This window comes from Oryctolagus cuniculus, chromosome 19, assembly GCF_051225735.1.
Source record: "Oryctolagus cuniculus isolate XC-2025 breed Fujian yellow rabbit chromosome 19, ASM5122573v1, whole genome shotgun sequence".
NCBI lineage: Eukaryota > Metazoa > Chordata > Mammalia > Lagomorpha > Leporidae > Oryctolagus > Oryctolagus cuniculus.
In genome coordinates this window covers 11,197,704-11,253,426 of record NC_142885.1, presented here as the reverse complement: position 1 = coordinate 11,253,426, position 55,723 = coordinate 11,197,704, and the positions used below count along the sequence as shown (strand labels likewise).

Genomic DNA, 55,723 nt, shown 5'->3' with positions numbered 1-55,723 from the left:
TAGGCCCCTGAACCCACGTGGGAAAGCCAGAAGAAGCTCCTGGCTCCTGGCTTCAGATCGGCACAGCTCCAGCTGTGGCCAACTGGGGAATGAACCAGCAGATGGAAGACCTCTCTCTCTCTCGGTCTCTGTCTCTGTCTTTCTCTCTCTCTGCCTCTCCTTTTCTCTCTGTGTAACTCTTTCAAATAAATAAATAAATCTTTTTTAAAAAAGTAACTAAAGCTAAAATCGTGTTCTTTTAAAAAAATAGGTTAGCATAGGGGCCGGCGCTGTGGCACAGTGGGTTAACGCTCTGGCCTGAAGCGCCAGCATCCCATATGGGCACCGGTTCGAGACCCGGCTGCTCCACTTCCTGTCCAGCTCTCTGCTATGGCCCGGGATAGCAGTAGAAAATGCCCCAAGTGCTTGGGCCCCTGCACCCACGTGGGAGACTCGGAAGAAGCTCCTGGCTCCTGGCTTTGGATCGGTGTAGCTCCGGCCATGTGGCCATCTGGAGAGTGAACCATCGGATGGAAGACCTCTCTCTCTCTCTCTCTGCCTCTCTTCTCTCTGTGTAACTCTTTCAAATAAATAAATAAATCTTTAAAAAAAAATAGGTTAGCATAAAATCAACCTGAGTCCCACAGAGCCTGGCGCTGGCCTAGGGGCGCTGCTGCCTCCCTGCTGGTTCCCCCACTCCCAGATCCCAGCCCACCTTCCTTCTTCTTCCACAGCCCACAGCCAGGCTGTGCCCGCAGGTGTGCCTGCTCCCGTCTCTCTCACCCCAGCTCCCTTCTCTCTCACCCCAGCTCCCACTCCCATTTGCCTGCATCTTGCCCTATCCAAGCCCTCCACCAGTGCTACCATTCATTTGCCGACTGCACCTGCTACCTGCCAGCCGCTGCCTCTGGCTCTGAGAACATGGTGGTGGATGAAGGGCGGGCCCTGCCTGCTGTGATGTCTACCGGCTCCCGGGCCTTGGCAGGCCCTGCCGGAACGTGCCGTCCTCCACCCTCGGCTCCCACCACTGCCATCCGGCACAGTCCAGCTGGCCGCAGTCCCTGTTCTTCCAGCTGCACAGCTTTGGGGAGCCCACAGTGTGCAGCCCAGTTTAGCTCCCTCCTACTCCATGGAGCCTTCCTGCCCCCTCCCCCGCCCCAGCTGCCACACTGCTCCTGTCTCTGGATTCCTCCTCCAGAAACCTGCTTTTAGGCCCTCAGCCTCTCTCTCTCCCTCTCTCTCTCTTTTTTGAGAGGTAGAGTCACAGACAGTGAGAGGGAGACAGAAAGGTCTTCCATATGCTGGCTTGCTCCTCAAGTGGCTGCAATGGCTGAAGCTGGGCCAATCTGAAGCCAGGAGCCAGGAGCTTCCTCCAGGTCCCCCTGGAGGGTCCAGGGGCCCAAGCACTCGAGCCATCTCCCGCTGCTTTCCCAGACACATTAGCAGGGAGCTGGATTGGAAGAGGAGCAGCTGGGACTAGAACTGGTGTCCATAGGGGATGCTGGCACCACAGGCAAAGGATTAACCTACTGCACTATAGCGCTGGCCTCACCTCTCTCTCTTTTTTTTTTTTTAAGATTTATTTATTTATTTGAAAGACAGAGTTACAAAGAGAGGAGAGAGATCTTCCATCTGCTGGTTCACTCCCCAGTTGGCTGCAACGGCCAGAGCTGCGCCAATCCGAAGCCAGGAGCCAGGAGCTTCTTCCGGGTCTCCCACATGGGTGCAGGAGCACAAGGACATGGGCCATCTACCACTGCTTTCCCACACCATAGCAGAGAGCTGGATGGGAAGTGGAGCAGCCGGGACTAGAACTGTTGCACACATAGGATGCCGGCGCTTCAGGCCGTGGTGTTAACCCCGCTGCACCACAGCGCTGGCCCCAGCCATGTTTATTTGTTGACACGTCTGTCTCTCCCCCAAAGCTCTGAGCTTCTCGACACCAGGCCATGTCTTTTTTTTTCTGCCTCCCCTAAACAGGCACCTTTGGCACGTTTGTTGACTGAATGAATGGGAGAGGGAGCAGGGGGAGGCCTGAGACCATGGTGGCCGGAGGCAGACACTAGAGGGTGACAGAGAGCAAGGAAACAGACGCAGCTCCCGAGAGACCCACCACCCGCCACTTGAGAGGAGAGGGGTCTGTTCCCTCGGGAAAGAAGAGCACCGGCCCACCCACCGACCGAGGACTCAGCTCGAACTCTGCTCCGCAACGTGGGGGAAGGGAGAACACCAGGCAGGAAAACAGGAAACCCAGTCTGGCCAGCGCACAGAGCGGAGCGGTGAGGTCTTTTTCCTCCAAGGTCTCTGTGTCTGGGCCCGGCTCTTCTGGTCTTGGGACGCTGCAAGTCCCCTCCTGGATGCTTCTTCAGATGGTCCCCACCGGCCCCGGGACCACCTCCCCCACCGGCCCGGCCCCCCACACATACAGCAGCTGGGGGCTGGACAGGGGCCCTTGTCTGCCTGGCTGGGTGTTCCCTTTGTCTGAAGTCTGTTCCCTGCAACCTCAGGCTACTGTGTGGCTGTCCCAGCCCCCCACCCCGGGTGGCCACGCCCTGCCTCTAGATGCTTCTGGAAGTTCTAGATGCTTCTGGAAGCTCCCTACCAACACTCTCAGCTGAGAACTCAGCAAACTGGCCCTGGTGCCAATTCCCCCAGCACCCCCTCCACCCGGGAGCCTTCTCAGGAGACCCCAAGACATGGGGTGTGCCAGCCTCCAGGGCTCCCCCCTCCAGCTCCTCCTGCAGGCTTGGTTGGACTCGGCCCCACCCGCTCCTCGGCTTCACCGTCTTGGAATTCCAGTAAAGCCCCTAAGTCCCGCCCAGGCTTAGCAGGCCGGCAGGGAGGAGAAGTCGCATCCAGGGCCCAGTGAGTGTCTCCTCCCCGTCCCCTCCTGACCCCTCCCCGACTGTTCTAGAAGACGTGACTGACACCGTTTAAGCATGATAAGGACGATTCTTTTATCCGGGACCACCGTAAGAGGAACGGCAGTGGGATCTCGCAACCCAGGACGTTTGGGTTTAGGTCTGAATACACGAGGGCCCGCCCAGGGGCAGGGCTGGGGCCAGTGGGTGGAGGATGATTGACATCAAAGGTAAGGACGAGGTGGGCGGAGATTCTAGCTAAACCCACCTATCAGGACCTGGGCATGGTGGAGGATGAGGAGTCGCTCAGATCCGGAAGGTAGGGGCTCCCGCTAACCTGACTTACCCGGATTTTCCGAGAACGTGCATGGGTCAGGAACCCAAGTTTGGTTAAGGGGCGGGCATTTGGCCTAGCGATTAGGGTACCGTCTGCCCATACCCAAGTGCCTGGGTCCCATACCTGGCTCGCTCCTAACTCCATCCCTACCAACGCATACCCTGGGAGGCACAGGTGACAGCGCTGCAGACAGGGTTCCTGCCACCCACAGGGGAGAGCTGGAGGGAGTTCTGGTTCCTGGCTTCAGCCAGGGACGGAAGCAGCAAGTGACAGCTTTCCCTATATACCTGCCTCCCACAGAAATTTTAAAACTAAATAATAATAATAATAATAAAACAAAAACAACTGACTATGACCAAGCAGAGACTCTTGGCCACCATTCCCCATATGTAAGAGATCTTCAAAAAGTTCATGGAAAATTGTGTATTGTGCAAAAAAAAAAAAAAAAAAAAAAGATTCTGGGATTTCAAAAAAATTTGGGGGATACCCAAAACAAACTTTTTTTTTTTTTGACAGGCAGAATGGACAGTGAGACAGAGAGAAAGGTCTTCCTTTTTGCCGTTGGTTCACCCTCCAATGGCCGCCAAGGCCGGCGCACCGCGCTGATCTGAAGCCAGGAGCCAGGTGCTTCTCCTGGTCTGCCATGGGGTGCAGGGCCCAAGGACTTGGGCCATCCTCCACTGCACTCCCGGGCCACAGCAGAGAGCTGGCCTGGAAGAGGGGCAACCGGGACAGAATCTGGTGCCCCGACCAGGACTAGAACCCGGTGTGCCGGCGCCGGCTCCAAAATAAACTTCTAACTCCATTTTCCATGGACTTTTTGGAGTGCCCTGGTCTATACCCGCGCCACACACACACACACACACACACAGCATTTAGACTGCGAAGCAGCCACTGGCGCAGGGGGCCCCCAGGCGCGGGGAGAAACCTGATTCACGGTCCTGGAAGGAGCCTTCGAGAACATCCAGTCCGACCGTCCTGTCCGACCGTCTCATTGTACAGATGAAGAAAATGAGTCACAGCGCCGGCCACGGGCCAAGGTCACAGTCAACAACCTGAGGTTCCCAGGCTGTCATGGCAGCCAGGGCCTCTCTGCCGGACAACTAGCGCGGGAGGGGCAGAGGATGGAGCCCCAGCCCTGCACGCCACCCTCTCTGTCCAGCCTCCCCGCCCCCAACCCCTAGTCGGTGGTGCTGAGGACAGGGCGACCCTGGAGGCCAGCCGGAAACCAGACAGCTAGGGCAGGCCAGGCTGCAAAGACAGACCCTCAGGGAGGCACTGTCTAGATCTTTCCAGAAAGCCCCAGCACCCCCACCCCCATGCACCACGGTCCACATTTTCAGTCCCTGCAAAGCCGGCAGCCGGTGTAATCCGTCAGCTGCCCGGCCTCTCCCGGGGAGAAGCAGCTGCCTCCAAGTCTCTGGCATGTTCTCTGGAGGCTGAGCCAGCGAGGGAGGGGCTGGCTCCCACATTTGGCAAAGGCTGGCTGGCCAAGGGTGCATGCAGTGGGTGCACGGCCGGAGCCTCCAGAAAGGCGCAAGGGGCTGCTTGTGCGCGTGCGTGTGTGTATGTGTTGGGGGGGGGGTAGGTGGCCATGGTCACCAGTCTGCTACAAAGTGCCCCAGGTTTGAGGGCTGGGGGAGCAGGGGCTCGCCCATGAAGGAATCCCCACACCCTGCAGGGGCGAGGACCTTCGCCCACCACACACACACACACGTGCACCGTGGCTTCTGGGAGATCTCTAGGGAGTGGAGTTTACTGGAGGGAGAGCAACTGGTTAGAGCAGTTAGGGCCCCCAGACAGGCAGCTTGGCTCAGCCCCTGTGCTCTGGGAGCCCACAGCCCACACGCCTGCTTGCACTGCCTGAGAATTTTTTTTTTAAGATTTTATTTATTTATTTGAGAGGTAGAGTTACAGGCAGTGAGAGAGAGAGACAGAGAGAAAGGTCTTCTGTCAGTTGGTTCACTCTCCAAATGGTTGCAACAGCCAGAGCTGCGCCGATCCGGAGCCAGGAGCCAGGAGCTTCTTCCACGTCTCCCACGCAGGTGCAGGGACCCAGGGACTTGAGCCATCTTCTACTGCTTTCCCAGGCCATAGCATAGATTGGAAGAGGAGCAGCCAGGACTAGAACCGGCACCCATATGGGATGCCAGCACCGCAGGTGGAGGATTAACCTACTGCGCCACAGTGGGGGCCCCAATTTTTTTTTTAATTTATTTGAAAGGCAGAGTTATGGAGTGACACAAAGAACTCTTCAATCTGCTGGTTCACTCCCCAAATGGCTACAATGGCCAGGACTGGGTCAGGCAGAAGCCAGGAGCCAGGAACTCCATCCGGGTTTCCCACGCAGGTGCAGGGGCCTAAGCACTCGACCATTTTCCACTGTTTTCCCAGGCACATTAGCAGGGAGCTGGATCAGAAGTGGAGCAGCTTGGACTCTAACCGGCGCCCTCATGGGCAGATGGCGGTCTAACCCGCTGCACCACGGCATCAGCCCCTTCCTGAGAACTCTGGCCCCTGTAGGACAGAGACCTGGAAGCCCCCCACTCCTTTCTCCACTTTGTGACCCTGGGGCCCTTCTGTCAGATTCCTTTTCTCTTAATGCCCCCTCTCTGAATCCACCACAATTAAAAACCCTCATGGTGCCGGCCAGCACTCCTGGGCACCAGGCACCTGCCATGCACACTATGGGTTGCACACTGACCACAGCCCTGAGCGGCTGGCTGCGTTACTCGCCCCATTTGCACACGAGGGCGACGTGAGCTCAGAGGGGTCACCAGGCCAGAGCTGGCAGCAGTGCCCAGATACAAACCCAACCCTGTGTGACCCCAAAACCCAGTTTCCCCACCCGCACCCCTGCTGCCCAGCTCCCAATCCCCTCCCTGTGATGGGCAGGGTGAGCTAAGCACCATCCCACTGAAGATGGATTCTGAGAGAATGAGCAGAGCCGTGGGTTGCTGTGCCCTGGATTGCCCAACTCCTGGCTGGGGCAGCATGGAGGCAGCTCCCCGCCCTGGCTTCAGGCGAGATGGAAGCAGTGATGAAGGGAGCCTGTGTCTACAAAGTAGACAGGCAGGCAGGCAGGCAGCCCCACCGCCGCCACCAGCGGCGTGGCTGGACCGGGCAGGACCACACTTGAAAGCATCTGTGACCACACCTGACAGCTCGTTCCAGGGTGGGGCGCCCTGGACTCCAGTCTGGGCCGAGGTGGGCGAGCAGGGACGGGTGAGAACCCTCCCTAGCTGCTGACCTCATGGGGCGTTTATAGAGCGGGGAGTGCTGGGGACAAAAGGCCTGGGCCTTCCAGAAGCTGAGGCCCCGAGGGGGTCCCCCTGCAGCTCCTGAGGGAGACCAGCAAGGGAGGTGGGGCAGAGACCCTGTCTGCCTCCCCCTCCTCTTTTCATTCCCTTGACCCTCAGAAGCTGGGCAGCTTTGCTGGGCAACCTCAGAGTCACGGCCCAGCCCCAGGTGCTCCCTGACGGGCAGCAGGCAGGCAAGAACCAAGAACAGCGGCTGTTAGGTGCTGAGGGACAGCGGGCTAAGTTACAGCTTGTGCCACCTGCATCCTGTATCGGGGCGCCAGTTCAAGTCCCGGCTGCTCCGCTTTCAACCCAGCTCCCCACTAATGCACCTGGGAAGGCACCAGAGGGTGGTCTGAGTTGCTTGGGCCCCTGCCACTCACGTGGGAAACCCGGATGGAGTTCCTGGCTCCTGGCTCAGGCCTGCGGTCATTTGGGGAGTGAATCAACAGGTAGATCTCTCCTCCTCTATCTTTTTTTTTTTTTTTTTTTGACAGGCAGAGTGGACAGTGAGAGAGAGAGACAGAGAGAAAGGTCTTCTTTTGCCGTTGGTTCACCCTCCAATGGCCTCTGCGGCCGGCACACAGTGCTGATCCAATGGCAGGAGCCAGGTGCTTCTCCTGGTCTCCCATGGGGTGCAGGGCCCAAGCACTTGGGCCATCCTCCACTGCACTCCCTGGCCACAGCAGAGAGCTGGCCTGGAAGAGGGGCAACTGGGACAGAATCCGGCGCCCCAACCGGGACTAGAACCCGGTGTGCCGGCGCTGCAAGGCAGAGGATTAGCCTATTGAGCCGTGGCGCCGGCCGTCCTCCTCTATCTTTTCATTCTGTCTTTCAAATAGAGAGAGAGAAAAGGAGAGAGACCCTCCATCTGCTGGTTCACTCCCCAAACGGCCACGACAGCCAGGCTGAAGCCAGGAGCTTCTACGGCACAGCACCAGCCTCCAAATAATTAAATTAAAAAAGAAAGGAAACAGGCTCAGAGAGGGGAGGGGGCTTCCTGCTACCCCAGCCTCTCAGCAGTGAGTGACCGGGAGTCTGGCTGCTGTGGGTGGGGAGCCCCAGCCCCCGTGTGTGTCTGGGAGAGGAAGCAGGGAGCGGCAGGGCCACAGGCTGACCCTGCCTGAGTTTTAGGGAAGACCAGGGCTGTCACCCAATTTCTTGGACCTTTAGGTTCCTCTCACAGAACGTCTACCAGGGGAGAAGGCAGGCTGGACAGGGGGTGCCCGTGAAGTGCAGACAGAGCAACTGTGGAGTATAAAGGATGGCCAGCGGAGTCGGGGGAGGGGGGTGTCGGAGGAGGCAGGTGGGGGTGGGGTGTGTGTGTGTCATGGAGGAGGCAGGTGGGGGTGGGACTGTGTCAGATGGAGGAGGCGGGTGGGGGTGGGGGGTGTGTGTCATGGAGGAGGCAGGTGGGGGTGGGAGTGTGTCAGATGGAGGAGGCAGGGGAGGGTGGGGTGTGTGTCAGATGGATGAGGCGAGTGGGGGTGTGTGAGAGGGGGCAGGAGGGGGTGGGGTGTCCAGGCTCACAGCCAGCTAGAGTGAACTGTACCACGTGGAGGCCCCTTGCCCTGCGCCCCGAGGACCATCAATTGCAGAAAGGGAAACTGAGGCCCAGCAAGGAGATTTTGCCCCTAGTCACAGCAGGAAGCCAGGGAGTCAAGCCCCGCCTGCTCTCAAGTTTGCTGCACTTGAGGTTCCCTGGCCAGGGTTTAAGGGAAGCCAGGTCCTAGCAGGGAGCCGGAACAACAAACTTCCTCCAGACCCCTCTCTCTCAGCGCTAGAGCTTGGAGGTCTCTGGTCCGGGTAGGGGGGAAAGGCCAGACCCCACCAACTCCGCCTCCTCATCCCCTTCCAGGTGGATGACGACAGCGAACCAGGATGACCCAGCAGGCGCATGACGTCACTGCATTCCCTGCTAACCCAATCACCAAGCATTTTCGCTGCCAGATTTTCCAGATGGGGAAAGTGAGGCAGGAGCCTCACTGCCACAAGCCAGCCCGCCTGGTGGTAGAAGCATGCGCCCCGCCCCAGGGACCCCCCGTGGTCACTCTGGGACCACCCAACCTCCTGTGACCCCTGGGTCTTCCACAAAAGACACGGGCTGGCCGCCGGCCACTGCGCTTGAGCGCGCAGGCTGTAGGGCCCGGCCGTGGGCGCGGCTCCAGCCACGCATTTCGCTTCCCTAAACCGGAGAAGGTTCCAGATGTGGGCAGAACCTTCCACGGCCCGCCCCTGTAATCACGGGGGAGGAATTCAGGGGGCGGGGCAGCCCCCAGCTGGTCATTGCCATTAATAGAGACCCGAAGCACCGCCTGCTAAAAATACCCGGCTGGAGACCCATAAAAGCGCGTCTGGGGCCGCAGCCCCGCACTTCTCCGCGCCCCTGCCCCGCGCACCGCAACCATGACCGAGCGCCGCGTGCCTTTCTCGCTCCTGCGCAGCCCCAGCTGGGACCCGTTCCGCGACTGGTACCCGGTGCACAGCCGCCTCTTCGACCAGGCCTTCGGGCTGCCGCGGCTGCCCGAGGAGTGGGCGCAGTGGTTCGGCGGCAGCAGCTGGCCAGGCTACGTGCGGCCCCTGCCCGCCGCGGAGGCCCCCGCCGTGGCCGCGCCCGCCTACAGCCGTGCGCTCAGCCGGCAGCTCAGCAGCGGCGTCTCGGAGATCCGGCACACGGCCGACCGCTGGCGCGTGTCCCTGGACGTGAACCACTTCGCCCCGGAGGAGCTGACGGTCAAGACCAAGGACGGCGTGGTGGAGATCACGGGTGAGCCCCGGGCCGGGGCGCAGGGGCCGGGGGTGGGGTGGGGTGGGGTGGAGTTAAAAGTCCGCCGGAGCGCCGCCCCGGCCCGCGGCGCGGCAGGGGCGCAGGGGACGGCGGGGAGCGGTGCGGGCTGCCCCTGAGGGTCCCTCTATTGGGGGCAGAGGCACTGCTTCCAGCCAAGCCCCCCGCCCCAAATCAGCAGGGCCCCACGACCGCGCAGGGAGACGGGGGGGGGGCGTGTGCCCCGCCCCACGCGCGCCTGCGCGGCTGGCCACTCCCCAAACTCGGAACTTTCCAGAAGTTTGAGGGTCCCGACAGTCAGGCGCACGCCACACCCCCTGCCAGTCTCCAGCAGTTGCTGGCTCAGGCTGTGCCTGTCTGGGGCCCCAGCTACCCCTGAGCAAGTGGAGGGGCCCCCTTCCCGTGACCTCTGACCTCCCTCTGCACCCCCCCCCCCAACACAGGCAAACACGAAGAGCGACAGGACGAACACGGCTACATCTCCCGCTGTTTCACCCGGAAGTACACGTGAGTCCTGGCCCTGGCCAGCTGGGGGGGTGGGAACCCGGGGAGGAGTGACCCCTGCCGCCCAGCGCTGTGTTAACTCTTTCTTGCCCTCTTCCTTCCCTGCCGCGTCCAGGCTGCCCCCCGGCGTGGACCCCACGCTGGTCTCCTCCTCGCTGTCCCCTGAGGGTACGCTCACCGTGGAAGCGCCGCTGCCCAAGCCGGCCACGCAGTCGGCGGAGATCACCATCCCGGTCACCTTCGAGGCCCGCGCCCAGATCGGCGGCCCGGAAGCCGGGAAGTCCGAGCAGCCTGCGGCCAAGTAGAGCGCCCTCGCGCGCCGCCCAGCCCCCAGCACCCACCTGCGTGCCCTTTTGATACTGTTAAGCTTGTGGTCTTTGCAAATAAAGTTCAAAGCAGCTGCTTGCTCCTGCCTGGGACCCTGGTGTTTGGAGGGGGGGAGGGGCGGGTCACATGGCGTCATTTTGGCACAGAGGGGTAGACGACCCTAGGGGTCTCTTGTCCATGGAGAAGAGGAATGATTGCAACCAGGCAGGGCCAGGTGTGGGAGTCTGCAAACCCAGGAGACGCACCTGTCCCAGGTGAGGAGGAACTGAGCAGGAGTAGGGGAGGGCGCTTGCCCAGAGCTCCCAGACCCTCAGTGAAGCCAGCAATTCCAGGTGACTGAGCCCACCTGGGCAGCCCCTTGGTGCGGATGGGCTCTGCCCCTGCCCCTGGGCACCGTGCGCAGGGGGAAGGGGGTGTGGCCCAGGTGTTGGTCCGGAAGGCTGTGATCTTGATATGCAGAGCTGCCTTGACTTGCCCGGGCGGGGACAGCCACACCCCCTCAGCCCTCTCCCTCTTCTGCCTGGCCCTCCCTGCCAGCCTCTTCCCCAGACTTAAGGAGAGGGTCCCGACGGATCTGAAAGAGGCAGGAAGCCAATGGGGGCTTTGAAGTCCAGTCTCAGTCTGCAGGAGCTTCAGGGACCCGGCATGGTACCTGCGAGGTCTCCCGGCTGGAGGTGTGGACGGACACGCCCACTGTCGTCCATACCCTCCTTTCCCCCGGCTGCTGCTCCTGGAACACACCCCACACTCGCAGGGCGCACACACACAGCTCCCGTTACAATGCCCACGTCTGAAACCAGAGCCCTCTGAGGCCCGGCTGGACCCGGAGGGCAGCCAACAGGGAAATAAACACGGGTGGCAAGAATTGTGTCTGCCTGGCCAGCGGCCCGGCCCGGGCGCGGCCTCGGCTGCCCGCCCTTCAAGTCTCAAGTCCAGGTGGCTCAGCCTGCCACCCCTCCTCCCCACCGGCCCCCATACTCCTATGGGCGCCAGCTCGCACCCTGGCTCTGCTGGCCGGTTCCCTTGCTGCTGGCACCAGAAATGCCCAGGCCTCCGGGGCGTGGCTGCACGGCAGTTAGCAGTGGCTGAGCCTGCCCCACGGTGCCCCTGCAGGATAATCCTCACAGAAGGGCTACAATTACTCCAGCTTAACAACTGGGAACAGCATGTCTCAAAGTCCCAGTCCTGGAGGGGCCGGGAGGGGACACGCAGGTGGCCGCAGTCAGGGGAGGGCAGGGATGTAGCTGAGCCTGGCGCTTAGGGCTGCTCTGGGGACCCAGGTGGCAAAGAGCTGCCAGGGGTCTCAGGCCCACAGTCCTGGCCGTGGCCTGGAGCGGGTGAGGGTCAGCAGCTTGGGTTCTGTAGGTGTCACGGTGGGCGCGTCCAAGGGCTTGAGGCCTTGGAGGCTCTGGGCATCCTCTGGGGGCACGAAGGCCCGGGAAACAAAACAAGGAGGTGGGGAAACTGAGGCAGGTGCCCAGTGGGAGGAGGAGAAAGCCAACGGCAAGTCCAGGCTGGGTCGCCCTGCGCTCACAGCTCAGCGCGGAGGATATGGGGTCTCGGTTGAGAGCGTCTAGCACTGAGCAAGGCCTTGCTTGGTCTCCAGGGGCAGTTCCGGCTCTCCCCAGCCTGGTCTGGGTCTGTCCCTGAAGCCCTCTGATGTGCTTCAGGTCCGGGGACGGAGACGTTGGCCTTGACCCACGACTCCATGAGTGGCAGCACCTGCTCAGCCTAACAGCATCCAAGGGGACAAAGCTGCATGCTCCTGGCTGATGGCAAAGGCTGGCCAGTTCAGTCTCTGGAGTGGTGGCCCTCACTGGCTCTGGCTCCCCAAGGGTCTGGGGGTGCCCAACCCACCTGTGCCTTCCCTGTTGGCACCGCCTGTGGGCCCAGCACCCAGCTGGTCGGAGCAAGTCCCTGCTGGCGAGGGGGCGTGGAACAGCAGTGACAGAGGACCAGGGCCAGGAGACAGACAGGAGTGTGTGGCCTCTGTGCTGGGTGGGCTTCCCTTTGGGGGCTTAGAAGCTCTTAGCAGGGGGTCCAGGCCAGATCCCTGCTTCAGAAAATCTTCCGGAGCAATGGCTGTGAGCGGGTGAGCAGAGAAGCGGGGCTCCTGTGCTACCTGCCACGAGGAGAGGGGTTGCCAGGGCAGGTGCCAGTCTGCACGTAGGGCGGCGGGGGGCAGGGAGGGGACAGAGCCTGCTCCCTCTGCCAAGTCACGGAGCCCTTGCCCATGGCGGGGGGCCAGGGGGCGGGGGAGGGGGAGGCTGCTGACGTCACAGCCTGCAAGCCGGGGCAGACTGGGGAGCGAATGACTTCCAGGTTTCCTCCTCTCCCCTGCTATGGAACTGCCCAGGGACGGGCAGCTACAGACCTCGTTGCGGGAGCTCCAGAGGACCCCGCCCCATGCTGGGCCCACAGGCACTGCCGCCGTAGGGTTGAAAAGTCGCAGACCCTCTAGTCTCTCGGCAGCCACCCTGGCAGAGCTGAGGGCTTGCCAGGCGCCAGGCTCAAGGGGGGGCAGCTGTTCACAGGCTTCTCATAGACCCCCTGATACCGCCCCTCCCTGCCATGCCCACAGGCACACACCGGCCCCCCGCGGGCTGAGGTCAGGACCACCACCCAACGCCCAAAGGGGCAGGAGGAAGCTGCAGGGTTGAGGGCAGCAGGGAGGCTGGGCTGGTCTTAGCCAGTGTGGCTCTGGCCCCAGGAAATTGGGGCTAGGCCCCGCCCTGTTGCTGCCCTCCCAGGAAAGTGGACCCCAGGAAGGTGGGGGACCTTTCTCTGAAGCTTCTGAAGGGCACATCCGATGGGGCGCAGCAGCACAGGCAGCTTCGAGAGCCCTGCGCCGGTCATGTCCACAGCGAACCAGAACAAGGCGCCCCCTCTGTGTCAAGGCCCAGGCCTTGGACCCCTTGGGAAGTTTCCACGCCCAGAATCCAGGTGACCCGATCGGCCCCGACAGGGACTGCACCTGCCCAGGGTCACTCAGCAGGTGAAGGCGGAACAGGGCACCATGTGGTCTCTGCAGCCCAGGACTGGAGTGAGTCTAGCGTGTGCCAGCCTTGAGCAACACAGGGTCCCACGGCGGGGGAGACCCACGCGTGAGCAGAAGTCACTCTGCCCCTGGCGCTGTGCTCCGAATGGCAGGCGCTGGTTTGTGCGTCCCCACTTCTACCCAGCCGGCTGGACCCCACTGTGCCTCCCAAGGAGGAGCTTGGGTTTCTTGGAAGAGACACTCTCTCATCTGCCAGTTGGTGCAGGGAGAGTTGGCAGCACCAAAATGCCAGGACTCCCAGGCTTGGCTCATGAGAGCCAGCTCTGGATCCTGGGCGGGAGGGCTGCCCGGCTTCAGGTCTGGGAACGCCTGCTTCCTGGCCAGCCTGGTGCTCAGCCAGGCTTCGCAGCTCCCAGCACAAGACAAAGACCCTGACTGAGGACCCTGGGGGAGGCAGACGCGAGTGCAAAACTCCCTGCCCCAGATAGGTTTCTTTGGCATATTCTGAATCTGTTACTTGGAGAAATGGCAGATTTTTGCACACAGGAGCGGCTCTGAAAAGCTGTTCTTTTTTAAAAAGAGAAATCTCCATCCATCTGCTTTAGCAAACAGCAGGTGCGGGCCAGGCGTTCCTAGGCAAGATCTTCCCACAGGAAGCAGAGCCTGGGGATCTGACACCTGGCCCCGACAGAGGATGGGACAAGTGACTGTCACTGGATGACTTCATCTACCTCACAAGACAGATCCTGTAGGTCCTGTTCCCTGGGCACCTCCTCTCCCCAACCAGCCTTACTTAGTCTTTGCCACCTCCTTTCCTCTGGCTCAAGCCCCTGTGCTGTGCTTAGCTATAGACAAGCTAACCTGTCCTGTCGGTCTTTGTTTTGTTTTGTTTTTAAGATTTTATTTATTTGAGAGGCAAAGTTACAGAGAGAGAGGGAGAGACACAGGGAGAGGTCTTCCATCTGCTGGTTCACTTCCCAGATGGCCACAACGGCCAGAGCTGGGCCGATCTGGAGCCAGGTGCTTCTTCCGGGTCTCCCACGTGGGTGCAGGGGCCCAAGCATTTGGGCCATCTTCCCATAGCTTTCCCAGGCCATAGCAGAGAGCTGTATCGGAAGAGGGGCAGCTGGGACTTGAAGTGGAACCCATATGGGGTGCGGGTGCGGCAGGCAGAGGGTTAGCCCAGTACGCCACAGCACTGGCCCCTCCGGCCCATCTTTGAGTCCCATACTGTGTGTATGTAATTCGTGTGCTTATGCGCGGAATACTTTTTTTTTTCTGCCCAACTGTCCATTGTTAGTCTGTTTCCTAGACTAAAATTACTGGCCCTTCGCAAGGAAAACAAATGAACTTAAACCTTCTCTGCCAAGTGCCCATACCGGCCCCTCCTTGCCTTCCTTCCCATCCGGGACACCTGCCAATCTGGGACGCCTACCGACCTGGGCCCCCGCCCTGCCCAGCCCGAGGTAGCGGTGAGGGCAACACCAACCTGCAGTGGCAGGAAGTCTGCCTCCCTGCCCTTCCCCGCCCCCCTCAGGGCTGCACAAGGCACAGCCCACCAGGAAGGCCAGGGTCGAAGCTGCAGGCACAGATGAGGTTCAGGAAGCAGCTTTGGGGCAGGGCTTGGGGTCTGTCCAGTCCTGCCCGGGGCCCAGTTTCCATCCTGAGGGGCCTCGTCGGCCTCTGCTGGCCTGTGGCCATCATCAGACCCAACTGCAGGCTGGGTATCTGGGGGGCAGGGGGAGAATCCAGAAAGGTGGGCTTACCCAGAGCTCAGAACAACGGGAGGAAGTCCCAAGTCCCAGGGGTGGCTGGGAACAGGAGCGGGGCCCTGGGCAGGAGCAACAAGGGCCTGCTGTGACGGTGGCCCTCAGCCCTGCCTCTGACCCCCGGCAGGCACTCGGGAACCCGTTTCTCCCCCCACAAGGGGAGTTCCCGCAAGTCCTCTTAGGGATGGCGGCAGTCTGTGTTCAGTATGGGGGACATGGGACAGCTGCGTCAGTCCATCACTGGTCACTTGATCAGGGGGTCCCTGAACCCTGGCCAAGCCCCCTCCACTCTCCAAGCACCCCCTCCTCGCTCCCTATGGGCCTCAGACCCATGCAATCCTTTTACAATCCCCCCTTTCTTCAAGGCCTGCCCAAGACTAAGCCTTGAACCCTGAGGGATCCCTCGCAGGGGTTCTGGGGCCCCAGAGCAGGGTGGGCCTCCGGATGCAGGTGGCCAAGCCCAGCAGGAGGCCTGGCCCCACCAGCACCAGGCACGGAGTGGTGCCCAGGCAAGGGCTAACACTGCCCCCTGCAGGATGTCATAGGACATTGCTTCTGCCCCACCCTCCCAGGCTCAGACGGGACAGCGAGTGAGCGCCCCCTGGTGCTGTACCCAGGCCTCCAGGGAAACCCGATGCTGCCCGCCCCTTCTGGTATCTCTGCCCAAGCATGAGGTCCTGCCAGGCCATGAGTAGAAATGGGGACAAGAGACTCAGAGAAAACATTGAGAACCCCCTCCCCAATTCTGCACCTGCTCTGCCTTGGCCCGGTTCTATGCCTGGCACCGCGCAGTCTCCAGGGCTCTCAAGCAGGCACGAGGACCCCAGCCCACTCCTTGGGTGCCAACTGGCGACCCTGCCACTGCCCCGCCCTATGGCACCTGCTCACTGTCAATCACGTGGCTTATTAAAACGTCCAGCAGCCCTCGGCCACAGGGAGGCAGTAGAGGGCTGTGGCTCTGCTTGGGGACACCCACGTCCAGCTGCCTGGGTTTCCAATCCCCACCAAGGTACTTTGTAGCTGGGTGACTTAGGGTGAAGCCAGTTCTGTGAATCACCATGGAGCGAGTCCAGAACTGGGCCTGGTACCGCCGCTTGGAGCCAATCAGCGGTAGGCATTTGTGCAGAGTGGGCTGGACCATTTCAATTTCACAGATGTGGCGTAGCAGGTAAAGCTACCACCTGCAGTGCCAGCATCCCATATGGGTGCTGGTTCGAGTCCTGGCCGCTCCACTTCCGATCCAGCTCTCTGCTGTGGCCTGGGAAAGCAGCAGAAGATGGCCCAAGTCCTTAGGCCCCTGCACCCGCGTGGGAGACCTGGAAGAAGCTCCTGGCTTCGGATCAGCTCAGCTCTGGCCGTTGTGGCCCTTTGGGGAGTGACCAGCAGAGGGAAGACCTCCATCTCTCTCTCTCTGCCTCCTTCTCTATGTGTAACTCTGACTTTCAAATAAATAAATTTTTAATAATAAAGTTAGGCCCAGGAGCCTGGAGGAAGGGGCATCTCAGCAGGGGGCCCTGGAGGCACAGGGAGACACCTGGGGCAGTCACCTGGGGCACGCTGGACAGGTAGGTAGGTAGGTTAGGATCTGGCTGTGGAGGGCCTTAAATGCCAGACACGCCCCAGGTCCCTTAGAGCCCAGGGGCCGCCCTGCCTTGGGAGCCTCAACGGTGGCGTGGGGTGTGTGGGGGGGGGGGCAAGGGGCACGGAGCCCCCTTTCCCGCCTCTGCAGAGTGGGAGTAACGCAGAAAACGTTGTCATGGTTTGAACGGGGACGCGGAGGGGGCGGCGGCCGTCAAGGGTCCTCGGCCCTCCCGCACCAGCTCCTTCTGCGGACGGAGCCCACGACCTCCCGCGACGAGGCGTCCACATGCCGTCTGGAGCGGACCACGGAGAAAGGAGACTGCGCGGGAAAACAGCTCCGCCCAGTGGAGAACGAATCCGGCGCCGGGGCAGGGTCCCAAGCCCTAGCAACAGGCCAGCCATTGGCTGCGAGGGGACAGCCCGGCCTGTGATTGGTTCTCGCTGTGCGCGGCGGGGCCGGGCTGCAGAGAACCGCGGCGGCCGCGCCCGGCTCACATCCGGGCCTCAGGGCGGACCTCGGCTGCCCCTGGGGCTGGGTCTCGGACGCAGGCGGCCGAGAGGGGTGCCCACGCGAGTCAGAGCCCACGACACGCGGCTCGCCCGAGCGAGACGAGCCAAGGGGACGGGGAATGAAGGCTGCAAACCCTTTTGCCTGGGGCCCTGGCGTTTGGGGCAGGGAGGGTAATGCAGAGAAGAGCTGTCTGCGGAGCTCCGAGATGGGCTGGGTGTAGGGGAGACTGAATCCGGAGAGGCCTAGAGGAATCTTCCTGAGCCTGCCTCGGAATTTGAAGACCTGTCTTTAAGTTTCAAATCCCTGGTGGCAAACACCCCAGCCCCAGGGCGCTTCTGCCTAAGGATCATTAAGGTGGTAGAATAGGAGTGGCTAAGACCCTTTTGCATCACAATACCCCACCCCTAGCCCGCATCCGCTCTTCCGCTCTGTGTCTCAGCTATATATACACCTCCCTTTTACAATAAAGTGAGACCCTGCTTCGACTGGGCTCCACACCGCGCCTGAGTGTCCCCGGGGTTTGGGGAAGGCTGAGTGGCGGGTGGCGCACTTCCCCTCCTTGGTCAAGGCAAGCTGCGGGCAGCCTGCCTAATTCTCCGGCGGTGGCGAGGAACAGTCTCCGCAGCTGGGGTCGGCGATGGCACGGCCGCGTGGTCTCAGCCCAGTCGTGTGACGCAGAAGGCTTGAGGGAAACCGAGTCTGCAGGCACACGGGTGTCTGGGAGCGAGGAGGCGGCGGCGCCGGCCAGGGGGCAGCAGAGGACCTCACCGCTGGCCCCTGAGCCGGGGGCCGGAGCTGTGGTCACAGCCCCGCGCCCAGCTCCAGGACCTTGCACACCCGGGGGCGGGGCGAGCACGTTGTGACAGTGGTGGGCCAGAGCGGTGGTCGCAGCCCTGCACCCAGCTCCAGGACCTTGCACACCCGGGGGCGGGGGGAGCACGTTGTGACAAGGTGGTGGGCCGGAGCGGTGGTCGCAGCCCCGAGCCCAGCTCCAGGACCTTGCACACCCGGGGTCGGGGGAAGCACGTTGTGATGGTGGTGGGCCAGAGCGGTGGTCGCAGCCCCGCGCCCAGCTCCAGGACCTTGCACACCCGGGAGGAGGCACGTGGTGACGTGGGAGGGTGCTGAAGCCTGGAGGGATGGGCTTGGGTTGTCGCCCAGCTGCCCCTGCCCCCTTCCCAGTCCCTCCGAGCCACAAGGTCCCCAGGCAGGAATGCTTAGAAGCAGCAGTTTGGACAAAACCTGAAGGGGGTCCCAGATGGGCACACCGACTTTCTCTGAGTTCCATGCTTGCGAGGTCTTCTTCCAAAACCCTTAACGTGGATCTTGCTTAAGACGGGGAGCCCTGACCCCCAGGAGGAGCAAGGAACTTCGGGCGCATGGGCGTTAGAGCAGAAAAATGCTGCTGGCGACGGCTTAGGGAAACCTGCATATGGGATTTAGGGATGTATTGTTGCCTGGGGTTATATGGACATACGACGATGTCCGATGTCCTTATTTTGAGCAGAAATAAGATGGAACAGGGGCCAGCCCTGTGGCACAGCGGGTCAAGGCGCTGCCTGCAGTGCCAGCATCCCACACGGGCGCCGGTGAGTCCTGGCTGCTCCACTTCCGACCCAGCTCCCTGCTAATGTGCCTGGGAAAGCAGCAAAGGACGGCCCCAGTGTGTGGGCCCCTGCCACCCACAGGGGAGACCCGAATGAAGCTCCTGGCTCTGGCCTGGCTCAGTCCTGGCCTTTGCAGCCATTTGGGAGTTAACCAGCGGGTGGAAGACCTCTCTCTCCATTCTTCCTCTCCCTCTGGCTGTAACTTGGACTTTCAAATAAATCTTAAGGGGAAAAAAAGAATGGTAGTGCAGTGCAGATACCATCTCGCTACCCTTCCAATGGGGTTCAGTATCCTAATTCAAGAGGAACTTATTGGAGCTGCCGACTTCATGTATCCGTGTTTAAAACCTCAACGCAAACTTCTGTGACTTCGTGAGCAGGAGCAGGGGTCAAACCTCCAAAAATGGGTGGCCGGGCGACAGGCAGGATGGGCAATTAATTAACCAGGCCCCAGCAGCCCTGCAGCCAAGGTAAACACTTGAAGTTTGTTGGCCACATACTGCCCTAAAGTTCCACCACACTAAAGCTTATTTATTTTTTTTTTTCTTTGTAAATTCTTTAGAAAGGGCTCAACTACTCTGCTTCCAATCCAACTTCCTGCTAATGCCCACTCTGGGAGGCAGCACGTGACGACGGGGGTCCCCGGCCACCTGCGTGGAAGGCCCAGATGGAGTTCCTGACTCCTGGCTTTGGCCTGGCCGGGCCCTGGGTGTTGGGAGGTGTTTGAGAATTTATCCACGCCCTCGCTGGAAGCGGGCACCAGCAGGCTAAAGAGCTGTGCCACCAATTTCCAGAACATTCCGCCAGGGCTGGTGCCCACAGAATGTCAGCTCGCAGAACCAGAGGACAGGGGTTACCCAGCTGGTCTTCAGGCCGCCCCCTCCAAGCCTTGCTTTGAGAACTGAGCTGCCACCGTCAGCCACTCAGGTCACACCCTGTGTTGAGTCCACTTGCAGCTTCAGCTGACCAGGGCGGAGGCCAGGGCATGTGGTCATCACACAGAAATAGCACGGGGGACTACACTCTCCGCACAGCAACCTAGCTGCGGCTACCAGCCCCCGGCGTGAGCGCGCCTCTACTCCACCCCCACAGCTCCTGGGAGGGAGGACTCCGCTCCTCGGACACCCCCAGCTCTCAAAACCACTCACTCCCTGCCTCTGTTCGTCTGCCTGGAATTTCACTGCTTTCTGCTATCAGTTATTTTTTTAACTTTTTATTTATTATTTGAAAGGCAGAGCAAGAGAGAGATCTTCCACCTACTGGCTCACTCTTCAAATGGCCACAACAGCCAGGGTTGGGCCAGGCCGAAGCCAGGAGCCCAGAACTGCCTCTGGGGTTCCCACACAGGTGGCAGGAAGCCAAGTACTCCACCCATCCCCTGCCACCTCCCAAGGCTGTACATTAGAGCTTGAGGCTGGAATCGGAAACAGAGCTGGGACTGCGGCACGGGATACATCCCAGGCAGCGTTTAACACTGTGCCCCATGTCCAACCCCCGATTCCTAGCTCCTAAGTTGATGCCGTTAAAGGCTGGCCCCAGGGCTGGCATAGCAGGTGAAGCTACCGCCTGCAGTGCTGGTATCCCACATGGGCGCCGGTTCAAGTCCCAGCTGCTCCACTTCTGACCCAGCTCTCTGCTGTGGCCTGGGGAGGCAGAAGGTGGCCCAAGTCCTTGGCCCCTGCACCCGTGTGGGAGACCCAGAAGCAGCTCCTGGCTTTGGATCGGCGCAGCTCTGGCCACTGCGGCCATCTGGAGAGTGAGCCAGTGGATGGAAGACTCTCTCTCTCTCTCCCTCTCCTCACTTTAAAATAAATAAATTAAAAAAAAAAAAAAAAGTTTGGCCCCTTGCTAGGCTTGGTCCTGATTTCTGAGTGAACAGAAGTTGATCAAGGAGAGCTAAGCAGAGGAGCAGGATTCCTTTAAAGGGGAAGTGCACACGGCAGTGCAGGCACCCGGGAGATAAGAGCTACAATCACTGGGTTCAGGGCACGCTGGGGCAGGGCTTAACGAGGAGGACCCCCACCTCCTTGCCCTTCTATGGAAATCTCAGAAGGGTCATGGTGTCAGGTGCACGAGGGTAATCTCATTCTAAGGGCCTAAAAGGTCATCATCCCAGTGCACAGCCAGCAGCTGCACTGGATCCATGTTGGCAGGCACTGGTTCTTAAAGGGGCCAACCTTCGGCCGCAGCAGCAGCCTGTCCTGGTCCCTGCCCCCTCCACTTACACACAAGCTCTTCTCGAGTCGTGCTAAGGGGTCTCAAGACCTGTCGGGGTGGACACTAGCCAGAGTGCCCATTCCCGAGGCACCCGACCCGTTTCTCTGACCGTTAAGAGCTCCCGCGCTCAGGCTCAGCCACAGCTGTGGGCAGCAGTCCCTGCCCTCGAGGGCGGACACTGGGTTATAGGAGAGACCTCTGGTTCTACACCACTCTGCTGCCTCGGGCTGTTCTGAGTGACCAATCAGCTAACACCGGTGCGTGCGTCCATCTGTTCACACGGTGCATTCCTGAAACGTGACTTACAAGTTCTTAGAAAAGTGAAATGGTACCTCCCTCCCCTCCCCCGTGTGAGCCAGTGCCCCGCCCCGGCCGCTGGAGCCGGCACAGGCTCACGGGAGGGTGGCCCTCACCCTGGCATTGCTCCTACAATCTTGCTCTGCGCTTAGTCACCCAGAATGCCATCCCCACACAGTGCCAGGGCTGCGATTCCCATTGGGCGCACAGTCTGGCTGCCAGCAGGCTGCTCAGAGCTCGGCCCACACCACAAAAGCTGCCGGCCACGAGACAGAAGCCAAGAGTTCACTTCTGAGTAGTTTTAAGTGCAAAGAACCGCCGCATCTAAGACTTAGTGACACCTGCCACCACACTGGGCACATACGGAACAGGAACCTGACCCAGTTTGCATTTAAAGCTACAACCCTCTACCCAGGCTTAGAAACTGAATAACTAGGGGCCAGCATTGTGGCATGGTGAGCTAAGCTGCTGCCTGCAACACCAATACCCCACATCAGAGTGCTGGTTCTAGTCTTTTAAAAATATATATATAGGCCGGCAATGCGGCTCAATAGGCTAATCCTCTGCCTGTGGCCCAACACACCGGGTTCTAGTCCTAGTTGGGGCGCCGGATTCTGTCCCGGTTGCCCCTCTTCCAGGCCAGCTCTCTGCTGTGGCCAGGGAGTGCAGTGGAGGATGGCCCAAGTGCTTGGGCCCTGCACCCCATGGGAGACCAGGAGAAGTACCTGGCTCCTGCCATCGGATCAGCACTGTGTGCCGGCCGCGGCGGCCATTGGAGGGTGAACCAACGGCAAAGGAAGACCTTTCTGTCTCTCTCTAGCCACTCTGCCTGTCAAAAAAAATTATATATATATAATATATATAATATATATATGTAAATTAAAAGTGAGAGCTACAGAGATAGGACAGACAGTTCCATCCAATGGCTCATTCCCCAGATGCCCATAAAGGCCAGCGCCAGGCCACAGGAAGGAGCTTCACCCAGGTCTCTCCCGTGTGGGTAGCAGGGCTGCACACACTTCGGCCATTCTCCATGCTTTTCCCAGGTCATCGGCAAGGAGCTGGGCTGGAAGGGGAGCAGCCGGGACACACACATGACACCCACATGGGATGCAGGCGCTGCAGGCAGTGGCTTTACCCACTACGCCAGTGCTGGCCCGAGCACCTGGGCCCCTGCCACCTACGTGGGAGACTAAGATGGATCTCCAAGCTCCTGGCTTTGGCCTGCAGCAGCCCCAGCCATTGCAGTCATTTGGGGAGTGAACCAGCGGGTGGGAGGCATCTATCCATACCTAGCTATCACTCAGGTTTTAAAAAACAACTTGCCCAGGAATCCAGAGGAGCCATGCCTCCACTGTTCCCCAGAGCCATCTTCTCCCCGAAGGGGCCTGAGACAGAGGAGCCCGAGGGACGTGGATTTTCCCCGGTCATCACGCCCAGGTCCGACTGCTCCCCCACCCAAGCTCACTCCCAGCGTGGGGGGCGCAGGGAGACAACCCTTGCCCCATCGAACCTTCGAAAGCAAAGGGAGTTAAACCCGCCAAGGAAAACTGCGTGGCACGGGCGTCAGATCTGTAAGTTTATTTGCTCAATGTACGACAGCTACATAATGACTCACATTCATGATATTCCATCACTGAGGAAAACTGCTAAGAATGGTCCGTGTGGGAAATAATTCCTTAGAGAAACACGGAGTTGGAAAAATCATCACTGATTAGACCTTAAAAATAGTTCACTGCATAACATGACAAAAAGCACAAAGGCTCATCCAGAGAACGTCCGCGCCGTTCTCCTACACTGCAATAATTATAGTTTCACCGTGACGAACACCAGACATTGAGATTAAGCTAACACTGGTGTTTCTTTTGTCCCCCCCCCCTAAAAACAAAATATATAACTGCATGTCACTATAGCAACATCCAAAACAGATCAAGTGGTTACGGTCACTATTGGGTAGAGCAAACTTTACCCCCAAAAAGGAAAAATTAAATTAAAAAAAAAAAAAAAACTTTAAAAAAATTTTGAAGACTTAATTTTCTTTTTGTCATAGGAATACATAACACCTACAGTATAAGTTAATAAATTTCAAGCTACTGTATAGAAATACAACACTAGCATGCACAATATTGTATCAAGAGAGTAATGGAGGAGTGATCATTTCACTGGAGAGACAGTATCATAGGCAAGTGCATTTCTTTAAAAATAAAGAAAAGGAAAGAAACCGTTCAAGCCGCTTACACATCCAGTCTCCCAGCCCCTCTTCGCTTCCAGCCCTCGGGTGTGGTTCTGTCTCGCGTCAGTCTACAGAGCAGCCAGAGCCAAAGCTGAAACTCAAAGGCAGGACAGGTTCTGTAATTCCAGGAAATCCTTTCCGACGCTGCAGGAGCCCCGCCTACGCCCCTCCCCAGTCTGCGCGGAGGAGGGGCCGCGGGGCGGTGCGCCGGCTAAGCTGTGCGGTGCCCAAGTGTAGTGTTGGGGGGTGTGCGCTAGCTCGTAAACAAGCGCCTCGCGGGGAGCTCAGCTCTGCCACCCGCGCAGGCATCCGCCAGCCTCCCCTCCGGCACCCTCAGCCCTCTCCCTGCCTAAGTCAGAGACCAGGGCAGGTCTGGTGTCGCCTCACCTCTCTCGGGAGCTCCCGGTTACGGGTTTAGAAACAAACAACACACATGCAACAGCCGTGTTTACAGGCAGTTACCCAGGACGAGGGTGAGGGGCCTGACGCTAACTCAAACCCCATTTCCGGAGAGAGCAATGATTTCCTTCACTTCCACCACGTGCGCTGACCGCGCTAAGAGGGAATCGCCAAACTTCCCTGCGTTCATTAAAAAGAGAAAAACAACTGGTTAAAATTGGAGTTGCATGGGAGAGTGTTTCAACAAGTGTGCGGGAAAAACGGAATTAAAAAGACAACGCATTTTCCATGGACTTTCTGAAGAACCCCCATGCGTGGACGTCACAATCCTCGGCTCCAAGCCCATCGTCCACCCCCGGTCCACTGCTTCCCTTCCTACAACCATCACCTGCGGACGGAGTTTTTCGGGGAGAGGGAGGGGAAACTGACGTGGGTAAGGCTCCCGAAACCTCAAAGAACACTGAACTGACCGGAGCTCCTGCCAGTGACCTCTCACCCACTGCACCACCAGCCTTCTGGAAAGCAGCCCCGGGCTCCTCACCCGGCGGCCGGGCACTGCGGGAGACTCGGCGCGAGGTGAGCCTGTGGTGCCGTCTCGAGACAGAGGTGGCAACAGCTGCGAGAGCAGGACCTTCTCTGAAAATCCCAACACGAGAAATGACATACAGACCTGAATTTTTCTCTATTTTTGTGGTGTTTAGCGCTTCTATTAAAATGATTAATAATTTTTGGGGGGTAGATCTAAGTTCAGAGGAAAGGACAAAAAAAAAGAAGAAAAAAGAAAAAAACCCACAGCCACCTGCCGAGCACCTGTTGCCAAATCTAACGTAGCTTTGATTCTCCTCAGGCCAAGTCTTTGGGCCTAGGAGACAGATAAACAGCAAAACCAACCTGGGTAAGGCTGAACAAGGATGTAAAGCCAAACTAACCAGCAAAGAACACGCGATCAATGGCTTGATGTTGCACATGGCTGCAATGCAGAATACTGTAAACGGAAATTTAGTGTTAATACTGCCAACTAATCTGAGACCTGCGAAACCTAAACCATCAGGATGCACACACCGCATGTTCTGGGTCTGTGCGATTGGGGTTCAGACTGTCCCGTGTCTGGTAGGCAGAGCACACCCTGAAAAAACACAGCTCCGAGAGATGAGATGGAAAGTACCGGAAACTCAAGACAAGAGCGTATGTACAGAAAAGTCCTCACTGGAACCACAGAACGTGCTGAACGAGGGCCACTCCACTTGCGTTTTCTTCTCACCTGCAAACCCTATCACCTAGCAATAAGTTAAAGTAAAGACGACGGCTCCACTCGCATTCACCTACAGAGCGGTCCGTGTGCCCGTGCGAGGCTGCTATTCCGATACCACACAGCTAGTCTGACTTTCCACTTGTGGTATTTTGGCAAAAATGTCAAAGAGGCGATCAAAGACAGGACAGGTCGTGGGTTTCTCCCTGGGAAGGTCAGCCCTCCCTTTCCCTCCCCCACCCGACCCCCGACTCATGGGAAAAAAATAAAGACTGCAGTAGTAGCGTCGCGTGCGCTGCCAGTCCCCCGGGCCTAGTTGTTGCCTTCCCCGCCGTCGTCGTCCTGCTGGTCGCTTGTCCAGAGCGTGAGGTTGTCACGGAGCAGCTGCATGATGAGGGTGGAGTCCTTGTAGGAGTCCTCGTTCAGCGTGTCGAGCTCGGCGATGGCGTCGTCGAAGGCCGTCTTGGCCAGGTGGCAGGCCTGCTCCGGCGCGTTCTGGATCTCGTAGTAGAACACGGAGTAGTTGAGGGCCAGGCCTAGCCGGATGGGGTGAGTGGGCTGCATGTGCTCCTTGCTGATCTCGTGGGCTTCGCTGTAGGCCTTCTCGGAGGACTCCACCACGCTGGCCCGCTTCTCGCCGGTGGCCACCTCGGCCAGGTAGCGGTAGTAGTCCCCTTTCATCTTCAGGTAGAACACTTTGCTCTCGTACTGGGTCTCGCTGCAGTTCTTGATCAGGTAGTTGTCCAGCAGGCCCAGCACGTCCTGGCACACGGCCTCCAGCTCCTTCTCAATCTTCTCCCGGTAGGCGCGCACCATCTCAATCTTCTTCTCGTTGCCGTCGGCGGACGTCTTCTGCTCGATGCTGCTGATGACCCGCCAGGAGGAGCGGCGCGCCCCCACCACGTTCTTGTACGCCACCGACAGGAGGTTCCGCTCTTCATTGGACAGCGGCTCGTTCAGCTCCGTCACCTGTGGGGAGGAAAGAGAGCGCCGTTACGGCACAGGGCGTCTCGGCTGGGCTCATCTCATCTCTGCCACTCAGGTACCGCAGCTCTAACGCCCGACTGCTGTCAACCCAGAGAGAGACTCATGCCCCGTGGGTGTCGGCACGGACGAAGTGGGCGAGCAACCCAGAAGGTGAAGCTCAGCTTCCTCCCAGCAAAAGGACCCAGGCGTGCCACATGCTGTCAAGTTGGGTTCTCAGGACAAGTCAAATTTCCACCCTAAGCGCAAAAGGCCAACAGCTTCCTCATGTAACAAAACACACACACCAGTGCTACAGATTTAAAGTACATGTGGTTTACATACCTCAGCAATGGTTTGTTTTTTTTGTTTTTTTTTTTTGTTTTTTAATGAAAGCAGAACGTTTGCTCCCTCCGCCTGCCCTGTCCACTACAGTCCCATCCATTCTGGGTTAACCTGCATGGAGTCAACTCCAACCTGACTTCTGAGAAACACCGAGGCTTTCTGCCTGAATGCTAAGACCACATGCATTACAAACCTCAGAGAAGGGGACCAGCGCTGTGGTGTAGAGGTTAAGCCTCCACCTACGATGCTGGCAGCCCATGTGGTGGGACAGAGTGGAAAGCAGTGGAAGATGCCCAAGTTTTGGGGCCCCTGCACCTGCACAAGAAGGCATCGCGGCTATTTCAGGCGTGAACCAGCAGATGGAAGACCTCGCTGTCTCTCCCTCTTTCTGTAATTCTGCCTCTCAAATAAGTGAGTCTTAAAAAAAAAAAAAGAAGGGTTGGCACTGTGGGATGGTGAGTAAAACCGCTGCCTGCAGTGTCGGCATCCCATGAGTGCCAGTTCAATTCCTGGCTGCTCCACTTCCAATCCAACTCTCTGCTAAGGTGCCTGGGAAGGCAGCCAAAGATGGCCCAACTCCTTGAGTCCCTACACCCATGTGGGAGACCCAGAAGAAACTCCAGGCTCCTGGCTTCAGATCGACCCAGCTCCGGCCATTGCAGCCATCTGGGGAGTGAACCAACAGATGGAAGACCTCTCTCTCTCTGTATCTCTGCCCTTCAAATAAATAAATCCCCCCCCCCCCCAAAAAAAAAAAACTGCCTCAGAAAGGAAATCACAATTGGAGTATGGGGTTATGGGATTCAGGCCGACCACTGTTGGGGCAGCGTCTGCCTGAATACAATCAGAAATGCAAAGTGGTGAGGTGGGTGAAGCACTTCTGAGCTGAGCGGGGCTTCTTCCCACACCAGCATTTCCTACCAAACTGTCATCAGCGTCGCATTTCCTGTGCCTGATTTCTATGACACCCAATCACACACATTCTAGTGCGTGCCTGACAACCTCATGACAGTTTTACAGAAAGGACGGAGCTCTTGTTTGATTCCACTGTCCTGGGGGCACCTACTACTATCTGTCTGGTTTCTGTTTTGTCTATGCCAACAGCTAAGTCACAACATCAACAATTCCAGACGGCTCTGAACAGAAAGAACGGCTCTTACAGAAAACCAGATACTTCCCCAAGCCTCGTCATCTCGACACCTGCGCTCCAGGGTCACCAGGGCGACCAACAGCAGGCTTCTGCGCATGCCTGCCCGGCCAGGCTAGCAGGCGGCCGTCTATGAATTCATTCCTTCCCCACCTGCTCTCCCTCTCTTAGTTAGATGGAGTTACGCGTGCTGCTTGCTCCCTTGAGCCCTCACTGTTCCCTACGTGATCAAACCTCAGCATCTCCCGCACCCCAGGGGCCTTCAAATTATCCATGGAGATGTCTATTACCGCAGGAGGAAAGCATGGGCGTGGAAGCAGAATCTCTGCACCAAAATCAACTTCAAGATTTTTTAATTTGCGTTTTATTTGAAAGATGGAGACATGGAAAGGACAAAGAGATCCCATTTGCTGGTCACTCCCCAAATGTTCAACAGCTGGGGCTGGCCCAGGCCTAAGCCAGGAGCCTGGAACTCAATCTGCCACGTGGGTGCAGGGACCGAGCACTGGAGCCTTCTCTTAGGGAGCTGGAAGTGGACGCGCAGCTCGGATTCAAGTCCAGGAGTCGCCAAGGGACTGCACAGGCTGCCTGCCCCATGAATTCCATCTCTGCAGATGTGGAGCGTCAGGACACAGAATCCACAGGACATACTGAACTCTTCTGGGGGGCTGAGAGACAAACAAGTGTCCCCACATGTTTGAGCCAGGTACAATTTCTATTCCACTTGTATAAAGGGGAGAGGGGCAGGCTTAGTGACTAACTCACTAACTCACTCAGTCACTAACTCAAATGTTATCTAGCTACTCAGAGATAATTAAGTAAATACACAAACCAGATCAGTTTCTTTCAAGCAACTCATTCTTTGCCTTTGCTTTGCTTACCAATTCTCACAGTACCCAGAAGATGGTATATACTCAAATATTTTCTAAGCCTATGCATACACTTTCAAGTTAACCTTCTGCTTCATCTTCCTGACTCTGCTAGAACGCTACAGGATACCGAACGGACCTTCTACCGGACGCGGTCTGAGTGTGACAGACTGCAGAGTGGGCGGGAACAAGGGTCAGGGCAGCAGGACACCAGGAAGGAGCTGCTTCCCCCTCCCAGCCCTGCTGAGTCAGGAGGCAGCCTCCACCTTGTGCCCAGCTCCTCCACGGCCCCCACGCCTCACCCCACCAGTTCTGCCGGGTGCTGAGTGACCGTGGACAAGCCATTTCACTGCTCAGGGCCTCCAGCTTATCTGTAAAGCAGGGATCTCCCCCTTTCACAAGGCACAGACAGGGTGGATCCGCACAGAGCTGTAGCAACGAGAGCACCGTGAACCCTCTTCCTTGGCCTCCGCATCTCCTGCTAGCATCTCCCGGCCCGCTGCCCTCCTCCACGTCACCCTCTCGTGCCGTGCCGAGTGCTCAAGCTTCCCAGCTTCTGCACTTCGCACCGTCTGGCCTGGAAACAGTGGCCCAGACGGGGTTTGAAGGCAGGCACAGGACATGATCTGGCCTCCATTCCGTGCAGCCGACAGGCGGCGGCGATCTAGTTACTGTCCCCAGCGCAGGGAGAGCTCGGCGGAAGGCACGGGGGTCGAGTTCTAGCCTTTCCCCTCGATCATGCTGTCCTTATTTCAAGAACTATGGACTATTTAAAGCCGGAGTGACCTCACGAGAACACGACACCGTTAGGTCTCCTCCTGCTGCCAAGTGCAGTGTGGCCGCAGAGGCCCGAGGCAGCAATGGGCTTGTCCGTCCAGTGTGCCTGCTTGCGCCGACACACTGAACACAAGGCGGTTATGAAAGGCCACTATCACCTTTAGATACAGTAACTCAACCGCATTTGGAACAGACCCAGACAGTCTCTGCCAGGGAGGAACTAAGTTAGAGGGGAGAGCCATCAGCTCCACAGAGCCTGCTTACAGGGCCAGCATTTGGCACTGTGGCACAGTGGGTTAAACCGCTGCTTGCAGGCACCCCACACTGCAGCACAGGTCCGAGTCCCGGCTGCCCCGGTACTCGGGTCCACGTGGGAGACCCAGGGGGAATTTCTGGTTGCTGGCTTCAGCCTGGCCCAGACCTAGCAGTCGGCTGTGGCCATTTGGGGAGTGAACTCATGGAAGGAAGATCTCTCTCCACCTCGCTACCTCTCCATCTGTCACTCTGCCTTTCAAATAAATAAAACATTTAAAAGACTGCTTAAAAAACCAGTTTTCCTGAAACCTGTGACTCAGGAGTTTTATATGAGAACTAATCTGATTTTTTATGTTGAGATCTCAACCATAACAGTTTTCTTTTAAATTATTATTTATTTGAAAGCCTGAGAGAAAAAGACAAAGATATCCCCTTTGCTGGTTCACTCCTCAACTGCCTGCAGCAGCCAGCGCTGGGCCAAGACAAAACCAGGAACAGGGAACTCCATCTCGGTCTCCCCATGGGTGACAGGGACCCAAGTATCTGAGCCGTGAGTACTGCCGTCTGGCGCACATGAGTGGGAGGCTTGCGCTGGGAGCAGGGGCAGGAGCTCAACCCAGGCACTCTGATACGGGATGTGGGTGTCCCAACTACATTAAACACTGCCCCATCCCATCAACCATACTAGTTTTATTTTTCTAAAAGATGTAAGCCGGCGCCGTGGCTCAATAGGCTAATCCTCCACCTTGCGGCGCCGGCACACCGGGTTCTAGTCCCGGTTGGGGCGCCGGATTCTGTCCCGGTTGCCCCTCTTCCAGGCCAGCTCTCTGCTATGGCCAGGGAGTGCAGTGGAGGATGGCCCAGGTGCTTGGGCCCTGCACCCCATGGGAGACCAGGAAAAGCACCTGGCTCCTGGCTCCTGCCAGGATCAGCGCGGTGCGCCGGCTGCAGCGGCGGCCATTGGAGGGTGAACCAGCGGCAAAGGAAGACCTTTCTCTCTCTGTCTCTCTCTCTCACTGTCCACTCTGCCTGTCAAAAAAAAAAAAAAAAAAAAAAAGATGTATATTATTACTTAAACGGCAGAGTTACATAAAATGAAAGATCCTCCATCTGCTGGTTCACCCCCCAGGTGGCTGCAACAGCCAGAGCCGGGCCAGACAGAAGCCCGGAGCTTCCTCTGGGTCTCCTATGTGGGTGGCAGAGGTCCAAGCACTTGGGCCATTCTCCAGTGCCTTCTCAGGCACGTCAGGAGTGAGCTGGAAAGTAGACCAGCCAAAGGGGCCGGTGCTGTGGCACAGTGGGCTAAGCCTCTACCCGCGGTGCTGGCATCCCACATGGCCACCGGCTCTGTCCCAGCTGCTCCTTCCACCATCCAACTCTCTGCTACGGCCTGGGAAAGCAGTAGGGGATGGCCCAAGTGCTTGGGCCCCTGCAACCACATGTGAAACTTGGAAGAATCTCCTGGCTCCTTGCTTCAGATCAGCCCAGCTCTGGCCACTGGGGCCATTTGGGGAATGAATCAACAGATGCAAGACCTTTCTCTCAGTCTCTCCCTCTGTCTGTAACTCTACCTCTCAAGTTAATTAATTAATTTTTTAAAAAAATTGTCATTACCAAATGCTGTTTAAAAAATTAAGATGTAGAGCAGCTGGGACTGGAACCTGTGCCCATGAGATGTACCAGTGTCACAGGAGGCAGCCTTGCTCGCTACCACAATGCCGGCCCCAACCATCTAGCTTTTAAAAAGGACAAAAGATTAAAAAAAAAAAAAAAAAGGACAAAATAGGGGCTGGCATTGTGGCGTAATGGGTCAAGCCACCATGTACAATGCTAGCTAGCATTCCATATGAGTGCTGGTTCAGGTCCAGATTGCTCCACTTCTGATCCTGCTCCCTGCTAATGCAGCTGGGAAAGCAGTAGAAGATGGCCCAAGTGCTTGGGCCCCTGCACCCACGTGGGAGACTTGGATGAAGCTCCTAACTCAGGCCTGGCCCAGCCCCGGACATTTCAGCCATTTGGGGAGTGAATCAGCAAATGTAAGATCTCTCTCTCTGTGTCTCTCCAACTATGCCTTTCAAGTAAATAAAACAGACCTTTTAAAAAACAAACAAGGGCTGGCATCCCATATGGGTGACGGTTCGAGACCCGCTGCTCCACTTCCAATCCAGCTCTCTGCTGTGGCCTGGGAAAAGCAGTAGAAGATGGCCCAAGTCCTTGGCACCTGCATGGGAGACCTGGAAGAAGCTCCTGGCTTCCAGCTTCGGATCAGCACAGCTCCGGCCACTGCGTCCAATTGGGAAGTGAACCAGCAGATGGAAGACCTCTCTCTCCCCCCGCCTCTCCTTCTCTATGTAATTCTGACTTTCAAATAACTAAATAAATAAATATTTATTTCTAGGAATGCAACTTTGAAATAGGGTCCTGAAAGCGGCTGTGATGGCTGCTGAACGTGCCTAAGTGTAAGTCTGTATTCTTCCGCCTTCCTTCTCAACTCCTCCAGTGACTCACACATGATACGAGAGAGACAGCTATGCGTAGCACGGTCTAAAGATCCATGTTATTCTCACCAACAGTCTAAAGAATTCCCCAAACCCCAGCTGCTAAGGGATCTGACATTAATTAGTGTCAGCTGTTCTCCCGAGAGCAGACAGGGACAACCTTTTCTACCTAAGATGCAGCCCTCAAGGTGCTGGAGAGCTGACACTCTGACCCAGTCTTGCAGTCTCAGGTCATTCAGTTTCCTCAGTTTACCAAGAACCACACCTCACAGTGAACGCAGCTTTTCAATTTTCTAAATAAGACAAATATAACTGCTAATTTCTTCAAGATAGCATGTAAGTTAATCTGCCTTTATTTTAAACATATTTCTATCTTGTAAAATCTTACATAAAAGTTACAAAATAACAATTATAGTAATGAACATATATGACACATTGATTTAAAGAACTGAACATTTCTACACTGAAAAAACTTGAGTTCATATCCAAAAAAAAACAAAATCTAGGAGAACAGGCAGAACAAAGAAGATTTGGGGGGCAGTGCAACAACTCTGTAGAAACCGCTAACAGTGGGGTGCCTTTGGTCTACACCGTGGTTAAAGACGCCGCGTGGGACGCCTGCACACCGCACCACAGTGCCTGCCTTCCGTTCCAGCCCTGCTCCCCACTCCAGCTTCCTGCCGGTACAGACCCTGGGAGGCAGCAGCTGAAGGCCCAAGTACTCAGATCCCCACCACCCACCCGGGAGACCTGGACTGGGTTCCTGGCTCCCAGCTTCTGCCTGGTCCAGCCTTGGTTGTTGAGGCAATTTGGGGAGGGAATCAGTACATGGAAAATCCTTGTCTCTCCCTGCTTTCCAAATAAAATGCAAATAAATTTAAAAGAAAAATATTTCTAAGAGATGGCAATTAGGACGTCCACACTGCTGCCACCCTGCTGGGTTCAAGTCCCAGCACCAGTGCAGACCTGCAGACAGCAGTGACGGCTCCAGCAGCTCAGTCCCTGCCCCGGAGCCCCCGGCCCCCGGCCAGCCCCACGTTCAGGGGGTGAGCCAGCAGCTGGTAGCCTGCACTCTCCTCTCACAGAACCTAGATTTACTGGGTCTGACTCCCACACTTTGACCGAAGATTCAGATCCCCTTAAGTGTCGATTTCCTCAGGCACCTGGCCCGACCCCTCTGAACGCCATCACTGCATCCTACGACTCAGCAACTCCACTCTAGGTACACCCAGGACGGCGGAGGACGCTGTGGCACAGCAGGGTGAGCAGGCACTTGGACTGCCTGCAACCAGGTTCCAGCTCCTCTGCTTCTGACCCCGCCTCCTGCTGGCAGGCACCCCGGGAGCCCCGGCTGGAGTTCCAGGCTCCCAGCTTTCGCCTGGCCCTGGCGGGCATTCTGAAAGCGAATCCGCTTTCCCTCGCTCTTTTGGTGTCGTCTTCTGCACTTCAAATAAAGAGACCTAAAACCTCGTATGCAAATGTCCCTAGCAGCATTAGGCCTAACAGTGAGATAGGACACGTTAGTACCCATCAGGCAATGCCATCTTATCCAAACGGAGGACTGTTACTCAGGCATCGCTGATACACACAACACGGATGGCCCTTAGACATTTTGCCACACGAAAGTCCATTATAACAGATCACATACTGCATGACTTCAGTTACAGGCAACACCAGAACAACCCACAGAAACCAAGAGAAGTCCATGGCTAGTTAGGACAGGGGAAGGGAGTGGCTGGTTTTCTTTGGGGTGTTTGAGTGTCCATTAGAATGGGGTCTCTCAGGGCTGTGACACAACAGGTTAAAGCCCTGGTCTGCAGTGCCGGCATCTCATATGGGTGCCAGTTCAAGTCCCAGCTGCTCCACTTTGGATCCAGCTCTCTGCTATGGCCTGGGAAAGCAGTAGAAGATGGCCCAAGTCTTTGGACCCCTGCCCTACTTGGGAAACCTGGAAGAATCTCCTGGCCCCTGGCTTCAGACTGGTGTAGCTGCAGTCATCTGGGGAGTGAACCAGCAGATGGAAGACCCCTCTCTCTCTGCTTCTCTGTAACTCTGCCTTTCAAATAAATAAATAAAAAAAGGTTCTAAATTGCTTCGCTATGTTACAGTTTACAGAATACTTTGACACATACCAGCAGTTAAAGATTTCCTCACCTGCTTGATGAATTCCTATCGTAACAGAGAAAGCTCACCATAACAGAGCACACACCTCTACCACCTACATTCAATCCTACCCTTGTGACTTAACACAAATTCCTATGTCGTCTGGGGCACGATGGTATTTCTCAACATCCCCTCCCAAAAAGAACAAAAAGCTTTATCTATTGCCAGGTATAGCAACACCATGTCGAAAAAGGGTCAGAGTTTCACGCCCCCGGCCTCGGGGGGTTTTCACTGTGGACCACTCAACCCCACCAGCTTGGGGGCAACTCTGCCCAGCGATCCACACACGCACTCCGCTCTCGCAACCCCACCAAGTCAAGCTCTGCACACCCCCGGAGCGCGGCCGAGTGCAGCTCCAGACACTTCCAACTCCTGACTCCTTCACACTAGGGCTGCATTTACACCCCCACACGGGAGCCATTCACAACCGCAGCACCTCACCTACCGCGGGCGGCCACGGTCGCTGCTCAAACAGCTGAAGCCCTCCCTACCCCAGGCTTCTGACTCCTCCCCAGCAGGCCCCAGTCTGCCTCGTGGTCCTGGGATCCACAACACAGGACTCATGAAACAAATGCGCCAATATTTCTGATTACGAGCTTTATTACGGATCTGACTTCTTTGGGGGAAAGGGGAGACTTTCCCACCAGCTAAACCAGCTGGTTTCTTTGAAAGCTGCTCTGTTAACTGCTGTGTAGGGCACCTGTTTTCTAAAAACAGCTTTGCTGAGACAAAACCTATTGGGTAGAGCAAGGGCTCAGTGCCCAGGCCAGGAGTAACCTGGTGCACGTGTCCCCACCGTGGAGGCAAACCACTCTGTTCAGAGCCCCGCAACACTTGGATTCCTTCCACGCGTGTGCTTTCCACATCAGCACTGACAACCCTCACCCTCTTCCTCCGCCTGCACTTCTCATGGGACCACACCGCTCACAGTCCCCCAGGGCTGGGCGTCATGGCACAGCAGCATTCCATACTGGAATGTGGGTTCACGTCCTGAATACAATGACCTTCAGATTTCGCTTCCTGCTAGTGCAACTAGGAGGCGGCAAATGATGGCAGGTACTTGGGTTCCTGCCACCCCCACGGAGAGCTAGATAGAGTTCCTGGCTCTTGGCTTTGGCCAGGATTTTTATTTACTTCAAAGTCAGGGTTATGCAGGGGCCGGCGTGGTGGATTAAGCCGCTGCCTGCGACGCCAGCATCCCACATGGGTGCCAGGTCTATTTCTGGCTACTCCACTTCTGATCCAGCTCCCTGTTAGTCAGGGTTATGCAGGGGCCGGCGTGGTGGATTAAGCCGCTGCCTGCGACGCCAGCATCCCACATGGGTGCCAGGTCTATTTCTGGCTACTCCACTTCTGATCCAGCTCCCTGCTAATGGCTTAAAGATGATCCAAGTGCTTGGGCCCCTACACCCACGTGGGAGACCAGGATGAAACTCCTGGTTTTGGCCTGGTCCAGCCAACGCAGTCACAGCCACTTGAGGAATGAACCAGCAGATGCAAAATCTCTGTCTCTCCCTTTCTCTAACTTCTGCCTTTCCAATAAACAATTCGAGAGAGAGAGAGAGAGAGAGAGAGAGAGAGAGAGAGAGAAGGAAGGAGGGAAAGAGAGGGGAGAGACAGATAGATGTATCTTCCATCCGCTGGTTCACCTGATGGCCACAACAGCCAGGGCCAGGCTGAAGCCAAGAACTGAGGCTGAGTCTCCGCGTGGGTGCAGGGGCCCAAGCCCTGGGCCATCCTTCCTGCTCTTCCCGCGCCATTAGCACAGTTGGGATGGGAAGTGGAGCAGCCGGGACTCGATCCCGCACCCGTTCGGACGCCGGCGTCCCAGACGGAGGCACCATCAACTGTTACACCACAACACCGGCCCCTCAAATAAATTTTAAAATCTTAAAAATGAAAAAACAAAATGAAACAAAAACTCTTGTTTCTTCCCTCTCCACATGACCCCATCATTCTGTTTCCTGTATTCTCCCTTCCCACTATCCGCTCTCCACATTAACACACAGTCCAAGTTCAGGTGTAGTAAACCACACCGTTCACTCCCATCCTGTCTCCTTCAAAATCCAGGCCCCAGGAAGACACCGCACTCACCACCCTTCCCCTGTCGACCTGCACTGCAACCACTGAGTCATCAACTGTCCCACTGAAATCTTTTTCAGATTCACTTAATTATTTCAAAGTCACAGCTAGAGACAGAGAGAGAGATCTTTCACCTGCTGGTTCACTCCCTAAATGGCCACAATGGGCAGCGATGGGCCAGGCTGAAGCCAGGAGCCTCATCTGGTCTCCAACATGAATGAAAGGCCCCCTCTTCCACTGCTTTCCCAGGCCATTAGCAGGGAGGCAGATAAGTGGAGCCACGGTGCCAGCTCCTCATCTTAAATCTTAATTCATAGAGGATCTTCACCGCTGGCCTGACCCTGGAGGCATTCTTCAACCACTGCCCCCTGGCAGTCCCTCCTTCACTCCCGTCACTGCATCCGAGCCGATCCCTGCTCACCAACGCCATCCTCGGGGGTCCTGACAGTCACACCCGGCTTCAACACCACGGATCTGCAGACAGCTCCCCTCAAGGTCAGAGCCAGCAGGGGAGGGCCACCCTGCCCCAGGCCTGCAGACCAGCCTGCTCTGCTTGCTGGCAGGCCTCTCCCCGTGCTTGCTCACTGACGGGTTTACAGGAAGCGCTGTGCTAATGCCTTTCCCAGAGTAATCAGCAGCCGGGTTAAATGGCCTCCAGGTAAATCTCGTCAAACTGGCCGTGACCAGAACTGCATGCGTCTGTCCACCGTGTGCCCTCCTCCTCACTAACTCCAGACGTCCAGTGCTCTCTCGCAGTACTGCCGCACCGCGCTCGTCCGGACGCTCCTCCTGTAAGCTGGGACCCCCGGGCCCTCCACTCAGCAGCCCCTCTCTCTGCCTCACTGTCCTCTCAATTCCTTTTTCTTTTTTAAGTTAAAGATTTATTTATTTGAAAGGCAGAGTTAGAGAGAGAGAGACACCCACTAATGGCCACAACAGCCAGGCCTGGGCCAGGCCAATGCCAGGAGCTTCATCTGAGTTTCTCGTGTGGGTGCTGGGACCAAAGGACTTGGGCCATCTTCTGCTGCTTCCCCAAGTGCATTAGCACGGATCTGGATGGGAAGTGGAGCAGCTGGGACTTGAACTGGCACCCATACGGGATGCCAGTGTTGCGGGAAGCGGCTTTACCCGCTGTGCCACAGCAGCAGCCCCTCTCTGACTCAATTTCCCCATTGCTGATTGTACTCTCCCCAGGTGTCCAAAATGACTCTCCACAGCGTAAGAAAAAATCCACACTCCACAAGGCCTTGCATGAATAAGCTCCTAAACACCTTCATATCTACTGCTCATCCCTCACACACGCACCACTGCAGCTCCCCGAGTGCAACTCACAGGGGACAGCACCACGCGAAAGACACCGCTCCCTGAGTGAACCTGCGCCCTGGACCTGGGCATTTCTGCCTCCAGCCCTTCCCAAGGTCCCTCCCAGACCCACGCACGGACACTGCTCAGGCATCCGTTTCTCTAGGGAACCGCCCCATGCCCACTGTGAATCCAGCGTCCTCCTCTGACTGCACTGCGCCCTGAGGCTACCCCGCTATTCTCTGTGGAACACAGATTCCCACGGGTGCTCAGAAACACCCCTCAGCAGCGCCGGATTCTGTCCCGGTTGCCCCTCTTCCAGGCCAGCTCTCTGCTGTGGCCAGGGAGTGCAGTGGAGGATGGCCCAGGTGCTTGGGCCCTGCACCCCATGGGAGACCAGGAGAAGCACCTGGCTGTGGCAGCCATTGGAGGGTGAACCAACGGCAAAGGAAGACCTTTGTCTCTCTCTCTCACTGTCCACTCTGCCTGTCAAAAAATAAAAAAATAAATAAATTAAAAAAAAAAAAAAAGAAACACCCCTCAGCACCACACCTGCCCTCTGTGATGGCGGCTTTATTCCACCTGCCTGGAATGCTGACAAAACATTCAAATGTCTACAAAAACGTTTTACACAAAACATTCAAAGTCAGCATCTCTACCTCCTTTGACCTTTACTGAATCCTCCCAAGACACAACCCAGTCTCCAGTCTGTGAATCCCACCAGAAACCATGTTATTATAAAACACAAGAGAGAAAGCACATTTTCCCATGCACTGGTTCACTTCTCAGATGCCCACATGTGGCCAGGGGCAGGGCCAGGCCAAAGCCAGGAGCCCAGGAATCCATATGCGTCTTCCACGTGGGTGGAACTGCCTGAGCCATCACGGGCTGCCTCCCTGACCACCCACTAGCAAGCAGCAGGAATGAGAACAGGGCCAGGACCCGGACCCGTATTCCAGTACTGCAGGCAGGCAACCCAACCAGCATCTTAGCCACTGCGCCACAGGCTGGCCACTTTTTTTTTTTTTCCTGGTTGTTTTATGTATTTCAAAGGCAGAGTGACAGAAAGAGCTTCCACCCACCGCTCCACTCTCCAAACGTGTAAATGCCCGTAACAGCTGAGGCTGGACCAGGCTGGGGCAAGGAGTCAGGCACTCCATCTGGGTCTCCCGTGAGTGACAGGGATCCCAGCACTTGAGCTGTCCCCGCTGCCTCCCAGGGCGCACTTCAGCAGGAAGCAGAGGCAGGTCTCAATCCCAGGCAGCCCACCATGGGATGCAGGAGACCCAGGCAGGGCTTAACCTGCTAGGCCACAATGCCCCATATTTTTGTGTACAAAAAGGGCCTTTCTCCTAGGCTTGTTTCTTCCAGGTGAGGTATTCCCTCTCCTGCTCCTGAGAGCACCTGGGAGACTCAATCACACTATGACCTTACTCCCCAGGCCAAAACCCCGCATCCTCCCTCACTATGAATTTAAGAACACTGCAATCATTGGGTCAAAGGACATTTTCTCGAAGAAACCGGATTACACTTGTAATGAGTAATGTGTCTTAGGGCAGCTCTGAAGGAAATCTGTTCTAGGGCGCTTACTTATTTATTATTTATGAAAGATTTATTTATTTATTTGACAGAGTTACACAGAGAGAGAAAGAGAAGCAAAGAGAAAGAGAGAGAGATATCTTTCATCCGCTGGTTCACTCCCCAATTTGTTCTAGTGTATTTAAACCTAGACTGTGTACCTGTTTCAAGGTCAAATAATTGGAAAAAAAATTATTAAATATACAGTAGTTTGAAGGGCTTTTCCAAGCCTTTGCACACACTGGAACATATAGTGAAATTTATCAATACAGATTAATTAATGAGACAACAGCTAAAAGATCACCAGTACTCCTTTTTAAAATTTTTTTTATTTTTTGACAGTGAGAGACACAGAGAGAAAGGTCTTCCTTCCATTGGTTCACCCCCCAAATGGCCGCTACGGCCGGCGTGCTGCGCCGATCCAAAGCCAGGAGCTAGGTGCTTCCTCCTGGTCTCTCAAGCGGGTGCAGGGCCCAAGGACTTGGGCCATCCTCCACTGCCCTCCCGGGCCACAGCAGAGAGCTGGACTGGAAGAGGAGCAACCAGGACAGAATCCGGCGCCCTGACTGGGACTAGAACCCGGGGTGCCGGCGCCGCAGGCGGAGGATTAGCCTAGTGATCCGCTGCACCAGCCCAGTACTCCTTTTTAAGACTTTCTATTTATATGACAAACAGAGTGACAGGGCCGGTACTTGGCATAGCAGGTAAAGCTGCCGCCTGCAGTGCTGGCATGCCATATGGGCACCACTTCAAGACACGGCTGCTCCACTTCCCATCCAGCTCTCTGATATGGCCTGGGAAAGCAGCAGAAGATGGCCCAAGTCCTTGGGCCCCTGCACCCGCGTGGGAGATCTGGAAGAAGCTCCTGGCTTCTTGCTTCTGATCAGCTCAGCTCCAACCACTGCGGTCAACTGGGGAGTGAACCAGCGGATGGAAGACCTCTCTCTGCTTCTGCCTTTCTGTAACTTTCTACCTTTCAAATAAATAAATCTAAAAATAAAATAAAAAAAAAAACAACAGAGACAGTAGTCACAAAATAAGAACCAGTTACAATTCCTAAGTTCCTGAAAATCTGTGTGTCATGGTTCGAAAAAAGTAATGTCAATAGAAATATATTTTATGCGAGTCTTAAAAACTCAATCTGCTCTAAAGCTCAGATTGAAGCCTTCTACATTGTTTTTCCTTCCAAATAAATGGATCAAGTTCCAAAAACCTCCAGTGTTCTTCAGCACAACCACCAAATGAAAAACAAATAAATGAGCGGCATAGCCACCTGGACTGCCGTGGGCAACCAGGTAAGTCGCTCCACTCCATGCTAGTGGACATGGATTCCAACGGGGCCAGACTGCGGGCGTACCTTATTTACCCACAGACAGAATAACGTCCTGCTTTCTAGCACCCTAAAGGCAAAAATTACTTGAAAGAAACGAACAAAAGCCTGGAAACTAGGTATCAGCTCTGCTGTCACACTGGGCAGCACTGAACACCGCCCCCCAGCCCACGGCTGCCGGCCACCTGCCCCCCACTCCCGCCTCCCCTTCACGGGAGCACTCGGATGCCAACTGGAGGAAGTTACATCAGCTGCTCTCTGCACTATGCCTGGACGTTGTCAGATGGGAATGGAAACCAGTTCTGCTGGTGAATTCAGCATTTCCCACAAGCGAGGGGTGGTTCTGGGCAGACAGAACCCATCTCCGGAGGAGCAGACGTGCTGGCACGGTCTCGGCCGCCACTGAGGCAGGCCCCCCTCAGCCCGGGACGCAGCTTCCTGCTGCTGCATCCTGGAGGCAGCAGATGGTGGCTCAAGGGCTCAGACCCCCGCCACCCTCGCGGGAGACCCAGACGGAGTTCCAGGCTCCTGGCTTTAGTCTGGCCCAGCCCTGGCTGTGGTGGGCATGTGGGGAGTGAACCAGGGCATGGAAGATCTCTGCCCCTCTCTCTGCCTTTCAAATTGATGGAAACAAAGCCATCTCCCAAAAAAGTAAATCGCCCTGAAGTATCCAGGTTGATCGGCCACCATGGCAAACATGGGGGAGCAGACTACAAGGGGGTTTTACACCACTTGCTCATGCTTATTGTTCATGTTTGAAGCACAGTCATACCAAGCTCAAGAAAGCAGCAGTGCCAGAGGCTGGGGGAAAAGCTCCCCGGCGTCAAACTCGGGGCCACCCGCGCCCTCTGGACTCACGCGTACGTGTGTAACACCCACTTAAGCAACTGAACATTTCAAAACTTCAAGAGGGGCCGCTGTTGTGGCGCAGCGGGTTAAGCCACAGCTTGCAACGGTTCAGGTTCCAGCTGCTTTGTTTCCGATCCTGTTTCCTGTTAACGTGCCTGGGAAGGCAACGGATGATGGCCCGCGTAGTTGGGCCCCTGCCACTCATGTGGGAGAGACCAGGATGGAGTTCCTGGCCGCCGGCTTTGGCACTGCCCAGCCCTGGCTTTTGTGGCCATTTAGGGAGTGAACTTGTGGATGGAAGATCTCTCCCTCTCCCGTCATTCTGCCTATCAAATAAAAACTATTTTTTAATTTTTATTAATTGGAAGAGCTACAGAGACAAAGAGAGAGAGAGTTCTTCCATCTGCTGCTTCACTCCCCAAATGGCTGCAATGGCATGAGCTGAGCAGATCTGAAGCCAGGAGCCCAGGGCTGCTTCTGGGTCTCCCATGTGGGTGCAGGGGCCCAAAGACTTGGGCCATCCTCTGCCCTTTTCCCAGGCCCATTAAGAGGGAACTGCATCAGAAGTGCAGCAGCCAGGTGCCCAAATGGGATGATGGCACTACAGGCCAGGGCTTTATCCTGACTGCACCACCCCCAACAGACCACCCCCAACAGATAAATTTTTTTTTTTTTTTGACAGGCAGAGTGGACACTGAGAGAGAGAGAGACAGAGAGAAAGGTCTTCCTTTTGCCGTTGGTTCACCCTCCAATGGCCGCCGCGGCCGGCTCACTGCGGCTGGCGCACCACACTGATCCGATGGCAGGAGCCAGGTGCTTCTCCTGGTCTCCCATGGGGTGCAGAGCCCAAGCACTTGGGCCATCCTCCACTGCACTCCCGGGCCACAGCAGAGAGCTGGCCTGGAAGAGGGGCAACCGGGACTGAATCCGGCACCCCGACTGGGACTAGAACCAGGGGTGCTGGTGCTGCAGGCAGAGGATTAGCCTAGTGAGCCGCGGTGCCGGCCAGAGATGATTTATTCAGCCACTAAAAATGCCAAGTACTGACAGCAGAAAACCTGACTGAGGGGCCGTCAGGAAGAGAGAGGCAAGATACGACGGCCTACACCCTGCAGAGACGAGACGCACACAGCCGTGTGGCAGCATCACACTGAGTCGTTGGAGCATTTTCTGCCGTTGATTTTCAGCATCCGAAAGGCCACATGGGTAGCTTCACTGCTCAGTCCCACCGATGACAACCTCCCAAAAACCACATCCCGTGAGAAGAGCACAGCACCCCCAAATCCAAGATACTCCAGAGAACTCCCTCCCCTCCTCACTCGTCCCCACGGGCTCCCCTGGCCCCAGAACGCCCTTTTCCACTGCTCTTGGCCCTTCCTGCTCACTCTCCTTGCCCTGTGGATCAGGTGATCTTTTCGACCCAGCAGGAAAAAAAACCATGTGGTCTCACAACAGAGTGGACACACAACGCAGACGCAGGACACAGATGCAGGTATTCTGCAGAGCGGGGCCTGCCCACCACTGCCTGCCCAGGCTAGGCAGGGCCTCAACTGAGAAGGCACTCACTACTCCAGCCGAGGGCTACGGGAGGAGCCGTGCACGGCAGCACTGCAGTCAAAGCTGCTCCCGTGTGCTTTCAGCCCTCCAGGTGACATCTACAGCCAGGCGACGTCTCCTACAGCCAGGCGACGTCTCCTACAGCCAGGCTACTGTCTCCTACCTCCAGGAGACATCTCCTACAGCCAGGCGATGTCTCCTACAGCCAGGCTACCGACAGCAGCAACAGAAACGGGCAGGCTCTGGCACGGGGTTAGGACACCACATCCCATATCAGTTCCTGAATTTGAGTCCCCATTCCACCCCCGATGCCAAGTTCCTCCCAATGTGCACTCTGGGAGGCAGCAGCTGATGGCTCAAGTGACTGGGGGACCCGGACAGAGGCCTGGTCTCCTGGCTCCGGCCTAGTCCAGCCTCGGCTGTCACAGGCATCTGAGAAGTCAACCAGTGGACAGGAGATTTCTATCTCTTTCTCTGTCTTCCAAATAAAAATAAGAACTTTTAAAGTGATCCACAGCGTCTCGGAACAGGTCGGCCTTTGAAAGGCCAGCCCGGCGCCGCAGCTGCCGCTCCCCAGTGCAGGCGAGGGTGAAGCGACCTCAGCTCCCACCCCTGCGTGTCCAGCTGGCCTCCGCTGTCACTGTCACAGTCCCTGCTCGGACACCCCATTCTAAGAGGGAAGAGCCATGTGCCTGGGTCCTCCTCACCAAGTTTGGCTTTTAGATCTTTCCACAGACTGAGAGGCTAAGACTAGTGATGACACCAACGGTTTACCGGGGAACTCTGCCTTGTTAAAAATCTACACACTTTTTCCTCCGTATCCGTGACCAATCTAACTATGAGGCACAGAGTGACACACAACCCAGGCAAAGGAAAACCCGCCCCCCCCTGGGGCGGGGGGCACAGGGACACACCCTGATGGGAAAATCCTGCCACCAGTGCGCCTTAGAGCATCAACCATTCAAGCAAAGATTTTACGAGTTATTAATTCTTATTATTAATTCTTATGTTTCCTGCAAAATCTTGGAGTCAGACCGCTTATTTAACTATTTATCTTAAAATTGCAAACTTTCAAGGCCGGCACTGTGCCGCAGTGGGTTAAAGTCCTGGCCTGCAGCGCCGGCATCCCATATGTACCCCAATTTGAGTCCCAGCTGCTCCACCTCCGATTCAGCTCCCTGCTGATGTGCCTGGGAAAGCAGTGGAAGATGACCCAAGAGCTTGGGTCCCTGCACCCACGTGGGAGACCCGGAAGAAGCCCCTGGATCCTGATCGGCTCAGCACCAACCACTGCAGCCATCTGGGGAGTGAATCAGCAGATGGAACACCTCTCTCTCTGTAACCCTTTCAAATAAAATAAGTCTTTTTTTAAAAAAAAACTAGAGCTTCCTTTTGGGGTTTTTTATGGATCAGTTTTCAAGTAATTTAGTGTTCTGCCACTCAAATTTTTTTAAGTTAGTTTAGTAAAACCAGAATTTCAAAGATTCCTATAAATACCAATTTTAAGAAAAGATGGTATGGTCTGGTTATCAATCAAAATGATAGTTGACACCTGAGAAAGAAAAAAATGGAATTTGGGGACACTAGCAGAAAATTTACTATGAGAAGAAAGGCCATAGGGCAGTTGGTTTTAGTAGTCTTTATAACCTACGTAACAAATAAATATGGACAGGTCCACTAAGAAACAGCTTAGAAGTGGCAGCAGGGTGGGGGCTGGGGTGGACTGTGTGTGGACAGCAGCGCCAGCACCCACGTGGGTGCCAGCAGAGTCCAGGCTGCTCCCTGCTCACATCTGGGAAGGCAGAGGCGGCGGCTCAGGGCAAGACTGCAGCGCAGGCATAGGCTCCTGGCTTCCCCCCCGGTCCAGAACCAGCAGATGGAGGCTCACTCTCCCTCCCTAACTCTGCCTTTCAAATAAATAACCTTTAAAGGGGCGGGGGGGGGGGTGCAGCAGAGGCAGGCATTTGGTATGGTGATTAGGCTGCTGTTTGACATGTCCAGGTTGATACAGCACATTGAAGGGCCTGGGTTGGAGGGCACCGGCATCCCAAATGGGCGCCGGGTTCTGTCCCGGTTGCTCCTCTTCCAGGCCAGCTCTCTGCTGTGGCCCGGGAGGGCAGTGGAGGATGGCCCAAGTGCTTGGGCCCTGCACCCCATGGGAGACCAGGAAGAGGCACCTGGCTCCTGGCTTCGGATCAGCGCAGCGCCGGCCGTGGCGGCCATTTGGGGAGTGAACCAACGGAAGGAAGACCTTTTTCTCTCTCTGTCTATAACTCTACCTGTCAAAAAAAAAAATTAAAAAAAAAAAAGAAAGAAAAGAAACATCTGTAATAAAAGAAAGGCAGGCCTGGGTTGAAGTTCTGGCCTGCCGATTCCAGCTTCCTGCCAACGCACACCCTGGGAGGCAGCTGCATTCCTGTCACCCCTGCAGGAAGCTTGGACTGGGCTGCTGGCTTTGGCCTGCCCAGCCCTAGCCGCTTCAGGTATTTACTTGGGGAGCAAACCAGAGGGTGGGATCTGCCGGCCTCTCAAATACGTTAAAAATAAACAAGGCAGAAGACAGCAGTTTATATGCATTAGAAATGTGTTTGTCTCTTGCACTACTAAACGTAAGTGGGCCTTGCTTCTTTTCTCCTCTGACCAGCGGACTCTGTCAGACAGACGCTCAAGGCTGGGGGGAGCGGGGTGGAAGGGGGTACTCTTGCTCAGCTCCTGACAGCCTGCGGAGCGCGCTGGCGGCGCGTGCCCACACTGGCGGGCCCTGTTCCCTGGGGACGGCCACCACACAGGGGAACAATCCTTCACAGCCAGCCTGGGGCTGAGAACACCCGGGAGATTTCCCTAACATCCAGAGGCTAATGTGTGGCTCAGATTTCAGTAAATTGCATATTTATTTGGGTGAACCTCATATAATGCTTCTTTTTAAAAATGGAAATGTAATACAAAACCTAGCTAAAGCTAAGACTTTTTCAAATTTCTGCTCAGGTTCAGATGCTAGAAAACAAAGGGATGACACAATGGTCATCGCCCGAGCTGCTGCCGGCACCTTCCTGAACCGGCCACGCCTTGAACCAGAGGTGGACCCCGTGAACACACTAAGCACCACTCAATCCTAACTTGCAATTTCACACTATGTGACCTTTGTGTTAATGTGATGCTACGGGACTTTTCTCTCAACTAAAACAAAATTATCTTCTCCACTCTTTTCAATAATTTAGCGTTCGGCTTAATAAATAAATAAGGGTTCCTCAAGTACCAGAGGTGAAATCCTACCCAGGGTATGCAGTGAACCCGTGTGGATGCACACTCACTCGGCAACGACTTTAACTCAAAAAATAGATGAGATTTAAAAAAAATAATAATTAGCAAGAAACACTGAGCATCCACTTCAGTTAACTGTGACCAAGAACGTACAGAAAGCAAGCTGCTGTGTGTGCCCCTTCCCGTCCACAGAGGGAACCATTCAAGCACATGACCTCTACCCGGGGCTGGCCGAGCTCCACCCCTCCAGGGCTGGGGGTGCTGCGACCCCACTGGTGATGATGGCTTCTCATCGAGCCTCTTGGAGGCTGTTGGCAGGAAAAACGGAGTATTTAAGATAATACGAATTTGATTCTACTAGGAAGACTTTTAAACTCTGTAATTATGACAGCCTCTTGGCCCCTACATACCCCCATCCAGGTTAAAATTGTTGAACCCAGGAATTTAAGAAAATTACTAGTCCAGAAGCTCTTCCCAGTGGTGCAAGGACCCGAAGCCTACTTAGAATATTAACCTCAAAAGAGGCCATCAAAAGCCAAAGGACAAGACAATACAGCGGTCCCCTCTCATCGTGTGTGCGTGGGGGGTGTTAATACTCCAAGACCCCAGTGGGTGCCGGACACCACATACACTGGTGTCCCCTCTCTCTCTCTCTTTATGTATATATATATATATATGCCTCTGATGAAGTGTTACTTAAAAATATTAGGCCCATTAAGAGAGTAACAACAATAGAACAGAATAATTACAACAGACTGTAGTGAAAGTCAATTAAAACTTATACATTGTGTATTGCTGGGATTTTCCACTTCATAGTAACAGGCGGTGGGGACCGTGGGGTAACCCAACCCACGGAAAGTGAAACCGGGGCTGAACTGTACCGTCTACCGTGTGGCACACAGGGAGGCCTAGGTGCCTGCCTCCTCTTCAAGGCAAGACCAAACGTTTGTCCTGGAGACCCACTCTCCACTTTTCAAAACACTGTCTGGTGCGTTATTTCGATCCTGGTCACCCGCATGTGAGCTCTTTTCAAAAGGCACGGACCCCACACATGTTTGCGGTACCGCGTGTTCAAGCCAAAATTTTAGAAAGTGAAATTTTAATTTAAGAGAAAGTTCGTGGAAAATGGAATGAAAAGGAGTTTATTTTAGTACCAAAAATCGTATATACGAAGGGTCTTCAAAGAGCTCATGGAAAATGCACATTGTGAAAAAGCCACACACAAACCTCACATTTTCTCACCAGAATTGATCTTTTCTTTCCATTTTCCATGAACATTTGGAACTACCTGTGCAATTCACTCTGCTATTTCACTAGATGCAGATAAATTTTAGCCCCTCTATCACCATGCCGATTTCAGCCTTAGGAAAGAGCTCACTTTGGTGGTAAACCTGAGTTTTCCTTCACACTGCCCAACTGCTCCAGATGACTTAGACACATGGGCAGGGACAGTTTCAGACGCAGCTCCCGCGTCCCTTACGTAATCCTGTAACCCATTCAGGCAGGTATTGCCCCATTCCACGGATGGGGAAAGGAAGTCAGAGGGAAACCTACTTGCTAAGTCAACATAAATAGCTTTCAAAAAACATCCTTGTTGGGGCCAGCACTGTGGTGCACCGGGTGAAGCCTGCTGGCATCCCCCTGAGCACTGGTTCAAGTCCTGGCTGCTCCACTTCCGATCCAGCTCCCTTGCTAATGGCCTGGGAAAGCACTGGGGGACGGCCCAAGTGCTTGGGCCCCTGCATTCTCATGGGAGACCAGGAAGAAGCTCCTGGCTCTGGCTGTTGCAGCCATTTGGGAGAGTGAACCAGTGACGGAAGACCTCTCTCTGCCTCTCAAATAAATAAATCTTAAAAGAAAAAAAAAAAAAAAAAAAAACCCTGATTTTACAATTGGTTCTCTCCTCCCTGCTCTGTCGAGGAGAGGAAGCAAAGAGCAGCTTCCCAAATCCTGAAGTCAAATGTTTCCTGAAAGGTCTCCGTTCCCTACGGCTTCCTGAGAATAACCCAGTGGGAAGCCGCAGTTTCTTAGGGTTTTCATTAAAACCTGCCAATTATTTGCAATAAACCCGAGTACACATTCCACCCCTGCACTGTGATCCTGTATTATTTTAAAAATTCTTTCATTCCGCTGTTGTCCCAATTTTTAAAATGTGCGAGATCAATGCTTCAAAAAGATGAAAGTATCTCATGGATCCTGAGACAACTGGAAACGGGAAGACGAGTGAGGCATATCCAGGGGTCGCGGGTTTGCATGTCTGAGGGAAAAGGAAATTCGTGTTTTCTGGACCCGTTCTTATCTGGGGGAGGATAAAGGGCTCAGCTCCACCTGGCTCCTCAGCCACCTTCTGCACTCCTTGGACAGACGCCAAGTGCACACTCCTCCCAGCTCCGAGGTGCACTGCAGCCTCTGTGTCATTGTGCGTGACATCACTGGGCTGCTATGGGTACAGGTGCGAGGTCACTCGCCTTCCTGTGAAACTCGGAACATGGCAGAATTAAAGCCTAAATAAAGGACACGAACCGGAGATATTCCCAATAGTGTTGAGCAGATATTCAAAGTGCGACTTGCATTATCTGAGCATTAAAACGTTAAGAACTACCAACTCTGTGGATGTATGAAAACAGCACCATCTCCAATTTCAGAACAATGACCTTCCTCAACAGGATAAAAAAATTTTTGTTAATATCTGTAGCTGGAGCAAGGATAACAGACCAGCCTTGTCACCTTGCTGCTCAAGAATGAACGTAACCCACACCGCTCTGAAGGTGCAGCCTTAAACCGCAGCCCGAGAGGCGTTCTAACCCTGTTACATAAGGCAGGAAGTGAAATACTAAGGCGGTGGGAGCCCTAAACCATCCGTTTTCCTGCGTCTCCTTCAGCAATAGCCCCCCTCCCCTGAATTCACACTGCGGGCCGGGGCGAGCTGGGGCTCCTGACAAAATGGTGCAGCCGGGGGCAGGGACCCGCATCCCGCACAGCCCAGACCGCGGGGCTGAGCGGGCGCTGCCTCTCCTCCAGGGCGAGGGGCAGGAAGCTCCGGCGGCTCCCAGAGCGAATTCCTGAGCAAGGGCTCGCTCCCCTGGCCGCGAAGTGCTCCCTGCCTCCACCCAGTCTAGGCTCTCTGCAATATGACAAATGCAGAACCTTCTGGAACGCCTGGATCCTGCCTCCCACCACCGCTTTGTTTGCAATATCAGATCAGACGGACTGTGTGCCTATATCTCTATATATTTTTTTTCAACTTGTAGGAATTTCAACAGACGCGTGCCTGTGTTCAAAGAAGAAACAGGGAGCTAAATTCTCAACGTTTATTTTCAGGGCGATACCTACCCTTTCCAATGCAAGAACACAAGGGGAAAAAAATGGAGATGACATATTGAGAACAATCAATGGAAACGCCAGCGAGACAAACGCCCCCCCCCCCAAAAAAAAGGGCAGGGGATGCGCTTTGGGCCATGGAGCTACAGCCTTTTGTTAAGAAAAACGTGAGCCAGGAGGTTTCGATTTTGCACCGCGGAGCCCAGGTTTTCCGGAGCACCTTCCTCCCCCCCCCCAACCCCCACACCCCGGGGAGGGTCCAAGGGCTGGGGAGGGGGTGGCCACCCGGGAGACCCGCCGAGCGGACGGGGAAGGCGCCGCCCAGACACCAGGGAGAGAAAGAGGAACGGCGTCCATGCGGCCCCCCGCCCCCACGCCCGGCGGGGAGGAGGGGAAGTGGGGCACAAAGGATGCGCAGGGCCCCCCGCACACCCGGAGACCAGACCCGCAAGACCCCGCCCAGCGCCGCCGGGCCCCCCGGGCGAGGCCGCGTCCCCACCCGGGTCCCCGCCGCAGCCCCCGCGGGGACGCAGCCCCCGGGCGGCCGCCCCCTCCCCTGCCGTCGCGCCGGGCCTTGCCCGCCGCTGACCGCGTGCCCCCCTCCCGGAGGGACGGGGGAGCGTGGGGGAGGGGAGGAGACACTCACGTTCTTCATGGCCGCGGCCATGTCGTCGTAGCGCTCCGCCTGCTCGGCCAGTCGGGCTTTCTGCACCAGTTGCTCGCGGTCCACCATCTTCGCGGGCTGGGTCGGGCCGGAGGGGGACACCGGGGCGGCCTGAAGGGGCTCGGAGGGCGGCTGCGGCGCGGCTGGGGCCCGTGTGCCGGGAGGACCGACCCACGAGGCGAGAGGCTGAGGCGGCGGCGGCGGCTGAGGCGGCGGCGAGGAGGAGGCGGCACGAGCTGCGACCGCGGGACCGGGCGCGAGGCGGCTGCGGCTGCTGTGCGTGCCGCGGGCGGACAACCCCCTGCGGCCCCGCCCACGCCGCGTGACGCAAGCGGCCCCGCCCACTCACCCGCGCGCGCGCGCGCCCGCCCGCCCAGGCCCCGCCCGGGCATTCGCGCCGCTCGAGCTTCGGTCCCCCATCCCGCAGCTCGGCCCGCTGCGGTCTTGCGAGTGTCCTCTGCTTCCCTGCTGCCCCCCGCCACGCTCCCACCCACCCACCCCCCTTTTTTTTTTTTTACTGCACCCGGATTCCTTTGCCTAAGCCTCTCCAGACTCCCCTCCCCCCTTCAGGCCCCGGGCCGGCCGGGCCTAGGGCGCGCGTGGGCTCCTGGGAGTTGTAGTTCACAACGCCGTCCACCGGCGCATTGAGGAAACCGAAGACAAAAGGGCGGCCGAGACTACATCTCCCAGTGTGCATAGCGCGCAGGGGCGTGGGAGGATGGGGCTCCTAAACCGGCGGACACGGGAGACCTCTGGCGGGGACGAGGGCGGCAACGGTCGGAGCGAGTGCTGATTCACGGCCCCGCCCCATGTCCTCTGGGCAGTTACCCGGGGAGGGGCGGGGCCCCAGCCCAGACCCTGTTTTCCAGGCAGAATAGCCGGTCATGGCGGGGAGCAGGGCCCGGGAGAGGGAATGAGGGGGCGCGGACACGGTAGCTCCAGCCTGTCAGCATGGCGCTCCCCCGCGCGACGGCTGCCTGAAGCGGGGGACTCTCTGTCCCCAAGCGAGGCTCCAGGTCCGCAGTCCCCCTGGAGGCTGCTGGACCTGTCCGGGTGACACGTAGGAAGCGGAATAGCGGCTGGGCACCCTGGTTCACGTCCCCAGGGGACGCGTCGGAGCCCGTTCCTCCGCTCCGGGTGGAGCTGCAGAATTTTTTATCTCCATGACACTGCGGCTGGGGCGGGCCACCCCTCTGCCCCCACCCAGCACCTGCACCCTGACACAGGCTTATTCCTGGGTTCCACAGCGCGCACCCACCCTCGCCTGCCTGCTTTGCATCAGTCGTTCGACAGGTATTGAGCGCCTGCTATGCTCCCAGCAATGAACGAAGCAGCAAAAAAAAAATCCCTGCCCCACAAAACAAGCGAGATAAAAATCAATAATGTGGGTTAGAAAGCAAAAAAAGGGAGTCCAAGGAAGGGCTCTGAACCTCACATGAGTTTCTGTGAGGGGAATATTCTAGACTCTGCTAGATGTCGGAGGAACCTGTCCTGGCAGAATTTAGGAGGTAAGTGCTGCAAATACATAGATAGATATATAGATTTTTTTTTTTTTTTAATGATTCTTCCTGGCTGGATAGGAGGAGCTTCTGAAAACCTGCCGCAGGGAGGCTGCTGACATCCCCGACCCAGCCGTGGCAGGATGATAGGGCTTCAGGGCCGGGAGTCCCTCCCTTACGTTGTAACAGGCAAGGAGTCTGCCGTGCCTGGTGTCCCCGGTGATCCTTAATGGGGGCTGCTGATGGAGTCAGGCACATAAGGGGCACCGAATGGCAGCCTAAGGAGTTCTAACTTTTTATTCTGCCATACATAGGAATGCCATGAGAGATTTTTAACCATGCCCAAAAAATTAAAAAAAAAAAAAAAAAGGATCAGTTTTGCATTTTGTCGTCGTCTTTAACTTCTCACTGCTTGGTACTTAGAGTCTGGCTCGGAGTCGGTGCATGGCACATGTGAAATAAAGACGTGATGCAGGCAGGCAGGCATGCGTGCACTCTGGACCAGCGTGTGGGAGATGGGCTGAGTGGGGAGAGGATCTAGAAATAGTTCTGTGTCTCCCCTCCTCCAACATGGGATCTGGCCTGGCCTCTCTTACCACATCGCCCAGCAGAATGCAACCCTGCTGGTGAATAAGCCCTCCCACTTCCTTCTGTCTCTCGCAGGACTGTTCGCCAAGTCATTCCTCTTCCTTTCTCTTCCTCCTTGCAGGCCAGAGCTGACCCACCGTGGCCTGGGTCTCCCAGCTGCATGGGAACCAGCCCTCTCTGGCCACGCCAGTTGTCCACATGTGGATCAAATGTGTCAATGAGTCGAGCCCCAGATGCTGAATCCTGGGAACTTCCTGCCACATTGCAGCTTTTTTTCGCTGACCTCTCCACCCAGTTCCTTCCCCCACCAGTCTAATGCACTTGGAAACACACACACACACACACACACACACACACCCCTCAGGCCAAATCTATTTGAGAAAAATAAAGCAGATGCAAAGAAAAAGATGTCCCAAAGCATCTGTAGTGTCCACATGCCGGAAGCTTCCCTCCACTGGTGCAGGGGAGAGCCGGCCAGCTCTGCCTTCGCTCCCCTTTGGAGTTTTAAAGGCTCCTGGCTTAGAGCTGCAGCTGCCCTCCCCCAGGCCCCCTAAACCCCCGAGGGCTGCTTCAGAGGCCAGAGCCGGGTTTCCTCCTCCCCTGCCACAAACCTGGAGCGAGGAGGTGCAGAAGGAGCCTCCTACCTTCTGCCTGGCCCCCAGCTCTGTGTGCAAAGCCCATCCTCTCTCTGGGGTCTCAAATTTCCCCAACTTTAAGATGAAACATTCGACCAAATGAGCTCTGAGTGCCATACGCAAGTGCGATGAGTCATAGTTCTAGATTCAGCCCGTGCTTCTGTAAGGAAAGCCGTTGGCACGCCGCAGCTGTGCAGACCGGGGCCGTGGGACTGAAAGATGGCGGAAGCCCAAGGGGTCAACAGACTCAGAATCGTCCCTGGTTGGTAGACCAGGAAGCTGGGACAGACAGAGGCTCGACTGAGTGACAGCACCTGAATTCGAACCCAGACAGACCTTCTGCACTTCCAGCTGCAGGTTGCACCTGCTCAGCCAGGAAAGGCAGGGCCTTGCCCTGGGTGACCCCCCCCCCCCGCATGACACCAGGGCACCCTCTATCCCACTTCTCCGGTGCTGGAGGACATGACCTTTTAAACGCATCCTCTCTGGCCGAGCTGGCAGACAAGCAGGCCAGCCAGGGACATTAGTGTCCTGCTGTTTCTGTGCAGTCAGCCATAAATCACCGTGGCTCCATCCCCTGGCTCCCGGCTTCCTCCTGTGGCTGGAGAGCTCCCCGACTAGTGTAGCGGCAGCGGCGGCAGCATCTTCTGTAGCCGACCGACAGCGCTCCCAGCCCTGACCTCAGGGGACGCGTCCCCATCTATGTCCTGCCAGGCTGGCCTGCGATAAGAGCAGAGAACACACTGGATTCAGAAGTGGACGATGACCAGGACATCTCTGTGGCCAGCTTTTCCTCCTGCACATCTTGGGCCAGGCAGGGGAGGAAGCACGTGCTGGAGGCAGGACCTAGGAGCAGAAGCCCAGACTTTGCTGTTGACCTTGCTGAGTGACCTTGGCCAAGTCACTTCACTGCTAGGCGCTTCAGATTGTGCACTTATAAAATAAAGGAATTGGTTGGGGCCGGAGCTGTGGCATAGCGGGTAAAGCCACCATCTGCAGTGCCAGCATCCATATGGGCGCCGGTTCTGGTCCTGGCTGCTCCTCTTCTGATCCAGCTCTCTGCTGTGGCCTGGGAAAGCAGTGGAAGAGGGCCCAAGTCCTTGGGCACCTGCACCCACGTGAGAGACCCAGAGGAAGCTCCTGGCTCCTGGCTCCTGGCTCCTGGCTTCGGATCAGCGCAGCTCCAGCCGTTGTGGCTAACTGGGGAGTGAACCAGCGGATGGAGGGCCCCCCACACACACTTTGTCTCTCTCTCTCTCTCTCTCTCTGCCTCTCCTGCTATCTGTGTAACTCTGACTTTCACATAAATAAATAAATATTTTAAAAATAAAGGAATTGGATGCTTTCAATAAACTTCCCTGGCTCCATGCCTCCGCACCCTCCCCAGTGGAAGATCTTTCTAGATGCACATCTCCTCCCCTTCCCTCCTCTTGGCCCCACCGTGCGCTCCTGATGCCTATGGGGCCATGGTCTTCCTTGCTTCCTTGATCTGGAATTCAGACCTTTCCTGGGGGGCCCCGTCGCCCTCTGCAGCTGCATCTCACACCTCGACTTTCTCAGCCGCGCGGTGCCCTCTCGCTCCTCACGCCGAGCTTTCTAAAGCTGTCCCTTCTGCTGGGAACGCCTGCTCCCATCCCTGGTAGGCCCCTGCCCCCTCATCTTGCAGACTCAGTGTCTGAGCTTGTTCATGCTGGGCCTTCCAGCCTGGGGTCTAGAGCCCCGCACTGCACTCGTGGGTGTAGGCAGCTGCCTTCCCTGGCCTCACCCAAATGCATTCCTCCAAGACAGATTCCATCCGAGCCACCTCCAGTCTCCAGGCTGCTCATGTAGCAGGTGCTCAGGGAGGTTTGAGCCAATGAAAAAGACTCCCTGCTTCAAGCAGGAAATGCATGGGGCCAGCGTGAGGCACAGGAGGTTAAGCGGCTGTCTGTGATGCTGGCATCCCATCAAGAGTGCTGGTTCTAGTCCCAGCTGCTCCACTTCTGATCCAGGGAAGGCAGCAGAGGATGGCCCAAGTGCTTGGGCCCCTGCCACCCATGTGGGAGACCCGGGTAGGTTTCCAGACTCCTGGCTTCAGCCTGGCCCAGGCCGGACTGTTCTGTGACCATTTGGGGAGTGGACTAATGGATAGAAGATTCATTCATATTCTCTCTCTCTCACTCTCTCTCCTCTATCCTCTCTCACCCTGCCTTTCAATATTTTTTAATAAGAAGGAAATCCAGAGAGCAGACGTCTAACCCAGCAGTTGGGATGCCCACGTCTCACATGGGCACACCTGTGATACCGGACCCAGGTTCAGGGGTTCACTCGCGAACAGATATTGACAAGAAGCCGATGTGCATTGCAACCCAGACAAGGTCAGTTAGAGGCTTATGGTCTCATAAAGGGAGACCGCACAGCGGAGAGAGGTCCTGCTGGGTGGCTCCATGGTGGGAGCTGGGCAGGGGTCTTTATTAGTCGGGGAGGTGTGGTGGTTCTCCCTCGGCACACAGCACCTCCAGCCGCACCTGGTCTGGGGCTCTGCACGTGAGCTGCTGGGCTTCTCACACATGGCACGCTCACTACCGCCACCCCAGAGGGTCCCATCTGGGCCACAGGGGGTCTTCTGCAGTTAGGGTCTGGACACACTTTGCTCCTGGTTGGTCTGGAGCCAGAAATGATGGATACATGGCAGGTGGGAAGGCGCTTGAGTGAGTGAGCCCGGGTCTATCCTGTCTCACCTGGGTTCGGCTCCTGGCTCTGGTTCCAGCTTCCTGTTAAGGCGGATCCTGAGAGGCCACGGTGATGGCTCAAGGTGTCTGGCTGTGGCCACCAATGTGGGAGACTTGGATTGAGTTCCTGGATCCCGGTGTATGTCCTTGGCCAGTCCCATCTGCTGTGGGCATTTGGGAAGTGAACAAAACAATAGAGCGCTCTCTCTTCCTGTCTCTGTGCCTCGCAAATACATACATACATGTTTCAGAAAGAAGAGATAGGGGCCGACACCGTGGCACGGTAGGTTAATCCTCTGCCTGCTGCACCAAGTGCTTGGGCCCTGCACCCCATGGGAGACCAGGAGAAGCACCTGGCTCCTGCCATCGGATCAGC

At 56.4% G+C, this 55,723-nt stretch overlaps 2 protein-coding genes and 2 long non-coding RNA genes across 4 annotated transcripts; 3 read left to right on the top strand and 1 right to left on the bottom strand.

The window, feature by feature from the left end:
- Positions 1-8,846: 8,846 nt before the first annotated feature.
- On the top strand, positions 8,847-10,171 carry HSPB1 (heat shock protein family B (small) member 1). The gene is made up of 3 exons (XM_051837998.3): positions 8,847-9,243; positions 9,705-9,768; positions 9,881-10,171. The coding sequence occupies exons 1-3, from the start codon at positions 8,883-8,885 to the stop codon at positions 10,068-10,070; spliced, it is 615 nt and encodes a 204-aa protein (XP_051693958.1). The 5' UTR covers positions 8,847-8,882; the 3' UTR covers positions 10,071-10,171.
- A 12,467-nt stretch (positions 10,172-22,638) lies between these two features.
- Positions 22,639-50,219, bottom strand: YWHAG (tyrosine 3-monooxygenase/tryptophan 5-monooxygenase activation protein gamma). The gene is made up of 2 exons (XM_002711904.6): positions 49,897-50,219; positions 22,639-25,922 (listed from the first exon to the last, which is right to left on the bottom strand). The coding sequence occupies exons 1-2, from the start codon at positions 49,981-49,983 to the stop codon at positions 25,266-25,268; spliced, it is 744 nt and encodes a 247-aa protein (XP_002711950.1). The 5' UTR covers positions 49,984-50,219; the 3' UTR covers positions 22,639-25,265.
- On the top strand, positions 27,891-31,715 carry LOC149120345 (uncharacterized). The gene is made up of 2 exons (XR_016225842.1): positions 27,891-28,114; positions 31,478-31,715. It is a non-coding gene; the product is annotated as an uncharacterized LOC149120345 (long non-coding RNA).
- Positions 50,220-50,766: 547 nt separating the features above from the next.
- LOC138847004 (uncharacterized) lies at positions 50,767-53,967 on the top strand. Its single transcript, XR_011384569.2, has 2 exons — positions 50,767-51,422; positions 52,123-53,967. It is a non-coding gene; the product is annotated as an uncharacterized LOC138847004 (long non-coding RNA).
- The last annotated feature ends 1,756 nt before the right edge of the window (positions 53,968-55,723 follow it).

Coding starts and splice junctions, on each gene's coding strand:
- YWHAG (XM_002711904.6), bottom strand. CDS start 49,983: ATGGTGGACCGCGAGCAACTGGTGCAGAAAGCCCGACTGGCCGAGCAG. Junction 25,923..49,896: donor TGGCCGCGGCCATGAAGAAC/GTGAGTGTCTCC, acceptor TCCTCCCCACAG/GTGACGGAGCTGAACGAGCC.
- HSPB1 (XM_051837998.3), top strand. CDS start 8,883: ATGACCGAGCGCCGCGTGCCTTTCTCGCTCCTGCGCAGCCCCAGCTGG. Junction 9,244..9,704: donor CGGCGTGGTGGAGATCACGG/GTGAGCCCCGGG, acceptor CCCCCAACACAG/GCAAACACGAAGAGCGACAG. Junction 9,769..9,880: donor TGTTTCACCCGGAAGTACAC/GTGAGTCCTGGC, acceptor TGCCGCGTCCAG/GCTGCCCCCCGGCGTGGACC.